The sequence below is a fragment of the Curcuma longa genome, chromosome 2 (assembly GCF_044706935.1).
Source record: "Curcuma longa cultivar G26 ecotype Majalengka, Jawa Barat chromosome 2, ITB_CL_G26_1.1, whole genome shotgun sequence".
NCBI classification, from domain to species: domain Eukaryota; kingdom Viridiplantae; phylum Streptophyta; class Magnoliopsida; order Zingiberales; family Zingiberaceae; genus Curcuma; species Curcuma longa.
Genome location: NC_133862.1, coordinates 3,452,269 through 3,524,357, shown reverse-complemented (window position 1 = coordinate 3,524,357; position 72,089 = coordinate 3,452,269). Strand labels below are relative to the sequence as shown.

The following is a 72,089-nucleotide window of genomic DNA, read 5'->3' as shown; positions in this document are numbered from 1 at the left end:
ACCTTATCATGCAAGATAAGTTCAATACCAAGAAAAAAATGAGCATTACCCAAATCTCGAATAGGAAATTCTTAATTGAGAAGACTTAATAGAATTATGATGCCCTTTTGATCATTGTCAATTATTAAAATGTTATTCACATAAATATGAAAAAAATATCATAGATCTATCATTATATTTGTAAAATAGAGAAAGTTTGTCTTTGATCCAGAAAATCCTTGAGTTTGTAACCAATTAGATAATCGATGAAACCATGCACGAGGTGCTTGTCAAAGATCATATATAGATTTCTTGAGCTAATAAACATGAAATGGAAATTGTGGATGGATAAACTCAGGCGGTTGCTCCAGAAATATAGTTTTCTCAAGATGACCATGAAGAAAAGCATTAGAAATATCCAGTTGTCGTACAAGCCAATTAGAACTAACAGTTACCGATAATAATAATCTGATAGATGTAATTTTGATGACGGAGCTAAAAATGTCATGAAAGTCAATACCTGATTGTTGACTACAAGTCAAATTTTATACCGTTCAAGAGAACTATTAGTTTGATGCTTGAGGTGAAATACTCATTTAGAGCCCACAACATTCATGGAGGGAGTGCGCGGAACTAGGTTCCATGTTCTATTGTGAAGAAGCGTATCAAATTCTATAGTCATTGCACTAAGTCAATTTGGATCCTTATTCGCTTGTGAAAAATAAGTTGGTTCAATAGATTTTGAAGAGACCACTAAAGCTTGTGGAAGGGGATATTGGGTTGTCATTGGTAGGCAACATGCATAGATGTCACTTAAAAGAAGCATATGACAAGGAGCACTATCATTTAAATCACTTATTGATGGTGATGAAAAAGTGGGCTGACATGGTGATTTTGATAATGGATCTGTGTTATTTAAGGATCCAGAGCCAGAAAGCATATTATCTATGGTTGGTGAGGCTTTTGAGATTGGACACGAAACAGGGTCCAACATATTATCCCTTTTGATATTGTTAACGTGTCTTGCTCTTATTGGAGCAGCAACTTGAGGTGATTCCAATGATATAGGAGAGTTATTAAAGAATCTCGAAGCAGGACCTAAGATGTCATCACATCCTACAATGTTAGGTGGTATCAAGAAGGTGCCACTTGTATTTAGAGGAGAGATTGAAGAAGTTGCCGAAAAGGGAATAATGACTTGTCAAAAGTAACATGCCGTGAAATATATATTCATCCTATTCGTATATGCAAGCAATGATACCCATGATGTAAATTACTATAACCAAGGAAAACACATTGTAGTGAATGAGAATCAAGTTTGTGTTTGGAGTAAGGGCGTAACCATGGATAACATGCACAACTAAAAATTTGAAGAAAAGTGTATTCAAAATTTGATTATAAAGATGTTTTAAAGGACACTTATGATTAAGCAATAGGGTAGGAAATCGATTTATGAGATATGTTGTAGTACAAACAGCTTCATCCTAAAATTTACGTGGAACTGATGCATGATGAAGAAGAGCTAAGGCGGTTTCAATAACATTGTAGGATCGTGGATGCGCGCTAGAGGGGGGTGAATAACACATATCTCTCATTTTTCGTTCGTTCGTTCTATCAGAAATACTTAGCAGCAGAATTGGATAACAAGCATAGGGAAACGCAGATTTACTTAGTTCCCAACCCCCCAGGATTAGTACATCCAAGGCCTATATACGGGAGATGTCCGTCCACTAGTGGTCTCCTTTTTGAACCTTGTTCAAGCATAGGGACACACAGATTTACTTGGTTCCTAACCTCCTAGAATTAGTACATCCAAGGCCTATATACGGGAGACGCCCATCCACTAGTGGTCTCCTTTTCGAACCTTGTTCGGAGGCAGAGAAACCCGTTTTACAGTCTAAAAAATATATAAATTAAAACACAAAGTAAGACAGAAAGAAATAACCAAGCAATTGCATTAAAGCCGATCTGGAAGTCCTGAGCGCCGTGTACTCCTCCTGGATCTTCCCTGGTTGTAAGAGTCTGGCCCCGTTCGCGTTCAGCAGCACCATTAGAGGTAGAGGATGGCTTGGAGAAGTTGTGTCTCTGTTGTACACGTTCAGCCTCCTTATATAGCCTCTTCCGAGCGCCTGAAAACCTGATCCGGGCGCCTGGATAAGATCTGATTCGATCCGATCTCCTCGATCTTATCCAGGCTGAGTCTTCTCGATCAAGGCGCCTAGAAGTAGAATAGGGGCGCTCGGATCATCTAGGCGCCTGGAAATCTTTAGGGCGCCTGGATCCAGTTGACTCAGATTTGACTTGAGTTGATCCCGAACTTGGTTTGGTTGCCTTTGTTTGCTCCACTTATGCTTTTTCCATTTTGCTTTCAGCTCCTAGTTCTTGTAAGATAAGCATACAAACACGCAAGTAACTTAAGTCTTATCCTGTAGGTCTAACTTCATATTTCCAATGAAATCCTACGTTAAACTGACGTATATTGTTCCCATACTAGGAACGCGCCCTTACCCACTCCACTCGGGAGAATTTACTTGTCAACCAAGTCCTTCAGACTTGTTGGACTTTAATTCGCTTATCCTGGATCCTTGGCTCCCAGGATTTGCTGCTAGGCCTACTGGTCCACTTGACCGCCTAGACTTCCACCACGCATCTGGTCCCACTAACCTGCCTAGATTTCTGCCATGCATCTGGTCCTCCTAACCTACCTGGACTTGCACATGGTGCACTTGATCATGCTAAGACTTTTGCTTGATCCTTCAAACTAGGACTTGCTTTTGCCTAGCCTCAACTAGGACTTTCCCTGCTTAGCCTTAATTAGGACTTCTTGCCTGGTCTAACGGAGTAGAACTTCTTACTAGTCTTCTGGTCAAACTAACCTGACTAAACTTCACTCACATCCAAACATTAGGTCATGTTTGGATAAACCCTTGGTCAAACTGACCAGACTTAGGTATATTATTAAATATCGACACTCTAGGGCCAGATCTAGTGCTTCTTGCGCCAACAAACATGTCTGTGTTTGCTCTCAGTAGAGTCATTTTGCTCTGGAGTATGAGGGCAAGAGACTTGATGAACAATTTCACAAAAGACAAGATGACGATGGAGAGCCTGATATTCACCTCCCCAATCAAAATGAACAGAGAGTATTTTGCAATTAAAATATTATTCAACTTATATTTTAAAATAACAAAATATGTTCAATACATCAGATTTTCTTCTCATAGGATAGAGCCAAGTATATTTACAAAAATGATCAATCAATATATAATAATATAGGAAACCTCGGTTAGACAAGATAGGTGTAGAGCCCCAAACATTTGAATGAATTAATTCAAGTGGAAGATCATAAACATTATCAGATGAAAAAAAAGGTAGCTTATGACTTTTAGATTCCATGTAAGCCCTACATGAATGAGATGGAGAGGAGGTAAAGGAAGTAGATAAATTATACCTATTGATGATCGATTGAACAATGCAAAGAGAAGGATGACCAAGTTGGGCATGCCAAGTTAGTTTATTTGTACGTTCACCAATGAAAGTTTTGATTGAAGAATTTTGAAGATAATAGAGGTCATCTTTGATTCCCACATAAAATAAGGTAGTATTTGTTCCTCTATCTTTTATAAAATAATGATTACGATGAAATTCAAAAATGACATCGTTATTAAAATAAATTGACGTACGGAGAGCAAATTTTTAGTAATAAATGGGACGTGAAAGATGTTGCACATGTAAACAGTACGATTAGATAAATGAATATATGTGTTTTCAAGATTAGTAATTTGCAAACCTAAACTATCGCCAACTTGCACCGTATCTGAGCCATATATAGTATGATGGTACTTCTGTGAGGATATTATAATTTGATGTGACATGATGAGTTACTCTAGTGTCAACATACCATTTAATAGAAGAAAACTCTGATGGTTTACCAAGAGTAAGTACGAACGAGAGCATTTTAGGATAAATATGTAAAATAGTCAATTATCTTAAAGCTGTAAAACCGTACCACTGATAAAATTTATGTCAAATTATATAGGACATTAAGTACCAATATGCCCAACTCTAAAATAAATTTGACATCTATTTCGAGTATTCGACATTGAAAATAGAAGCAAAAGGAAAAAATAAAGGGAAAGAGAGAATAAGGGGGAAAACGATGACAAATGAAGAGAAAAAAATAATATGCACACTTGCGGTGGTGATAGAAGAAAAATCACTATAGAACGACTATAAAATTAAAATAGAAAAATAGTAGGTTTGATACCATATTAGAGAAGGATAACCGAACTAGAGAAAAGAAAAGATGCAAAGAAATGAAATCTCTTGATTTAATGATTTATTCATGAGAGATACAATTTATAGAGATATTGAGGTGCTCGGTCAATTGACAGATTAATAAATAAACTGTTAATTGACATATTATAAAAGAAAATTTCTAATCTAATAATTACTTTGTATTGAATTTGTCTCTTTTAGGAAGTACTTCAAATAGCCATCCCATGGAATCCTTTTTGAAACCAACTACCGAACAGAGATCATTGTTGGTGCAGAGAATACTAGAATTCTTTATGATCAATGTAAAACTCTAAACCATAAGATACATCAAGGATTCCTCATGATGTTTCTTTCCAGTTTAGTTTCATTAAGAACCTAAAAAATTTCATCACGTGACACAACAATAAGTCAGCGACTATCCCATTATCATTCTTCTTCTCGAATACCTTCAGAAGATGGAGAAATCTTTTACAATAAGTTTCTTACAAAAACACAACAACAACAAAATAAGATACAAAAATAAATGAAATAAAAAATGTCTTTATAATGAAAAACTTATTTTAGATGTTTCTTGTTGCTTGAAATTGACTTTTATTAGTCTGAAAATGCAATAGCAGTTTGCTTTAAAATCCTCAAGAACCAGTCTCATCTCCTTCAAGCAAAACCCTACTGATACAATTATTGTTGGAGCTGATTTCCATCTAGCAATAGATTGTTTGCTATCACCAATCAATTATCACGTCGAATTTGACCATTTAAACCTACAGAACAGTTCTTTTTACTTGACTAATCGATTGATGAGTCACTCCAATCCATTACTTGCTTCCAATCAAACTGACTAGTCGATTTGGTAAGCTTCTACTCGTTGTTGCAATTCGAACAATCGATTGTTAAACTCTATCAATTAATTGTTGTGCTTACTAATCAATTGATGAATCTCATCAATCGATTGATCACATAGCAAATATCAAATTCGGAGTTTAGAGTTTACAATGAATTGCTACTTCTAGATAATCGATTATTAACCCTAATTTTAGAAGGTTAAATTTGCATCTTGCTTGATATCCAATCAAAGACTTCTTTTTCTTAACATCTAGTCACTCTTGATCTGTCAAGATTTTTCATTGCCCAATATCTGATTAACTTTGACCTATTAAAACTTCTCGTCTCATGCCTAACATTCAGTCAATCATGACCTATTAGGACTTCTCTCATTGTTAAGTGTCCAGTCCTCCATGTTCTACTTAGACTTTCTGTCTTATGCCAAATATCTAATTCTCCATAATTCACCTAGACTTTCTCTTTCATGTCAAGTGTTTGATTAACCATAACTCACTTGGATTTCTCATCTTGTGTAAGTGTCTAGTCCTCCATGACCCACTTGAACTTTCCATCTCATGTCAAGTGTTTGGTCCTCCATCATCCACTTGAACTTCTTACATGCTAAGTGTCCAATTAATCATGACCCACTTGAACTTCTTCACTATCAAGTATTCATCAAAAACTTGAGTCAAATTGAACTTGATTAAATTGCTCAATCTTGATCTAAGGTTGATTACATCAATAAAAAATACCAAAATGACTTAAATATAAAAATTTCATTATTAATTGAAGCATTATTAATAGTTTATTATACAATGTCTTTTTTGGAATCATAACTCTTCTCAACTCTTCTCTCTTTCTATTTGAGTGAAAATAACTTTTATATATTAAAAATGTCTTATATACTCTTGTAACTTTATCCAAAATATGCACTAAAAATCACATTGTCTCTCTTAATTATAGAAAAAAAATATATAGTGAAATAATATATATATATATATAATAATTTTTTTATATCAAATTGATATATACATCCTACTAGATTTTTCTATTATTAATACACCCAAAGATATTCACTATGTTGAAATTACATTTAAAATCTCACATTAAAAATATATAGAGATCATGAGTTTATATGATGGAAAATATCTCTATTGGTATGAGACTTTTAAGATAAAATATAAAAATAAAAACATAAGGGTTTAGGTCCAAAGTAGACAATATCATACCATTATGAAGATATATTAATTACATTGAATTTAACAATTAATATTAGAGTCATGGTCTATGTGGAGCACTATGGAAAACCTCAGGGAAAAATAAAAGAGGTAGGGAAGGCCTAGACCATGGGGATAATGGTAAGGGGCTCCTAATAAAATTAGCGATAAACTCTTGAGACAGGTAGGTCCTAGTAGGTTAGTTGGACCGGATACTAGATAGTTTTAATATATCAAGAGAACTAGATAACAAGGCAAGGAGGACTTGGTGGGTCAAGAGATCAGACGTCAAATTGACCTCGATTGAAGTATATTAGTCCTTCATTTCAGGAGAGAATTGTTGGGATTACAATCAAAACCCCACATTGGAAATACATTAAGAAGATCATGAGTTTATAAAATGAAAGATATTTCCATTGATATGAGACCTTTTGAGTAAAGTTTAAAAATAAAATCATAAGAGTTTAAACCCTAAGTGGACAATATCATATCATTATGCAGATATGATGATTATATTGATTATAACAAACTAGTTATATATATTTTTTTCCATTTCATCTCTTATTATTCCTTATTAAAATATCATCTGAATATCATAATATAATATAAATAATATTTTATATACTTACAATTTAATCCTACGTGTGCTTATTATATTCCCTTGAACTTATTCTTTTGACTTAATCACCTAACTAGTGGACTTAATCAAGCTAATAATGGTTGAATTACCTAATATTTAACATACCAACATTGATAGGTGTTAAAATGTACAAAATAATCAATAGTTTCCGATGCTTTTTCCTAATAAGATGAAGGATAATAATTAAATCATTACTTTTCACATAAACATGATCAAAACATATAATTTAAGGTGTAATTGATGTTTAAAGGCACATAAGTGCATCTTTCTTCACTAACTAGGACAAGTGATCACCAAACTTATATTTGTTTTACATCCTCCTAACTTATAATAAAATAAGTTTTTAAGATTTAGCTATATTTTTCTTTAACTTTAATTCAAACATGTTAAATCTTGATGAAGGTGAGTACCTTGTCCGTTGCGAAATCTCGTAGGATCGGGAAGAAGTCTACAAGAGTCTTCTTCATAGTCTTCCAAACGCCCTCGGGATCCGATGGTGATTTTCCTTTCCAGAGAAGGAGAGAAGGGGAGTCTTGCGCAATTCCTTTCCAAGAGAGGAAACTTGGCTTGCACAATTGATGGAAAAGGGATGATACTTCCATTCCTTTTATAGCAAATCAAAGGTTGCATTTGGAAACCTTTCCCCTTCGGCAACCTTTCCAAGAGTTGCCTTTGGCAACCTTTCCAAAGGTTGTGCCCATTGTGGGCAACAACCGGTAACATCTCCCACTTGCCCACAGAGGGCACAATAAAATGTCAATTGCTCACTGAAAGCAATTCATCTCTCGATACTTGCTTCTCAATCTATCATACGACGAATGGAGTGAGCGACCTTACGAGAGTCGGCACAACAAATGAGCAGTGATCTATTAAGTTACCACCAAAACTAACAGATCACAATACTCTAAAGGAATCCCGTGGTACCCTAGATATCTTCAATATTCACCAGTTTTGACATCCCAGATCTCTTTAAAACTAGCGATGTCAAAACCCGAACGTTTTGTGCTCATGACTTTATCGCCACTAAGTCGACATAGTCCCTCGAGGTATGAGCCATAAAACACGGTGCAATACTTAGATGTCTTTCTTGAGTTCTCATGTCAATTCAATTAGTCTTAACCGCTTTCCTAGTCATGTCCCGCTGGACTGTATCAGCCATAGCCCTAAGGTGCATGCTAAAGTAGCGACATCAAGCTTCCTTTTCATGACATAGATCTCAAGTCCTAAGGGTACAGATGGATCAACAAATTATGATCCAAGAGCTCACACAATGATGAAATAGAGATCTCATTCATCATTCTCTTCAATGGTTGTTTTACATACATGTGGTATGATCACATGCTATGGTGTTCTTCCATCATTATGGGCGTATCACATACAACATAATAAAAACACCATATGGTTCTTAGTCTAGCCACTCCCACTGCGGCTAACCCGAGTCTTACGACGTCTTATCATAAAACTCGCAACCGGCTTAATGAAGGCTTCACAGATTTGATTCTCATATCCTATGATTGATCCAGAGGGATCTCATCTTAATTCAGTTTAAGGCGACAAATAATAAAAAGAAAATATCTTGCTCGCTCTCATAGCGCCATAGATATAAATTTATCTCGCTCGCTCTCATAGCGCCATAAAAATTGTCTCATCTTGCTCGCTTTCTTAGCGCCAAGGCGAATGACCCGTGTGAGGGGGTCCATTCAGAGCCTAGTGATACTTTTTCTTGATGTGTAAAGTATTCCATCCATAGACACACATAAGGAAGGAAAACATAATTACTTAATTGTCAATAAATATTGTGCACATTACAATTTACACAATCCCATATTTCTAATATGGGTTACAAATGCCTCCCTCGGGATTTGTTTAGTTAGTGGATCGGCCAACATATGACCTGTTGAAATGTGTCGAAGAACCACTAACTCCTTTGCAACTAAATCCCGAATGTAGTGATAACGAATGTCAATGTGTTTGGTTCGTCCATGGTATTTAGGATCCTTAGCATAGGCCAAGGCCGATGTGCTATCAACATACAACACCACCGCCTCCTTTGACAATTGTGTCATGGCCAATCGTTGTAGGAAACTCTGCAACCAAACAGCCTCTTGACATGCAGCAGAACAAGCCACATATTCTGATTCCATGGTGGATAAAGCAATGCACGTTTGTTTCTTGCTACTCCAAGAAATAGCCCCTCCACCTAACATAAACACATAGCCTGAGGTGGATTTGCATTCATCTTTATCACCAGCCCAATCAGCATCACTGTAACCTCTCAATCTTAAGTCACCTCCTTTGTAACATAAGACAAGGTCTGAAGTACCACGGAGATATCGAAAAATCCTCTTAACTGCTTTCCAGTGAACGAGACCGGGATTACTTTGATAACGACTAACAAGACCCACCGCAAAGCTAATGTCTGGCCGTGTACATAACATGGCATACATTAGGCTTCCAATCGCAGCAGCATATGGCACTTTAGACATTTCATTCTTTTCCTTATCAGTTTGTGGACATTGATTGATACTTAAAACACAACTCTTATCAACTGGAGTATCGATGGGTTTGGAATAATGCATCCGAAATCGCTCAAGAATCTTATTTATATAAGTCTCCTGTGACAAACACAGAAGTTTATTCGAGCGATCTCTAGTGATTTTTATTCCCAGCACATAATTTGCTTCACCCATGTCTTTTATCTGAAAGATAGAAGACAACCATTTTCGAGTGGCTTCGATAGATTCCATGTCGTTTCCAGCCAATAAAATGTCATCAACATATAATGACAAAATAAGAATATTTTTCGCCATACGTTTAACATACACACAGTGGTCTTCTTCAATCATCTCAAAATCAAATGAGATAATAGATTTATGAAATCTAAAATACCACTGTCTAGACGATTGTTTGAGGCCATAAATGGAACGTTTGAGACGACAAACTTTGCGCTCTTGTCCCTTTGCCTCAAAACCTTCTGGTTGAACCATATAAATTTCTTCGTCTAGTTCTCCATTGAGAAATGCTATTTTAACGTCCATCTGAAAAAGTTCTAAGTCTAAATGTGCAACAATGGCTAGAATAAGGCGAATCGATGTGAATCTCACCACTGGGGAGAATGTCTCATCGAAATCTATACCCTCCTTTTGAGTATATCCTTTCGCTACAAGTCGTGCTTTATATTTGTCGATTGATCCATCCGCCTTGCGTTTGACTTTGAAAATCCATTTACTTCCAATAGCCTTACGCCCTGGAGGGAGGTCGACAAGTTCCCAAACCTGATTCTTACTCATAGAGTCCATCTCATCTTGCATTGCTTCCTTCCACTCTTTACTAGCAGATGAAGTTAATACTTCTTTAACAGAAGTAGGCTCATCATCAGCAAGCTGGCACACAAGGGCTTCCTCTTCAATCTCAAATCGACGACGAGGTATGTGTCCACGTTTGCTACGGCGTATCTGATCGTCTTGTTCTTCTATAGGTGTGCTCCCACTGGGCACAACACTCCCACTATCATGATCATCTCTACTATCTCTGGCGGCTTCCTGGTTAGGAACTAATCCCCTCCCTTCGCTGGAAGATGGTAGAATATCATGAGGGTCATCCAACTCATGGAGATCAAGACTCTTTCCAGTGTCGCCGATACTAGGAAATTCTGTTTCTAAGAAAACAACATCTCGGGCATCTCTTTCTGTCATTCCTCCATTCGGATGTTGTCCATACATGACATAACCCTTAGAGCCTTCAGGATATCTTATAAAGATAAACTTTCTAGCTTTAGGACCAAGTTTTCCAAACTTGTGAGAAGTGTCATGGACATATCCCGCTGAACCCCATGGGCGTAGATTATCTAAATTTGGTTTTTCACCACGCCATAACTCATAAGGGGTGGAAGGAACTGACTGTGAAGGTACGCGGTTAAGGATATAGGTCGCAGTCATTATAGCATCCCCCAAAAAGATATTGGAAGGTTAGCATGCGCCATCATCGACCTAACCATATCTAACAGTGTTCTATTCCGTCTCTCAGCAACACCATTTTGTTGCGGTGTATATGGAATAGTTAGTTGCCTGCGTATTCCTTTTTCTTCACATAAAGTTCGGAACTCATCCGAAAGATATTCACGTCCTCGATCTGTCCGAAGAATTTTTATGGTTTTGCCTAATTGATTCTCAACCTCGGCCAAGAAGTGTTTGAAGCAATCTAACGCTTCATAGCGGTGAGCGATCAAATAGACATATCCATATCGTGAATAATCATCTATAAATGTGAGGAAATAGGAAGCCCCTTGACGGGTCTTCACACTCATGGGTCCGCAAATGTCGGAGTGGATCAATTGTAAGAGTTCAGTGGCTCTCTTAGCCTTTCCGAAAGGCTTGCGACATGCCTTACCGGCTAAACACGATTCGCAGACAGGAAGATTGACTTTAGCGAGTGAGCCAAGCAAGCCTTCTCGAGCTAACCTTGTCATTCTATCTTGTCCGATGTGTCCTAGCCGAGCATGCCAAATTTTTGAATCAAGGTTATTATCAGTATTCACCACATAAGACACAGGAAAATTATGATAATCCAAATCTAATTTAAACAAACCATCCATGAATAAAGCATGACCATATATAACATTATTCAAACAAATGTCAACTTGGTTGCTAGTAAAAGAAAAAGAGAAGTCTAATGCTAATAATGATGAGACTGATAGTAGATTATGCTGAACTCTAGGCACATAGAGTACGTCATGGAGAGTCAAGACTCGTCCAGTTTTTAATTTGAGTTGATACACACCAACTCCAAGGACTTCCTCGCTGGAACCATTTCCCATGTATACTCTTTGCGATCCCGCTGAAATTCGGCGATAATCCACGAATCCTGCTCGATCCCTTGTTATGTGCTTGGTCGCTCCTGAATCCACTATCCATTCAGGATTTGTTCGAGCAACTAAGATATGCGAACAAACATGCACAGTTGGAGAGCAAAGAAATTGGAGTACCTTTGTCGGCTCAGTGCATTCACGAGCGAAATGTCCCAATTGCCCACAATTATAGCATTTGGCCTTTGACTTGTCTCTCTTTCCACCGCGCTTGCCTCTTTGGCGCTTCGGTGCCTGCCCCGCCTTAGAACTGGATGCAACATTTTGCCTCTTCCTTTTGAAGTTCTTCTTTGGACCCTTCTTGCCCTGTTGTCGGCCTCCCTGGGCGACAAGGGCAGTAGCACGCATAGCTTCCTCGCGCTCAGCCTCTAACTCCACATGGCGAGAGATGTCAGAAAAATTCTTAATGCTCTCATTGTGAGTGAGGATTTGTTTCATGTGAGTCCAAGAGTCTGGCAAAGATCTTATTACAGCTTGCACCTGCTGCTCATCAGTGAGATCGTGACCTGCAGACCTCAAGTCGCGGATCATGCTTGACATCATCCTAAGATGCTCAGTCATGGTCTGACGGGGATCTTTTCGGAGGGTCTCAAATTTCAAAACAAGAGCCCTTAACCTCGTGGTAGAGGTTCCTCCAAAAGCAATCTTTAAGTTATCCCACATATCCTTGGCAGTCTTACACTTTTCAAACTCGCCAATCAGATCATCCTGCATGCTGCTCAACAGTGTAAAGCGCGTGCTGCGATCTTTGTTGAACCATGAGTTGTAAGCCTCTTGATCTCTTCGGTGTTGCGCGGTGTTGCCTTCTGCAGGCGGGGTCATGGAGGTAGTAATGTGATCAAGCAACTCTTGCTCGTTCAAGAGATATTGGATTTTTCGATGCCATATGTCATAGTTAGTGCCATCTAACTTATCCCCTTTCGTTAAGTCAGCAATAACATTCTTTGAGGCCATGGGTGAATCACTACATTTACAATAATAATGAGAAGGCTAAATTGACAATTCTACACATCAGTCTATTTGATTCAAAATCTACACTATAAAATTAAATATTCTCCATATAATAAGATCGAAAGTAGACTTAGAGTACTACAGTCATCTCCCATTTATATAAGAATATTCAATATTATTAGGGTAATTTCGATCAAATAATGTAAAGGGAGAGGAACTAACATCTCTCAATTAATAAGCATGTATATACTAAACATGAATATTTAAATAAAGAATTAACAGCAACTAATCATGTTCAAAAGATATTCGAATAATTTTGAACAATAATTAAACATTCATGTTCAAAAAATAATTAATCATGCATGCTTCAAACAATAATTAATCATGCATGTTTGGAAAACTTTTCTTTAATAAAGGGTTCAACACATGATTTTAAATTATCGGATCATATATAGATTGCTTGAATATAAAGTGCATGGAAAAATTTGCATTATAAGATCAAACTAACTAATACAATTTATTGCATGGACTTAAATAAAACGATTTCATAATCATGAAGCTAACAATGATTCGAAGTACTAAGAAAATCATGTCTAAAATTGCGATAACATCATAATAGCTAAAACAATTATTTGGAGGCGGGTGGGAGTCATATCACGGCGCCAGGGAACATGCCGTATGTGACGCCGGACTCGTCGTACTGCCAAATTTTCATTATGGTGGCGACGAGAGATCGGGTCAGCATTCCCTGCTGGTCCACGTCCAATAATGCGGCTAAGTCGAGCTCGACCACGAGGCCCGCTCGACAAAATCACATTAGAGCGGCGTCTTGCAAGACGGTCAAGTTCACGTCGCCGACGAGCCGACGCCCTCACGTGGGCCTGTTCCACGGGGAAAATGTGTTTGGTCATAGGTGGACCACTTCCACGCACACCTGCAATAGTGCCTGCGCCACGGTCGCCTCCACGCTCGCCTAGGCTGCTGACCTCTCGGCGCGCCACTGGGCCACGGACGTCTCTGCGCCTGCGTGTGAGGCGTGCAGGGCCACTGTCGGGGACGTGGCTGCGGTCTGCGCGGCCTCTGTGCTGGGCCGCCTGGCCACCGCGTTGGTTCGCCCAGCCTGCGTGGCGACGGGCGTCCGCAGCCGGCCAACTCGCGTGACCGCGGACTGCGCGACCTCCCGGGAACTCGCCGCGGTCGGCACGTCCGTGTGCGTTGCCGTGGGCCGTGAGACTTGCATGGTCGCGTGAGCGGCCGGCATGGTCATGGACGGCACGCCCGTCCACATGGATGTGAGTCGCGTCCCTCGCAGGCTCGCGAGCAGCGCCTCCGTCCTGCACGGGAATGTTGACCGAGCGAGTCGTGGGAGAAGCGCGCAGTGCTGCAACATAATCCCTTGCAGTCATCAGTCGCCGATATCCAATTGGTGCCACAGACTCCTACGTGGGTGTTGGGCCACTGCCAACCATGCTATCCCCATTGTCGTCGGTGGCGATCTCCGTTGGTTCAAAATCATCTTCTTCCATTGCAGCAAGCTCTTGCGCATAAAGATCATCCGATGACATCGTGGAGAGAGAAATGCGAAAGCTCTGATACCAATGTTAGATCTTGATGAAGGTGAGTACCTTGTCCGTTGCGGAATCTCGTAGGATCGGGAAGAAGTCTACAAGAGTCTTCTTCGTAGTTTCTCGCTCCAAACGCCCTCGGGATCCGATGGTGATTTCCCGTGAGAGAAGTCTCGTACCGAGAGAGGGAGAGAAGGGGAGTCTTGCGCAATTCCTTTCCAAGAGAGGAAACTTGGCTTGCACAATTGATGGAAAAGGGATGATACCTCCATTCCTTTTATAGCAAATCAAAGGTTGCATTTGGCAACCTTTCCCCTTCGGCAACCTTTCCAAGAGTTGCCTTTGGCAACCTTTCCAAAGGTTGTGCCCATTGTGGGCAACAACCGGTATTTAAGACAACATATAAATTTTTTGTTTTTAGTTTTTAGCTACATTAATTTTTAGGTCTCCTTGTCAGCGGGATAGTACTTACTCTACAAGTAGTATTGGATCTGTTGATACACTGCGAACATCGAAAATCAATCTTATAAAACCTGTTAATTCGAAAACATATCAAGAAATAAAATAATAAACAACACTGTCAAAAATATTATTAATATAAAATTTCTCTTTAAACCTCAACTAATAAAATACTTATATAAATTAAAAACTCTAAATATAAAGAATAGAAAGAAATCTTTTAATATACTCTAAATTTTAAAATTTTTAAAAGGATTCAAAATAAAAATAAAATAAATATAAAAGATAAAAAAATATTAAAAATACTCTAAATATAAAAAAAACTTAAAATAATCAAAAAATAAGAATTATAAAAAATAATAATAATAAAATCTTCTGATTCTCTTGTATCAGTCATCCGGAGTTGAAAGAACTCATCTTCAAATTTAAAATAGTATCAAGTAGTAGTTTAGGAGGAAGATAATCTAACATTAATTCAACAAAATATACTAATAGTTGTTAGATTTTATATCCATAGGTTGAAAAATCATATGTTTAAATTCTTTCTCATCTTCAAAAAAAAAAAAAAAAAACTTTTCCTCCGTACTATCCTTCAATATGACACGTATTACATCCCCATATAATTCATCCACCAGAACACATGCTTCCACATTTAATAGTTCCTTCGTTAAGACCTTTAAAAGTAATAGTAATCTGTGCCGCATTCTAGATCTGCTCTGTCCAACAGGACAGTAATATGCATCGTACCATACACAATGGCCATTGTCCTTGCACAACTTTCTTACTACAGAGCCTCCATCACCACCAAAACCATCTTCGTCTTCCCTTATCACACCAATCATCCGATGAACCCCAACTTGTCAGGAATATCACCATCAACAATAAGCCCAATGTCTGCATAACATAAGAAACGATGGTACAATGCTCTAAAAAAGGGCAACAGAGTTAAGTAGAGGGGAGTCTTGTGCTCCACAACTGCTTCCACTTTCCAGAAGCAAACGTAGATAATACTACTGTCCGATGCAAACTTCTTTTGATAAGCTGGGGTAGCTCATTAAAAATTCTGCATAGTTCCATGAAATCTTAGTTGCATTATCCTGTCCGTGGGCTTCAAGAAGATATCCTGTGTCCGCTCCTTTTAAACATCCAACACTGACCAATACATCATGGATGATTAAATCATCGATTCACGAATTATTGACGTGCACGCTCTTCAAGGATACTCCCTCAGAGAGATGAGAAGATCTAAAAAATACTCAAAAAAAAGGTTCGAATGACATCGGAGGTGGATCCCGACAAACCACTTCGATGCTCAAATTAGAGTATGAGAAAAGAGTTTAATGACTTAAAGAAATTAGGGTTTATGTATGTGTATCTGTATCTATAGGTATGAGTAACTTTTTATAGAATTAATATCCAAAATATGCATCTGTTTAGAAAATATTTTAAGATATCCGTTCTATTTTTTTTTAGAATGATTCTATCAGTTTTTATCTTGTTTGGGGATATTTTCCTATTTTCTCGAATGAGATAGTCTTGAGATCTCTTGATTATACGGGTTGACCGTCCCTTGGTATTAAAGCATGTGTTAAAGTTGAGGTTCAGTACATGATGCTTAGGTCCACACAGAAATCGGCACGAGATGCGAGAGGCATGCCGAGACCGGAGTATGAGATCAGCACGAGATGCGAGAGGCATGTCGAGATCGAAGTATGAGGTCGACATGAGAGGCGGGAGGTATGTCGAGACCGGAGCATGAGATCGGCATAAAAATACAGGAGGTATGCCGAGACCGAAATAAAAGGTTGGCACGAGATACAAGAGACATGTCGAGATCGGAGTAGAAGATTGGCATGAAATACGAGAGGTATGTCGAGACTGGAGCATGAGGTTGGTACGAGATGCAAAAAAATATGTCGAAACCAAAGCATGAGGTTGAACTCGAATCCTAGAACGAAGAAGCTTAAAAAGTTAGGAAATTAATCTGTATTTTAACATAAAACGATTATATCTATCCTACTCTTCTATACTTCTCTTAAACCTCCCTTTCCTTATTGTGAAGACAAAGAACCACCCGGATTATCACACGATGAGCACGTGTTTGTTAAAAGACTCCACCGGATCATCCAGTGTATATATAAACTTCTGCTTGCAAAGCCTGACAAAGCTCTTGTCTGGTCCGTTCATTCCATATTAGATCAGCACGAGTGTGATCTAGACCAAATGCTCTCCAGAATCCATACCAATTGCATAACAACCTCTCTACCTGATTCAACAGGAGTGTTTTCAACAGCTAGCTACCTGTGCTGGGACAGCAAACTCCGGATTTATAGAACTAACATATATAGTTTGAAGAATCAACAGAAATATATAGAAGCATTTAGATTGGTCATTATATTTGTGATATGATCAGAAACAACAATTCTCGAAGCAGCATTATGTTGGACCCCATATACATGTAAGTTCACTGGGATTGCTTACGTCGGGGTTGGCAAATGAAGAAACTAATTAAATATTGTCCTGAGTTTGATTCTAGGAAAGACTTCAGATTACTTTGTGTCGCCACTGAAGCATCAGTTCAATCACCATCTTGAACATTTTGATTCTTGGAATATGGTCTGTCAATTTTGGTAGTTTCTTGTTTATCAGAAAAATTAGGGAATATATTACTCTGTTTGTTTGCATATTTAAGAAGGCAGTCTTCCTTCTTTTGGCTTTCAAATCCATAATTGATATCTTTAGTATCATAATAATCAGCCTTGTACATTTATTTTCATTCATCTTCTTATCATACTCCTCTGGGTCGAAGTCCTCCTCCAATTCATCTTCGAATTCATCCAAGTCTTCTCGAGTGTTGAAACAATCGTCCTGCATGGTGAAACCTAATTGTCCTCGAAACAAAATTTGAATGCAGCCAATGAAAAGAAAATAATTTTTTAATTTTTTTCATTTTCTCTCAATTAGTTATCTTGACTTTGCCATGTCTACCATGTCATCGTTGCAATTGCTCCCACTACGCTAATGCTCGACCAGTGAATTTGATGACAACCAATAAAAAATTATCTCCACTTCGTTAAGCTAATCAATAAATTCCTTATTTTAATTAATACGTACTAAAAAATTCGAGAAGATCAACTAGAAATTCGATATATTCATACCATTCCTCTCGGCCAAGATTTCTGCTATTGTGATAGGGGTTTTGAAAGGCGAAATCAGAATTAGTATAAGGGAATTTACGATCTTCAAAATCTCATGCCGCTAGACACTGAGTTAATTTTGTAATTTTCTCTATAGATTAAGAATCTTGTCTTGGGTGCTATAATCATAATGTGAGATTTTTTCTCAACCAGAACCTACTTGTCACTACCATGATCACGACTACGACGACTATCCATTAGATATGATAAGCTCTGATACAAACTGACACCGAGTGGTATAGCGATTATCCTACAGGTAATATTAATTCCGTTGATCGACTGTGAATGTCAAAAATTAATCTTTTAAAATATGTTATTTCGGAAGAATACCAAAAAATAAGAAAATAAATGACGTTATCAAAAATATTATTACACCAAAAACTTCTCCTTAAACATTCTTATAATATACTTATATAGATCCAAAATTTTAACTTGTAAAGAAAGTAAATCAAAAATTTTTTCTTAAACATCAACTAACACAAGATGATGCTTATATAGATTCAAAATCCTAATAAAAAAAATTCTTAATAGACATCAAATCTTAAAATTCTTAAACACTCAAAATAAAATCAAAATAAATATAAAAATATAAAATATAAAAATTATCAAAAAATACTTTAAATATTAAAATACTCAAAAAAATTAAAAAATAATAATTATAAAATTTTTTGAATCCTCGCGTAGCATTGAAACAACCAAAATTAAAAGTATGAGATAAGCAAAAACAATAGAACTCTATTAATGATATAAAAAATCTAAACGATAAGATATTTCAAAGATTGCTCACGCGCGATGTTTCTTTGCAGATTAGTCTCGTTGAGAGCCTCAAGAATTTCATTAGGCGACACAACAAGACGTCGGTGACGAACATCGATGAAACACTACAACAAATTTGACTTTCCGTAGCGCACATTGCATGCTGCATAACTCCAAGCTGTTGAAAGTTATAATTCATCTGCAGCGCGCAAAACGCGCTGCGGAAAGTTGCATCCACAGCACGCGGGCGCGCGCTGCGGAAATATTATTTAATATTCACCGCGTATAATTTTTGCATGCTGCGAAAAATAGTATTTGCAGTGCACTCTTATTTGTGCGCTGTTAATTGTAAAATATGAAATATTATTCGCAGCGCACTTAATTAGGCGCGCCGTAAAAACTATTATTAACAACACATTATAATTGTGCGATGTTGATGGCGTGCTGCGAAAAGTCAAATTTGTTGTAGTGAAACATAACAGGCAACAATTAAGTTAGCCATCTTGACTTTTGGTCAAAATATTTTGGATGATTGCGTGAGGGTGCAATGATTTAGTGGGTATATATGAACGAAAAATTTGTTATCAAGGGCCCTGGGATACTGTGATGATAAATCAAAAGCATGTTTTTGATGATTTAGAAAAAAGGACCTCTTTTGTAATCATATAATAGTAGGTCCTCTCGGCATGTGCACTTGATCATTGCAAAAATAATCACATTAATAATTGGAACTAACTCAATCATGAACGGAAAAACAAAGATAAATTTTATTGAAATGAGCGCTTCTTTTTTAATATTTTTTATCAAAAAGCCATCTAACCTAATGAGTTTCTTTTATAAAATTACATAAGTACTCTTAAGTATATTATTCGACCAATTTTAATTTTTTTGATATGTCAATTTTAAATTTAAATTCTGATAAGTTGATCGGACTAATTTAGCATGTCTTTACAATTTCATAACTAATATAATGTAAATTTGACATGTTCAATAATATTTTATATTATGACACTTACAATTTTATAACTGTTATAATATAAATTTGATATGTTCATATAATATTCATAGATATTAAATCATAATTATTATAATATTAATTATCTCATATTTAATAATATCTATATTATAATAATTATAAATTTGTAGTTATATAATATGGATTTATCGTACTCACACAAAACAATTGACCGACCGAGGGGTTAAATTTGAAATTGACTAAGAGCATCTGCAACGCTAAAGGCGTTATAACACCTCCATCTCATCAAAACGCTGGGGTCCACTGCCACATCTGCGTTATAACATGTTACATTTTTCACCCCACAACACATTTAACGTTAATACTAAATCAAACGAGAAACTACTGAATCAAACGAGAAACTAAAAAGCAAAACCCTTAACATCTCCATACATCTGTCTTATTTGCAGAGCCTCCATCTTATCCTTCAACTTTCCGCACTCATGCCTCCAATTCATCTGTACACAACACCATGCGCGATCAAATATGGTTCATCATTTTCGTCTTCTTTTAACGCAAATTCGCATTTCTACACCAATCAGTAACTCACCTGCGACACAGAATCTGCTGCTACTGGTATGCCAGTTTCCACAAATGAATGGAGACGATAACGTTTGACAATCTTTTCCATGCTACAAGGAATTAAAAACTATTGACTCGTTCCAACTTGATCGAATCCCTCCGTAACGATTCGAAACCGAATTAATTTAAACTCACCTGGCGTTGGTGGAGTACTCGTAGAGCTTGCCTTTGGGCGAGAAGATGAGGAGGCCTACCTGCGCGTCGCAGAGGACGGAGATCTCGTGAGCCTTCTTCAGCAGCCCCGATCGCCGCTTCGAGAACGTCACCTGCCGGTTTACCTTGTTCTCGATCCGCTTCAACTCCACCCTCCCTCTCCCCATCTGAAATCCAACGGCTATTTTCTGAAATCCAACGGCTCAATCCACAAATCCAACGGCTAAAGGGTCAACGACCATCATGGTGGTCGACCATTGGTCGACTAGCTGATCGACCACCAGATACGTGGTCGATCAGCTGATCGACCACCACATCGTGGTCGACCAGCTGATCGACTACCTCCTAAAAACTACGTAAAAAATTTTAATAAAAATAAAAATTAATTTAATATATCAATTGAGCCCACCATATTCGTTAAAACGCGTTCAAGACTCTGAACGCGTTAAAAACTTTTAACGCGCCGCAACACGGCCGCCGTTCATCCGAGGCGTTATAACGCCTTTTTGAACACCTTTTAACACGGCATTGCTGATGCTCTAACCAAAAAATCAAAATCGGTTGAAATATATTTGAGGTAGCTTTGTAATTTTACACGGAGCTAATAGGGGTGGAGCGACTTTCAATAAAAAAAATTTTTTTAAAAATGCCCCATTCTGATGAATAAAGGACACCCGTTGATTTTTGCTTAAAAAGACAAACATGAAACATCAAATGATAAACAAATATATATGTCTCATCCAACAAAGTTGGAAAAAAAACAATCTTGTTGTAAGAGAAGTCATATATATTGACACGTCAAGTAGTTGGAGAGTCTTCATCACAGAATGATCCTTTGATTAAACTGATACTGACGTATCAACACTCCGCAAGTTGTTATATATTAGGAGGTTGAAAGGGAGGAATCGAATAACATTAGTTGATTATTACAGAATAGATATACTGAGGTGCATGCGAGTTTTGATAAATATTTTTTTCCTAAAGATCAATTATAATTTTTTACGAATTTCAACTTATGAAATCGATTGTTTTGTTTCATCTGCATGATTCAATCAGTCAAACTGCATTTACTCAATTCTAACTGCAATTCTATGAGTAATCGAGATTTATGATCACTATATATATATCGCTCTCGACTTAAACAATTAGCTGCAATCATCATCATCTTCTTCTTCTTCGGGTTAAGGTCGCCATGGCTAACGTGCTCTACCTCTTCTTTATCATGCTTCTGTTGGTTGAGAATCCTCTTGCCTCTTCCACCTCAGGCGACGGGTTTCGACTCACTCTCACCCACGTGGACTCCGCCGCCGGCGCTTCCCTCACCTTGGCGGAGCGAATCCAACGCGCCGTCCGCCGGAGCTACTCCCGGAAAAGGGCTATCGAGGCCAAGCGCAACGTCGTGGCTCCTGTCAGCTACGGCGGTGAATTGGAGTACCTCGTCAGCTTCGGCATTGGTTCCCCGGCGCTCCCCGTCACCGCCATCCTCGACACCGGCAGCGACCTCATTTGGACGCAGTGCATCCCCTGCTTCGAGAGCATCCCGCAGCCGAGCCCCTTCTACGATTCCTCCGAGTCCTCCTCCTTCTCCCGGATCCCCTGCTCCAACCCCTTCTGCAGTGATAACAGTTCGATCCTCAGTGCTTGCGCTTCCTCCCAAGGCGACCTGTGCCTCTACTGGGCCAGATACGGGGACGACACTCATAGCAGAGGCTTACTCGCGACGGAGACGCTCCGTTTTGGCGATGGCTCGTCGATCGCCGGCGTCATATTCGGGTGCGGGTTTTGGAACAACGGCACGCTGTCGAACTCCACCGGCATCGTCGGCATGGGCCGAGGCCGATTCTCGTTGCCGGCGCAGCTGAATCATCCCAGATTCTCCCACTGTTTCACCTCGATTAATAGCTCCGCCGCCAGCCATCTCTTCTTGGGTACCAAGGCGAGCCTGGGAGGAGGAAAAAGAGGAGGCGGAGGCTCAATTGGGAGCACGCCGTTTATCTCCAACCCCATAGGCCCCTCCTTTTACTACCTCTCCTTGATCGGAATCTCGTTGGGCGGGACTCGGCTTCCGATTCCACCGAGCGCCTTCCAGTTGAATCCCGACGGCTCCAACGGGACGATCATCGACTCCGGCACCTTCCTGACAGTGTTGAACCAGCCCGGGTACGACATACTTAGGAAAGAGTTGATCAAGCAGGCGCGGTTGCCGTTGGCGGAGTCACCGGGGCTGGGCATCGATCTGTGCTTCTCATTGAAGAACCGGCACTCAGCTCCCCGAATGCCGGAGCTGGTGTTCCACTTAGACGGCGCCGACATGCGTTTTCAGCGGGATAAGTACATGATATATGATCCGGAGGAGGGATTGTTTTGCTCGGCGATCGCCGGAACGGACGGCCTATCAATCTTCGGGAACTACCAGCAGCAGGACATGCACATCCTCTACGATCTCAAAGCCAACGTGCTCTCCTTCGTCCCGGCCAACTGCGACCGCTTCTGAAGCTAAATGCTTCGATAGCATCTTCATGCGTGCGCGCCGCCGTTTCTATTGCAATTTACTAATAAAATTGTGCTGTTCTTCAGAATATCGCATACGTTATATCTAGTGTTCCTATTGCAATTCAATATAATTGTACTATATATCATATTCCTTCAGATTGCTTTATAGTTCAACTGGCACTTTTCTTTCTTCCTCCATGTATCCATCATCGTCGATCGATCACTATGTGTATATCTTCGTTGGCTTCGTCCATGCAACCGATCGAACCTCCAAGAAATTTAGATAGCAATCTTTGCATCGAGACCGGCTGCCATGGCTGATGTGCTCTTCATGCTCATCTTCCACTGCCCCATCGCAGCTCTTCATGCTCTTTCTAATTTCAATGAAATTAGAAAGACAATTTCATTGAAATTTTAAAACCCAAGACTATTCATACCTGCATTCTGTGAGCTTAGTGCTGGGGCGGAAGTAATGGCGGAGCCATAGGAGTGTAAACGAGCCAAGCTGCTCACGAGCTATTCGAGTCTCGGCTCGAAAAAAAATTCATTTGAGTTCGTTCGATTAAGTTAACAAGTCGAGCTCGAGCCTGATTTCGAGCTCGAATGTATTATCGAACCGAGCTCGAACTTAACAGTATTTGATTCGTGAGCTCGCGAACATGTTCGTTTAAAGGCTCACGAACGTGTTCGCGAACATGTTCGTTTAAAGGCTCACAAACGTGTTTGTTAAGAGATTCACGAATATATATATATATATATATATATATATATATTACATGAATTATAAATATTATATATTAACGAGCCAAGCTCGAACTAAGCTCATTTAACTTTTAAACAAGCTATTTTCGAACCAAGCTCGAACTAGAATTCGTTTAACTTTAAAACGAGCCGTTTTCGAGCCGTTCGCGAACTATTTAATTTCATTACGAGCCAAGCTCGAGCTTAAGAATTAAAGCTCGAATCGAACTCGAGCTTAGGAAAAATGAATCGAGCTCTAGCCTCTTACTGTTCGACTTGGCTCGGTTCGATTACACCCCTACGGAGCCAGCCCGGATGATTTATCCTAGCTGATCTCTGATGATGGACTACGTACGCCGACGCGACAACCCGAGTTGTCTTCTTCGTTCTCTTAAAAAAAAATTTCTCTCATCCGTAAATTCAAACTTTTGCGCTGTCAAGCCCCCAGACTATAACCTGAGTAACTTATAACGTGGCTCCAACCGTGGGCAGAAGGGTTAGACAAGGGTAACCGAGCTAGAAAAAATATATAAAGAAATAAAACTTCTTGATTTAATGATTTATTCATGAGAGGTGCAATTTATAGAGGTATTAAGGTGCTCTGGTCGATTGACTAATTAATAAAGAATTATCAATTGACATATTGCAAAAGAAAAGTGTCACGCCTCAGGAGACGGTTGTCCGAAAATTTCGACAGCATCTTCCCTGTAACAATTGTCATTTCCCTGAATACATATATATCATAAGTACATGGCAACAATAAAGCCTACACGACCACCATCCATACATGACAACATATATAACAAGTACATCAAAAATCAAAACACATATACGCAAATCCACGTGATCTAGAACAAGTCTTGAAACATAATTACTGATATCATAATCAAAACCAAAATTTATCGAAGTCATCTCGACAAGGGACTAACAGCGCGACTCTCTAGACAGACTTCAACCTAAAAAGGATAAAATCAACGAGATGAGTTCAATGAACTCAGTGGATATCTAGCAGACATGTATAATAAGCTATCCCTAGCAGTAATAATCATGCTAATACAGTCTCCTGAGAGGATAGTAAGAAATGCAAAATTGAAACAATATAAGAGCTGTACATACCAGAATCACCTATCTCTACATAACGACACAAACCATGCAAATAGATGCAAGGTCACCAAACCAAACGTATAAGACCTTCTGTATGTACATGTCAAATATATGCAGCAACCAAAATGCAGCAAGTAATAATAAATGTAATCCATGCATTATGCACATGATGCAATGACATGGTCACCCCTGATGCCAGTCAGCCACTATCACCGACAATGGTGAGGTCAAGTGGATAGGGCTATGACAATTGTGCATTTTGCCGTCACTGCTCTTGCATGACCGAGTAGACAGGATACTGACGGAGTACACCTATACTCCTACTCCAAATCAATGGGGGAGCAAAACTCTCATCTCCTCATCTCACAATAAGGAGGAGGGATCCCTGTAATGCTTCCACGCTGCGGCACCATTACCCCTGAGCGGTCAAGCGGAGCCCTGACAAAGCAACTGCACACACCCTCCTGATGTACCACTAACCCATGAATGGCAATGTATGCAGATCATGTAACTGGCGACGGGCTCAGACTACATAGGAGCCGATGATTGCTAGTATGCAATCATGCAAGGATGGTGCATGACACTAATGCGTGCAAACCTACTAATTAATGCCTCCATATAATACGTATCAATTTGGGCATATCAAATTACCTTAGTATCCTATGTCCAGGTATACAATGCAAGGTATATCTAGTAGCTAATCAATGCCCAGTAAGGAACAACATGATACTACTCTGATGAGCATATCTAAATATGGCAAGTATCAAGGTAATATGGAACCTAAACCAATAACAGGTAAAAATGACATACAACATATACTAAGTAGTGATATACCAGGGCAAATATAAAAACATAAAAATTACTACTAGTCATAGCAAAATCATACACATCAAAATGACATATCTAAAGAGATAAGCCGATCGAGATACCTGCCTTTCGAAAGTAGTCCGTATCAGCAAAGAACCTCCGGTTCAATGTCCTGAAATTAGAATAAATACATTCCTAAATACAACGATATATATATATATTTTTTCCTATTAAAAAAAATCCTAGTCGATTTTAAGGTTAGTTTAACCTCATCCAAATTAACATAACCCAGAGTTAAACTAATTCAACCATGGTTTGCTCAACACTAGAATCTAATTGGATCCAAATAACACCACTTATCCAATAAACTAATTAGTTATATTAACTAATTAATTGAACTACCCTCAACCCATATTTAACCAATCCACCCAACAAATCTAACCATTTTTTATCAAGAGCATATCCATATCAAACCCAAGAGATTCAAGCACCAATCCAATTCCTGCTTTAAATCGAATTAGATATTCTAAACCTATCCCTAATTACATGGATAAATAGGTTACTGGTCAACATTGAATTGACTAGCCCTAACCAACCCCAATTAACCCTAATCCTTTCTCAAGAATCCTAGTCAAACCCATGTTTGACCGGACTGAACCCCAACCGAATCCATTCCCGATTAAGAATCCAAATCCGAACCCTAATACCATGATGGAAGAAAAAGAACTCGAGTTCTGTGGCTTACCTCATTGCTCCGGCTCCGGCGACCTAGATCCGATCAGAAACCCACCGGCTGCCCCGGCTCGATCCACGATTCCTAACAAATCCGTTCACAATCCCAGCCCTAAACTCCTAAAAACATGGAATCAGGCTCCAGAAACTCGCATAAATTGAAAGCTAGGCCGAAACCTTACCTCTTCCACTCGATCGAGCGCTGATCATGCACGATCCCAATTCACAATCGGTGTTGTTGTGCGACCACAGTTTTTGCCGGCGTGGCTTCGGAGCTCCTCCCTTCGTCAACGTCCTCGATCTCGAGTAGACACCGGTGCTCGCCACGATTGAAGGGAAACAGAGAGGAGGAGACGCGAAATAGGGAGTTATCACGGCTGGGGGCAAAAAAATGCAGCGACGCTTAGGGTTCCCTCGTTTGCGAGCCCCGATCACGAGCAGTTTTCGATCGGCGGTGATAGGAGATTGCGACAAAGGAACGTCCTGATTGCGAGCTCGACAGGGGAAGAAGAAAATCACGGCCGGATTCCCTGGCTGTAGGCGACGAAGCGAAGGGGGGGGTCGCGACAATGGGAAGAAGAGGATGGGTCGCGGCACAGAAAGAAGAAGAAGAAGGAGGAGGAGAGGCAGCGTGCGTTTTCGGGCGAAAGCAGAAACGGAGTAGCTGTTTCAGGAGAGGGGAGGCATCGGTTTTGCGAGCAGAAAGGGGGAAACGGCGTCGCGGGTGGCTATTGGATTCCTAACGGGTATTTCGGATTTTAAACCCGAATCCTTTAACCCTACCCCCCCCCCAAACTCAAAGAGAGATTTTTGACATTGAGTTTGCTTGTTAGTTTAGGGAAACGTTGCTTAGATAATGATTTAGTAAAGATCTTAGTAGGTTAATCATCTGCAAAAATATAAGAGACAAATAACTGTTGAGTTGTACACATTCTCGAACAAAATGAAAATCAATTTTCATATATTTTGTACGAGCATAAAATACTAGATTTGCTCTAAGATATGTTGCTCCGAATATTATCACATCAAATATTTGATGCAACATGTGATGTAAGATGAAGTTCTGAAAAAGCGATTAAAGCCAAATAATTTCAGACGTATTGGTTATAGCTTTATGTTCTGCCTCAGTGCTTAAATAAGATACTGTAAGTTGCATTTTCGAATTCTATGAGATAAAGTTTCATCCAAGAAATATTGCATACCCACTAATAGAACATTTATTTTTACGAGAGCTTGTCCAAATCCGTATCACTATAGGCATATAAGTCTCTCGAAGATTGACAATATAGAAGAAGACTATGTAGAATAGTACCTTTGAGATAGAGAAGTATTCTTTTCACACTATCCCAATTTAGTTCAGTTGTAGCATGTACCCTCAGGAGCCTCATCCCAGGAGCTTGCTACCGGACGCGTTTATGCGATGACTAATGAGGATGCACGATGAGTCGATAAATCAGTTATCAAAGGTATCATTTTTGTTTATAGCTTCTTAACATATCTATTGAGTGATACTGCTAGTATACATTCTTTTATCTCTCTGAATTTGTGATTAAGATAGGAAAACAACCAACATCACAACCATTTAGTCTAGTCGTATCCATACCATCAGGAGAAGTGTTAGCAGTAGACAAGGGCATTAAAGAGTGTCCTTTGGAATTTGATGGACACTCTCTAGTGGTAGCTTTATTAATCCTGAAAATGTCAGAATTTGATATTATTCTATGAATGGATTGGTTGTCTGAAAATAATGTCTCAGTTGATTGTCAAGCAAAAGTCGTGAGTTTCAATCCTCTTGGACAACTTCCTTGGAAATTCATCGATGTTCGAACCAAAGTTTGTCTCTCATCTCAATATTACAGGCTTATAAATTGTTGTCTACAAGTTGCATAGGCTATCTCTTATCTATGACCAGCATGGATGTCCCTGATGCGAAGTTACTATCCAAGATTCGTGTGGTCAGAGAATTTATCGATGTATTTCCTAATGAACTACCTCGGTTACCTCCCATATGTCAGACAAACTTTGCTATTGAATTACGGCTCAATACAACTCTAATTTTTAAAGCACCATATCAGATGACACCAGAGTTAAAAGTTCAGTTTCGAGAATTACTGGACAAGAGTTTCATTCGACCAAGTGTATCCCCTTGGGGTGCTCCAATTATTTTTGTTAAAAAAATGGTACGATGAGACTCTGTATCGATTATAGACAACTGAATACGGTAACTATAAAGAATAAATATCTTATTCCATATATCAACGATCTCTTTGATCAATTCAAGGGTACTTGCATCTGTTCCAAGATTGATTTAAGATCAAGATACCACCATCTCAGAGTCAAGGAATTGGACATTCAAAAGACAGCTTTCAGAACACATTCAAAAGTCAAGGAATCGGAAATTCTTAACAAACTTTAAATTTTTAAATTTCTAAATGGACTCAAAATAAAAAGAAAATAAAATAATAAAAATTATCAAAAATACTCTAAATATCAACAAAAGTCAAAAATAATTAAAATAATAATAATAATCTCCAAGTCCTCCTGTACTAATCATTTCGAGTTGAAAGAACTCATTTTTAAATTTAGAATAATATTAGATGGTAGTTCAAAAGAAAGAAGATCATTTGACATTAATTCAATAAAATTTATTAACAATCGTTGGACTTTTGTATCCATAGGTTGAAAAAATCATATGTTCAAATCTTTTCTAATCTTCAACAAATTTCTCTTCTGCACTATCCTCTAATATAACACGTATTACATTCTCTCATATAATTCAGACACATGCTTCCACATTCGATAGATCCTTTCATTAAGACCTTTAAAGTAATAGTAATCTGTGCCTCATTCTATATCTGCTCTGTCCAACAGGACAGTAAAATGCGTCGTACCATCAAAATGCCTAATGGTTTTTAATGTTGTTCATACACAATGGCCATTGTCCTTGCACAACGTTCTTATATTGTAATTTTTCGATTTACTTCCTCATAGATGGTCGTGGGACCGACCATGTGAAGCCGCTAAGGTGGCGGATTCCACCTTTTGCAGAAGAGCCTCCATCACCTCGTAATCAACTGTAATTTTTTGATTTACCTCTTTATAAATGACTGTGAAATTGATCGTGTGAGGCCGCTGAGATGACAGATTCTACATGTGCAGAAGAGCTTCCATCACTACCAAAACCATCTAGTCTTCCCATATCACACCAATCATCCGATGAACCCAACTCGTCAGGAATATCACCATCAACAATAAGCCCAATGTCTGCATAACATAATTAAGAAACCATGGTACAATTAATGCTCTAAAAAACGGCAACAGAGTTAAGTTGAGGGAAGTCTTAGCTTGTGCCCCACGACTGCTTCCACTTTCCATAAACAAACGTAGATACATACTACTGTAGATAATACTGTGCTGGGACAGCAAACTGCGGATTTATGGAACTAACATAGTTTGAAGAATCAACAGAAATATATAGAATCATTTAGATTGGTCATTTGTGGTATAGGTACTTGATGAACACGATCATAAACAACAATTCTCGCAACAGCATTATTTATGTTGGACCCCATATATATGTAAGTTCACTTCTGGATTGCTTACGTCGGGGTTGGCAAATGAAGAAAATAAATATTGTCCCGAGTTTGGTTCTTGGAAACTGAAGCATAAGTTCAATCACCATCTTGAACATTTCATGATTCTTGGAATACGGTCTGTCAATTTTGGTAAGTTTCTTGTATATAAAAAAAAATTAAGAAAATATATTAATCTGCTTGTTTTCATATTTAAAAGGGCAGTCTTCCTTTGGCTTTCAAATTCATAATTGATATCTTCAGTATCATAATAATCATCCATGAATATTTCGTTCATCTTCTTATTATCATGCTCCTCTAAGTCAAAGTCCTCCTCTAATTCATCTTCGAATTCATCCAAGCCATTTCGAATGTTGAAACAATCATCCTCCATGATGAAATGTAGTTGTCCCTGAAACAAAGTTTGAGTACAATGAAAGAGGCTCCCGACACATAGCTGAGTTGGTTACGACACATACCTGACGAAGTCAGGCAATACCTTCCTGCGTCGTGATCAACTGCAGTTTCTCGATTTACTTCCTCACAGATGGTCATGGGGCCGACCGTGTGGGGTCGCTAAGGTGGTAGATTCCACCTTTTTGCAGAAGAGTGCAATGAAAGAGAAGAAAATAATTTTTTAATTTTTTTTATTCAGTTATTTTGACTTGGTTATGTCTACCACGTGATCACTGTAGCTGCTCCCATCACGTTGATGCTCGACCAGTGAGTTTGATGATGATCAATAAAAAATTATTTTCACTTCGTTAAGCTAATCAATAAATTTCTCATTTTGAAACATACTAGAAAATTCAAGAAAATCAACTAGAAATCTCTCATTTTGAAACATACTAAAAAATTCAAGAAGATCAACTAGAAATCTGACATCTCTGTATCATTCCTCTCGACCACAATTTCTGCGATTGTGATAAGAGTTTCGAAAGGCGAAATCATAATTAGCATAAGGGAATTTACGATCTTCAAGATCTCACGTCGCTAGACGCTGAGTTAATTTTGTAATTTTTCTCTATAGATCAAGAACCTTGTCTTAGGTACTACGATCATAGTACGAGGTTTCCTCAGCCAAAACTTACCTGTCACAATCACGATCATGACCACGACGACCCATCCATCATATCTTATAAGGTTTGATACTAGTCCCCGGGGCAATGGTGCTGTGGTAGGACATCCAGGTTGTCACCCATTCATTTGTGGTTCGATCCCCAGCTACGGCGTATTTGCAGGAATTTTCCTTCAAATGGGGAGCGCAATCAAAGGATGCTGGGCGTCTGAGCTGGCCGCTGCGTGCACTTCCTGATTTACCCTAGTGGCCGGTGGGAAACTTCCGTAGGACCGAGTCGGTCACCCTAGAGATAGTCTATGGAACTAACTGAGACTTATCATTTTTTTATAAGCTTTGATACTAACTGATGTCGAACAGGATATAGATTATCCTGCAAGTAATATTGATTCCGTTAATCGACCGCGAACGTCGAAAATCAATTTTTTAAAACTTATTAATTCGGAAGAATTAATACCAGAAGATAGGGAAATAAACGGTATTGTCAAAAATATTATTAAACTAAAAATTTCTCCTTAAATATCAACTAATAAGATGGTTATATGGATCCGCCCAAACAATTGAGTACAATAATGAACTTGAATCGTTAGATCATTGATAATCAATTTTAATTAATGAAAATTCATGTCGTCTAAAACCACTTGGAGATCAAATTCAAATAATAAAAACATTAATATCAACATAAATTGAATGATAAAAAATAATATATGGAAGAGAAGCTTTTTGCTACTTTGTAAAAATTTTGTAGCGAAATTTGAGATCTAACGTCATCGATCAAACATCTTATGCTCACCATAAGATGAACGATGCGAACTGGGTTTCAGACCTTTCGACACCTAGTATAATTGGCGGCGGCACTACCGATGAGGTGGACGCCTCAACCCAGAGGGATTCAAGTCGGATCTCGCAGTTGAATCTTGGAGTACATGAGGATGCCGCCCTCGAGCGAGAACATTGGTACCTCCATCCCTTCCTATGTTGGTCCACTTGCAAAGTTGTAAATTTAAACACAACATTAATATTTTCGATATCATTTTTTGTTTTACAAATAAAAAAATTATTAATGTCATTATATCTATATATTAATTAATTAAACATATTAATCTTATTAACTGATTTAATTTTTTTATCATAAATCCAAACTTCATGTTCATCTTCTTAATTCACTCTCTGCGGCAAGTAAGGAATTCTGCTCAATAACGATTCTAAATTTTTTTCCTGTTCAGCGAAAAAGATATAAGACAGTGACGCGGTTGCGCGATGTGGCAGCCTCCCAAGCTGCCACTGCCCCACCAAGTAGCGACGTAGCCGCTGCCCTGCCAAGTAGCGACACAGCCACTGCCCCGCTTGTTGCGACTACGATTGTAGAGAGAGTGTTTGTTGTTATGATAATTGTGAAAGACAGATTACGCAATCAAATGGGTGATAATTGGATGAATAATAGTTTTATTGTTTATGTAAAGAAAAATATATTTCTAACAGTTGACAATTAAACTATTGTACAAAGGTTTCAATATGAAGACTGAAAAGAACGATTGTAAAATAATTCATCGGACTGTCTTTTCAATTATATTACACTATTGCCTACACTTAACGAAGATCCTAGCTCCGCCCCTGCTTATAAAGAAAGTAAATCAAAAATTTCTCCTTAAACATCAACTAACAAGATGCTTATATAGATTCAAAATCCTAATAAAAAAAATTCTTACAGAAAGTAAATTTTTTTAATAAATTTCAAATCTTAAAATTATTAAACAAACTCAAAATAAATATAAAAATTAAAAAAATATTCTAAATACTAAAAATTTTAAATATAATTTAAAAAATAAAAATTATAAAAAATAATAATAATAATATTCAGATCCTATGGCATCCTCAACATCTACTAGCATGAGCATAAGACTACCAAAATTGATTAGGTATGAGATAAGCAAAAACAATAGAACTCTATTAATGATGTAAAAAATCTATCTAAACGATAAGATATTTCAAAGATTGCTGCTACATTTCTTTGCAGTTTAGTGTCGTCGAGAGCCTCAAGAATTTCATTAGGTGGGACAACAAACATAACAGGCAACAATTAAGTTAGCCATCTTGACTTTTGGTCAAAATATTTTGGATGATTGCGTGAGGGTGCAATGATTTAGTGGGTATATATGAACGAAAAATTTGTTATCAAGGGCCCTGGGATACTGTGATGATAAATCAAAAGCATGTTTTTGATGATTTAGAAAAAAGGACCTCTTTTGTAATCATATAATAGTAGGTCCTCTCGGCATGTGTACTTGATCATTGCAAAAATAATCACATTAATAATTGGAACTAACTCAATCATGAACGGAAAAACAAAGATAAATTTTATTGAAATGAGCGCTTCTTTTTTAATATTTTTTATCAAAAAGCCATCTAACCTAATGAGTTTCTTTTATAAAATTACATAAGTACTCTTAAGTATATTATTCGACCAATTTTAATTTTTTTGATATGTCAATTTTAAATTTAAATTCTGATAAGTTGATCGGACTAATTTAGCATGTCTTTACAATTTCATAACAAATATAATGTAAATTTGACATGTTCAATAATATTTTATATTATGACATTTACAATTTTATAACTGCTATAATATAAATTTGATATGTTCATATAATATTCATAGATATTAAATCATAATTATTATAATATTAATTATCTCATATTTAATAATATCTATATTATAATAATTATAAAATTGTAGTTATATAATATGGATTTATCGTACTCACACGAAACAATTGACCGACCGAGGGGTTAAATTTGAAATCGACTAACCAAAAAATCAAAATCGGTTGAAATATTTTTGAGGTAGCTTTGTAATTTTACACGGAGCTAATAGGGGTGGAGCGACTTTCAATAAAAAAAATTTTTTAAATGCCCCATTCTGATGAATAAAGGACACCCGTTGATTTTTGCTTAAGAAGACAAACATGAAACATCAAATGATAAACAAATATATATGTCTCAGAAAAAAAACAATCTTGTTGTATCATATATATTGACACGTCACTATCATATAATATAATTAGTTGATTATTACAGAATAGATGTACTGAGGTGTCGAATTTTGATAAAATGGAGGTAATATTTTTTTCGATCAATTATAATTTTTTACGAATTTCTTACGAACAATCTAGCTGTCAAACTGCATTTACTCAATTTTAACTGCATCTATCTTTATGATCTTCGCTCGATCGCGACTTAAACAATTAGCTGAATCATCATCATCTTCTTCTTCTTCGGGTTAGGTCGCCATGGCTAACGTGCTCTACCTCTTCTTTATCATGCTTCTGTTGGTTGAGAATCCTCTTGCCTCTTCTACCTCCGGCGACGGGTTTCGACTCACTCTCACCCACGTAGACTCCGCCGCCGGCGCTTCCCTCACCTTGGCGGAGCGAATCCAACGCGCCGTCCGCCGGAGCTACTCCCGGAAGAGGGCCATCGAGGCCAAGCGCAACGTCGTGGCTCCTGTCAGCTTCGGTGGTGAATTGGAGTACCTCGTCAGCTTCGGCATTGGTTCCCCGGCGCTCCCCGTCACCGCCATCCTCGACACCGGCAGCGACCTCATTTGGACGCAGTGCCTCCCCAGCTTCGAGAGAATCCCTCAGCCCACCCCCTTCTACGATTCCTCCGAGTCCTCCTCCTTCTCCCGGATCCCTTGTTCCAACCCCTTCTGCAGTGCTAACAGTTCGATCCTCAGTGGTTGCGCTTCCTCCCAAGGCGACCTGTGCCTCTACTTGGCCAGATACGGGGACGACACTCATAGCAGAGGCTTACTCGCGACGGAGACGCTCCGTTTTGGCGATCGGTCGTCGATCGCCGGCGTCATATTCGGATGTGGGTTTTGGAACAACGGCACGCTGTCGAACTCCACCGGCATCGTCGGCATGGGCCGAGGCCGATTATCGTTGCCGGCGCAGCTGAATCACCCCAGATTCTCCTACTGTTTCACCTCGATTAATAGCTCCGCCGCCAGCCATCTCTTCTTGGGTACCAAGGCGAGCCTGGGAGGAGGAAAAAGAGGAGGCGGAGGCTCAATTGGGAGCACGCCGTTTATCTCCAACCCCATACGCCCCACCTTTTACTACATCTCCTTGATCGGAATCTCGTTGGGCGGGACTCGGCTTCCGATTCCACCGAGCGCCTTCCAGCTGAATCCCGACGGCTCCAACGGGACGATCATCGACTCCGGCACCTTCCTCACAGTGTTGAACCAGCCCGGGTACGACATACTTAGGAAAGAGTTGATCAAGCAGGCGCGGTTGCCGTTGGCGGAGTCACCGGGGCTGGGCATCGATCTGTGCTTCTCATTGAAGAACCGGCACTCAGCTCCCCGAATGCCGGAGCTGGTGTTCCACTTCGACGGCGCCGACATGCGTTTTCAGCGGGATAAGTACATGATATATGATCCAGAGGAAGGATTGTTTTGCTCGGCGATCGCCGGAACGGACGGCCTATCAATCTTGGGCAACTACCAGCAGCAGGACATGCACATCCTCTACGATCTCAAAGCCAACGTGCTCTCCTTCGTCCTGGCCAACTGCGACCTGTTCTGAAGCCAAATGCTTCAATAGCATCTGCACGCGTGCGCGCCGCCGTTTCTATTGCAATTTACTAATAAAATTGTGCTGTTCTTCAGAATATCGCATACGTTATATCTAGTAGTGTTCCTATTGCAATTCAATAAAATTGTACTGTCCCTATGAATGCACTTTATCGGCGGTTGAAAACTTGCAATCAAATTATTCAGACTGCTTCATAGTTCAACTGGCATTTAAGTTGAACTTTTCAAGCTTCTTCCATCAATGTATCCATCATCATCGATCAATCATCATGTGTAGATCTCCGTTGGCTTCGTCCATCAACCAAACCTCCATGCTTATCATCTTCCACAGCCCTATCGTACATTTTACCGCTGCTAGCAGGTTTCGGTTCAATCTTTACACAGTTAACTCCAGAACCACTTCTCTCACCTTGTCGCTGGCATCAACTGCAAGCATCTCGTCAACCTAGTGCAGAGGTTTACTCACAACTAATCGGCCGCCAGCATCATGTTCGGGGGGTCGGTTTTGGAACAATGGTTCAATATGACCCGAATTGACAGATCAAATTGGAAACCAAATGCATAATTGGTGTACTTAAGTAGACAATCAAAAAAGAACTCGAAGCTCAAATCAAACCAGAGATCTCTGCAGGTTTTGAAGATGCAACCTTTCACCATTTGATCTTTGAAGTCTCTTTTGAAGTGTAGTAATAAAAAAAGAGAGATCAACATTTGTTTAGTGCTGCATGAAAGAACATAAACAAATTGTCTAGGAACATTTAGCAACTAATTTGATGGGCTCAACAAGTCGACAAAGTCATCCACATGGAAACTCTACAAGTTGTGCAACTCATTCTGAATTTGATTGATTCAATATGCATCTTATGGTCAACACATTATTTGTCTAAACATATTGCCATTTGCTTGACATTGTCTAAGCCAAGACCTGATAGTAATCTAGGGAATTACCTAAACTAATACTCACCAATAATCTGTAATAGTCATCATCTCAATGGTCTTTACTTTCAAAGAATTGATGGAATTTGGAGAAGTATAAGGCAAGAGTTTTCAAGTCGAAGTCGCTATAAACATGGAAACCATAGAGTAAATTTACAAAGGTACTTTATTTTTCCTCCAAACGCTGTAACACTGATTCTGCAAAAATCTGTTGCCTGAAAATTGAGGCAACGAGTTAAAAAAAGACTGCAAATATCTGAAAATATAAGGTAGATAAATGATGAGCATAAAATCTAAAAGCTGAAGGTGAATTGAGTTAACAGCCCCCCAAAAAAAGATACGTCTTCTAGAGGTCTTCCCATTCAGAGTGACTATCCACTTTGAATCCCATGTGTAAAGGATGGTTTTGTGCCAGAGTTTTGATCTCTAGGTGAAATTTTATTATGTTGATTAACTCAAAATAATTCTATAATTGCCATCCATAGGTTTACTCCAAGTATGATCTTATAGAATTTGAAAGATAGTTTAATTGAAAGTTTAAAACCCATGACTATTCATACTTGCGTTCTGTGAGCTTAGGGCTGGGGCGGAAGTACTTCAGATAGCCATCCCATGGAACCTTTTTGAGACCAGCCCGAACAGAGATCATGTCTCGAACCCTTTTCCGTAGGATCATTCAAAAGGCAGAAAAGCTACTTGAGTTGGTATAGGATGAAATTATTTCAGCTAATGAATATTCAGAAAAGAAACTTTACCTTTCAGCAAACTCAATAGGAGTCTCACCAGGTCGTATGTACTGAGGTTCCAGGTACCACACATCGCAGACGACAGCCCATGATGTCATAAGCTGTGCTAAGTGCGTCGTAAAAGACTGCCTGTTTAAAGATGATCACAACTTACAAAAGGTTAGGATAGTGATAGATTCAGATATTCCATTTTAATTATGCTACAACAATATGAAAGCGGAAACGTTATCACAAGAAGATTTATTACTTTTTGCTGTTCCAAAAAGCATCCACAAAAATCTTGTTATACTTGATTGCTACAGGGCACACAGCACAACCAAGTTCAAAAGCACCCTGAAAATGGATCATAAAGGTCAATTGTCAACAAAAACAAATTGAATGCTAGTTTGGTAATGGAAAACATTAAGAACACGAAGAACATTAAAGAAAAAGCTATGTAAGGATTGGTGGTATTCTTTGAGAATGAAAAAAAGAAGCACAGAAGAGACTTTTAGAGTTACAATTGAAAGTGCATGAACAGAATATTGTAACTATATTTTTAACTAACAATAGGGTGTAACCTAATGACTCTGATTAGGTAAATGAATAGCATGTTGGTGAAAAATCTTGATAATTGACTCAAAAAGAGCTCATTAGGTTAATTCAATATTACTAAATATCTAAAGTAAAGAGCTTGAACACTAGTGAAGTCAGCTCATTGGCATTCTTCAACAAAACTCATGAACAATTGAGAAACAAGTTTGTTTTTCAGCTCCTCTCAAGCTTGATTATAATCTTGTTTATGTAGATTTTTCATTCAACCATACAGAAGACATAATACGTGTGCATTTTTATCATATGATTTATTTGTGTATATTGTTTTTAATATCTTAAATTTTATGATTTCATATTATAACAACTATATTAAAAAATACAACAATATCTTTAGTTAAGCTTGGAAAACCCCGAGCTTGGTTAGAGCTCAATAAGTTTTTTAAAAACAAAGTTGAACAAGTCTAAAAAAATGAATAAACTTAAACACAATTAATCTCAACTCAGCTTAGCTAATCTACAGTGTTCTCTTAGCCAGCACATCTCCAACTAAAGAAGGCATAATCTCGTTGTTCCTATACATCTGCTGAAAGAAACTCCTGTTCTGTAATTCACCAAATATAATTTCTCAATAATTTGCTAAGTTATATGATTATAATAGAATTCTTCGAGCTATCAGACTATAGAGTGGAAACTTTAAATAATTGAGATTAACTAATTCAATCTAAAGTGCTACCTAGTTAATCCCTTCCTTTCCGACTCTTTTAAATAAATAATAACATATATGGGACCAAAAGAAATCATGTAAAAGAGATACAAGATTCTGTTGGCCATTTCTTGTGTAACAAGGATAATCATAACCTGCTCATAGGTATTTTTTCATAACTTGTTTTACTGCTGAAACATGTAATTCAAATGTGGAATGGTACGATGCATAAAGGGTATAAGAAGCTAACTTCAATCACCAAATATATTACAAAGATTACCACCGCTAAGGTGAAGAGGCATGTAAATAAATGATGAGCTGGTAACGGCAAGACTATTACTACTCATTTAACTCAAACATGTGAATATGTGTCAAAGTTTCAGTGCAAGAGGAAAATAAAGTTTTGCATAGAGAATCGAGGTCGTGTATCTCCATATCTAAGCAAGTGAAGACATCATATTCATATAAAATGGAGGATTATACACTGGATACTAACCTTCTTGAACATAACAGTATAATGGTTGTTTACACAAGTTCCTTCAGGGAATATGAGAAGAGGGTTGTTGTCAACTCCTTGAGTGTGTTCCCTTAACCTAGAAATTCAGAGACAGATCAACAACCAAACAAGTAAACCAGAACTCGCTCAATGCGTCATCAGATGGGAAATTTTACTTCCTAGCAACAACTTCACGATCTTTAGCTTCAGTGCGATTGAACCAGATACAACCCACACTTTCTAAAATGGTCTTCTGGATAAATCCTAAGCACCAATTCAAGCATCCATTGTTACTCATAAACCAGTTAATAGAACGAATAAGGGTCGTGTAAAAAAACAATGTAGAAGCTCACCAACCCAACCAGGATGCTTCTGCATGATAACAGCAAATGCTGTCATCTGCTCTAAGATGATGAAATCAATCATAGAAGTATGATTGGCAACAAATACCTGTTAAATAACGCACCAATTATCCATTAAAAAGAATATGAAAAACCACTGTCTATATCTATAAGATCTTAAAGAACATGAAGAACCTGCTGGGGACGTATGCTTGGACGAGGTCCATGGTATTTGATCACTCCTGTCCATGAAGCAACAAAAACACTGCACATCATTTCAACCAGTTTCCTCTGTGCACAGATAACATAAACAGAGATCAGCACATACTGAATGGACACAGTAACTAAGGATATAAAAGCTAAGATAGTTGGAAAACATCAGTTAAGAATTAAGTGTTTGTAGCTGATCCAATTACTACTTAAATTGCATCCTTCTAAATAAAACTGTTGTAAGAAAAAGAGTAACAGGGTAAAGTGCCTCACGTAGCATTGGTATCATTGATTTTTAACATGCATGGAATATCCAAGTACAGGACATAACTCCATAATATAAACATCAAAAGCAAACAGGTCTGCTTCTCATCAACACACTGTGGTTGTGGGACTGGCAAATAATTACTGGATAACAAACTTTAACAATCAATCAACCTCCACTGAAACTGGCAAACCGTTAAACATTGCTAAGAACTGATCACGAAACACCATTTTCTCAAAGACTCACAAAACTGTTTGATCTGAGGAATTTTGGTCGATATAAGTGCCTTCTCAATGTGTGCAACACATCTTAACAAAAAGGAAGGAGAAAAAGACAGAAGATGAGAACACAATATTTCACATTTCTATTTTACTTCTACTTCTCTTTGGTATAGGACCACTCTTTAGCTTCATCATTTTCATGATTCAATCAGCCACATCATCCAAGTGAAGCTCGGCAATGTTTTATTCCTAATGACAGACCACAAACTCCTCAATTTGTAGCATTATATCTAAAGTTATTTTCTTCCTCCCTGCAATATATCAATCCATGGATTTATTCCACAACTTACCAGATTTTCATATAGGAAAAAGAAGTGCACAATCCAAAATCAACAAAAAACAAAAAAAAAAGACACTTGTTCTGAATTTTCATAACCCATAGAACAGCTAATGCATATAATGTGAGGCATAAATCATACATTAACATACTGAATAAAAATATAAGAACATACCACCAAATTCAGAAAGAATCGAATGGTGAAATAACAAATAAGCTTCATGGTGACCAAAAATGTGAATTTGCAAGTATTAAAATAGTCAAAGATCCAAAAACAGACAAAATGATGTAGAATACAACAACAACAACAACCAAGCCTCATCCCACTAGGTGGGGTTCGCTATAAATGATGAAGAATAGATTAGGCTAATTGAAGATAGATTGCCAAGATAAGTATTCATAAGCAAATTTACTTATATGTTATGTTATTCTTAGAGAAGTTATTGGACTATCAAATTGATAAATGTAGGTACAACAAGAAATGTACCTCTATTTTGCGTCTCCATTTATCATGTCCTCTTATTAGGAAATGTACTGGAAGGAAGGCTGCAAAGAACACTATCCATCCCAGAGCCAAAATTCCAACTCTACAAAGCATACAAGACATTAGATTGAAGAAAAAGACATGCCAACTAAAGCTACTTGTGGAACACCAAATATCCAAAAGACTAATGTTTTCTGCAAAATGTGTAGTTAGGAGGCTGTACAAGGGCATTACTGTACATCAAGCAGACATAGATATTTAACAAGTTGCTATATATATACTGATTTATACCAGGGAGGAAAAATCAAACTAAGAGAACACACCTCAATCCTAAATAAAGGCAATAAAATGATATACACACACCTAGACCAACTAGATAGCCTAGCTTCCTGAAATTAGAACTGATGTATTTTCGTTATGTCCCAGTAGCAATATAGGTGTACTGCATCTTTGAAGGTATATATCAAATGATTGATTGGGAGTGAAAGATTATGGATTGGGAGCCAGAGATAAGTCAAAGAATCAATCGTTTTTCTCTAGTTTCCCTTGACAAATAAGGAGGGAAGATAGTTATCCAACAAGATGAATTTAAGCATGCATCCTTTGTAAGTTATGATATCTAATATCGAACAGAAAGTTAATCAATACCTACTGATCATAGAGAAGAAAATAATTTTTCATCCTTATTTGCATTCGTTCAAGGAGACAATTGAAATAATTTTCTTTCCATCCCTCCTCTCCATATTGCCATTGTTTCTACATATCCAGCCTTTTTAATTTACCATTTCTCCAAAGAAACAAGGCTACGTGTAGCATCTGATCTAATTAACTGATTCTGCTTAATTGTTCTTTTGAATCAAAATTTAAAAAGTTAACCACAAATGATAGTACCTAGTGCAAGAAGCATCAGTAGCATCTATTAGCAAGAGTCATATATAAGAATGGTGGAAACATGAGACACATTCCCGCTGCAAATACCCACATAGTATGGAAACACAAATACATGAAACATATTGTTGGCCTAATGATGTAGCCTCATAATACATGTAAACAAGAATAAATGAGAGACATTGAAGGCTCAAGTACCAGCCTAGTATTTACACATTGCTGGCCCCACACCAGCCTAGTATCATATGGAGCTATATGCCAAATAAATTAACCATTTTCATTAGAATCAAACAGGCAATGCCCGGTATAGAATAAGCCATGCAAACGACAAATATCTTTAAATTCAAAGAGGTAGTTTTGTATTTTAGTTTTGATTACATTAAAAAAAATTAATATGTTAAAGATATTATGTGGCATTAAGCAGGCAGTCAGACATTACTGGTGCTCAAGAAAACATGGGCAAACATTTGTGCAACCATCAATTGGCAACCTAAATCAATGATGATCATGGTGTGTTGAAAGACAAGCAGCTGTCTAATTCTTGTCAAATGTAAATCAACAATTAAATGCAAGAAATCAACCAGCCACTGCATGACAACTAGTTGTACCAGAAGTAAAGGCATAGAAAGTCACTCATGCCATATCTAATCCATGTGCCAGGTTCACAATTTGCCATCTTTCCCATACGTTACAAATATAACCTTACAGGGGTATCTCAAGTATATGAGAACTGCCTCAAGTTTCATTTCTCAGATTCCTATAGTCGCGAGTTTCATGAATATGAGAACTACCCTAAGACTGAACTGACCCCCACTGCGAAGTCAAGCCAATCAATATCTCACTTCCTTAACAAGCAAATCTCTGATTCCGACCATCCCCATCCCCATCAAGCAATCAAGGGCAAACTCAAACTGAGGTTCATTACAGGGTCTCTAGTGTGTATTATATATGTTCTACAACAGGATGAATTCTTCAACAATAAGTAATTTCTTCACCCTTTTCACTTGCATGATATAAAATAAAAGAAGTGTATGACACATGATTGTGGAAAATATCATTCTGTTATTATAATAAAACTACAGTATCATCCTGTTCCATATTGAAAAGGGTATGACTTGTGAATCTGACAAAAAGTATTATCAGTTAAGTCCAGAAACCACAAAGCTGAGTTAAAATAAAACATAATAATTGGTATATCAATCAGTTCATTATGGTTGGATCTTCACCAGCATCACTACAGATGCCTTGGTGGTAACTTAGTTGCTAAGTGACCACCACAACAATATCAGTCATTCGACTTGGTGGTACTTGTTATGATTAAATATACCTTTTTTCATGCAAAGGAAACGACACTCTTACAATAGGACAAGGATTGTACTTCCAAGTTGACAGTGACCGCTTAAGTTATAACATCAACCAATGTGTAGGACAACTGCGATTTAACTGACTTGCACAATTAATTTTTCTATTCAAGTAGCAAACTCAAGTGACTCATTGTCCAAAGTGATCTGAATTATACTTGAACATAATGCATAAGTCACTGCTAGGCATATCAGAAGTTTGCCAAGGTACACTAATACAAAGTGTGTTGTGGATATGGATATAGTTACCTGAAAGAGTTTACTCAACTTATATAGGAATTTAGTTATGCATAACCATGCAAAATCATACAGTGAATGGTAGTGGTTGCATCTCATAATGGCTTTGTCAAATCAAATTACAAATAATTCAGACCTTACTGGAAAGAGAATCCCATATCGAACAACTACTCCCAGGCACCACAATGGGAACAAATAGATATTCCAATTCCAGGGTTCTGGAGGATTTGATTTAAAGCAGCGCGTGAAAGAGTCCTGTGGCCCAAGAAAGAAAACTAAATTTCAAAATCAAAGTTTAAAAAAAAACATAAAGCATGTAGATATCATGAGTTAAGCTAATCCATGCAACAAGCCATCACAGGTCTGATAAAACAAGAAAACTTGCTCAAACAATGTGATACATCATGCAAAGTCAAATGGCCAGCAGATTCAACTTCCAATGAAATAGGAATAGATAAATCTCTTATTTATGAAGTCCAAATCCTGAACAAGAAGAGATGGGATTAAGCTTTTGAGAATCATATGTGATTTTACCAAGCACCAGGACATCAACCACTCATATCCAAGAAAATTTCAATGAGAAAATAATAAAGGATTTACCAAAACAATTTCTCACAACAAAATCACTGCATAATACATAAAGACGTAATGCCAGCATAACTTTGTCGATCAGGTGATACTAACTCATCTATCATGATTTATCCTCAGTTTCTACCATGCAATATGAAATTAGAAAAGTTAATAATCCATGAAAAGTTACGTGGTCACCAAAAGACTGTATAAAGGAAATGTCAAACAACGGTGTCATCTCAGTCCAAAGATCCATCAAGATTGAGAGAAAGTGAGAGAGAGACTGACATCCACAATGGCGCCCGCAGCTTCCGTGAGGGTAGGGGAAATGTCTAAAAGGTCCGACCTGAGCGAAGAAAGTATACTCCATTAATCATATCCCCAAAAATTCTAAACAAATAATAAAAAAGACATAATTGATAGGAAGAGAATACAAATGGAGCTTCTTTGGAACTTCACGAATTGTCTCCGTCGTAAGGTACTCCTCAATGTTGGGACGATCAAGGTCAATCTCCGAGCATGAAGATTTCAATCCAGCCATAGCGTCCAAACTTCTGCAAACGAAAACCCTCACATCGAAATTTGCTAAATTTGCAACAATGATGGGATTCATCCGTCCCTCCGAAAATATTTTGAAACCCAAACTTCTATCTTTTGCTAGCGCGAAGAGTATAATTTGTGAATCATAGGATCTTAAAATCTACGCTCTATAGTTCCTATTTACCTCTCCCGTTATTCGTCGAGCACAATCCACCCAAAGGGAAACTGAAAGGAAAAATGGAAACCTTGATTACTGGAAGAAGAGAAATGCTTTCTTTCTGCGCAAGCAACGACCAACAACCACCAACGAACTGGCTTCGGGGGCGTGTACTGGAATTCCGAGGTGGCGGTGAATCCTCGGGCGAGGAGCTCGTCTCCAGCCGTCGAGGATGGACGAGAAAGGGGAAAGATTAGCCGATTCGTAGGCAAGCGAAGCAAGAATCCGTCCCCGTACGATATCTCCCACCCGTACCTGCTTACGTATTTGGTAAATATCTAGGCCACAACGTGGGTCCCACTTAATGGTAAACTTTGTGTTAATCCGCCCTCAGAGTTTTATTTGTTTTTCAATGCACACCTATAATTCTATTGTTTCTATTTCACTGGATAATATTTGTCAAAATGCCTTATATAGTTCTACTATTCGCATTTTGCTTTTTATTTACCGTATTAGTGTCGAATCAAGATATAAACCCCAACGTAATTTTTAATATTTTAATATTAATTATATTAATTATTTTTTTAAAAGTCCACTTTTAATTTTAAATTATTTTTAAAAATATTTATTTTTAAATTTAGATTATTTTAATTTTATTTAATGTAGATTTTTTAATTGTATCTTTTATTTTTTAAAATTTAATTAATTTTTTTATTGAGCTCTCAAAAATATGTACATTTATAGTCATTAATGATTTCGTATCTTTTTCGCTTTCTTTCGTCAGTATTCCCATGTCCTTCACTTCTCTCACATAATGATTTTGTTTCTTTCTCTGATATTTTGAAAATTGATTATAATATAATAGAGTTATTAAAATAAATAAGAATTAAATTTTGACAAAACTGAGATAATACATTTTTTTCATGGTCAACTATAATTTTTTGATTTACTTTCTCACAAGGATCATAAAAATTTAACGTATAAAACTGTTGAGATGGTGAATTTCATATATTTTTTTTTGTCGAAGATTTCTTTTTCTCATTTTTTTTAAATAAGAACAGAAAATAAGTTCCCTCATTAAAACAATATACTAATTTTTCTTAAAAATTAAATTGATTCATTTTTCTTTTTTTTTAATTACATAAACTTTAAAAAAATGAATATATAAGAACAGAAAATGCTTGAGAGGCACACTCCTAGATGGAGTTGAGTGTGCCTCTCAAGCATTGATTTCTTAATCCATAAATATATAAGAAAATGTAAAAAAAAACTCAATATATATTTGCAAGGAAACCACGATACCTAATAAACGAACAAATTCTTTTACGTGAAATTGACAATGAGCAATCAAAGAATCCATATTTGAAATTAGCGAAATAGTCTAAAATAATGATAAAAAATTCGTCAAACTTTTACACAGTTTCTGCTACAATTTTCCCTTTAAGAATCAGAGAATAGTAATTAGAATTCTAGAATTTTAAATCCCAAATGAAACAAACACAATATCTTTGTGGCATGCTATCTTTTATTAGCAAAGTAAGTTCCCAATGGGGTTACTTAACTGAATTCACTGAACAAAATCCTCATGGTAGCTGTCACTAATCACGGATACAAACCTCTCGAGCCAGGGGAGCTGCTGGAGGTCTTTTACGGTGTCCGTGTAAGAATCGGAACGTCGAGGAGGCGATTGCGGAGAGTGGTGGAGGTCACTTAGGTCGATTCCACCAGAGAGAAACCTTTGTACAAGAGCTAACTGTGCTCTTTCTTGCTCGGAGTATTCATCTGTAAGTGCTGGCAGAGAATTGAAAGGCTCCCATGGCCAGAGTTGTGATCCATCATTCGAAGGTGTCGCAGAAGGCTCAGGATTATTCTCACCCCAAAAGGCACAGTGACAGGTCTGAATGCCATTCCAGTATTCAGCGCTACACATGTAGCAGAATTCATGTCCGCACCTGCCAGTTAAAAACATAAAATTTTGGATGATTGCCTTCATACCATGTCGAAAAAGGGTTATCTGCATCACAAAAGTATCAAAACCAGAAAAATGACATGGTTGTCACTATAATTCAACCTCTCCACATGTAAGTTTAGGCTATTCAAGATAGTAATGCTATTTAAACTACAGAAAGGCATAGGAAAAATTACACATAGAAAAGCACAAGTAGGACACTTTCTGGTCTGAGCAGGCAGAAAGTTGAAGCTCAGCATGGACCTACAAACATGGCTAGGCCAAGCACAACAGGACCAATTTGAGCCATTGTTGACCCAGCCTGAATGACACCTCAAATGAATTAAGAAAGGCCTGAGGATTCAACAAGGAGTGTGCAATTCCATAGAGGAATGTTTACAAAGTGTGATATCATGTTTCTTCTCTACCAAAGTTATTAGGATTGGCCTTTCTGAACATAAACATGAGTAAGCCTTGACAAATTTAAGAAACAATAGAAGTTTCCTTAGTGAAAGTTGGTCTGCCTATTGCCTAAGAAATGAATTTTATAACATTCTTTTACTGGTGTGATTACGCAGTGAGGAAAGAGATAAAGCTTTAAAAACTCATCTGGGTAGGTTGCCTATTGTCATGGTATGCTATAGATCTATCTTGCAACACAACCAAAGCTTGGATAAGTTTTCTGACACCCTTGGGTTGATACGTGCATAAATTGGCATGGAAAATTAATCAACACAATGTTAGATGGCGTTTTTTTTTCAACACAAAGGCTTTGATAAATAAATGATAACGAAGAGCTAAATCAAATTGTTACATGGACCAATTAAAGATCAAAGTGATGATGAAATACCTTTATGTTTTAACTATGTTGACAGATGTCATTTGACACAGTGATTCTTAAGAAGTGTGTCAAGATAAAGCGTAAAAAAACTAAAATTCGAATGAAATTTGAAACTATGGGACAAGTTGTTAACATTGCAAAATAATTCGCTCAGTGTAACATAAAAACTTGGTTTTTCTTATTGTACAACAAAACTTCTTCACAAAGATAATATTATCTTAAGTCTTTTAACTGACTTTGAACTATTAGGTGTATTCAAATTGTTTAAGGAACAGGGAGAAAAACATGGAAAGGAATCAATATTTGCAGGTTATGCTGCCAAACGAAATGACAAAAGACCTGAAAAATTACAACAAATAGCATGGAAACAAATCTGAAGTTTTCATTTCAAACATCCATATCTCTTGATGCACCCAAGGTTAAATTGGGTTGGAGATTATATCAAGTTTACTCAGAGGGAGGGAGGAGAGGAGTAATCATAAGTTGTCTACTTGGAAGGGAAGGAGGGAAAGGAAAAGATATTAAAAAAAAATCCAACTTTACCCTTATTCAACCTCTTCTTCTCCACTCAATTTGGAAAGGTAACGATGGTCGACATCTGGCCATGGTCCGACAATGGTTGGCAATGATTCGGCAGTCATTGTGGTTCAGCCATGTTTCCATGATACTCGACATTGGAGAACAATGAGATCCGTGGCCAACAGTGTTTTGCAGTCAAATATGATAGTCAATGATGCTCTATCAATGACCAATAATGCTATTGGTAATAGCTAGCAGCAATGACTATTGATGGTCTAATGATGGCTGATGATGGTTCGACTTGATGTCTAGTGGTGATCGATGGTTAGTGATTGAAGGAATGGTATATCGGTCCTTTATAATTCCTTTTTCATCTCCCTCCAATGCATCTATATTTGGAGAGACCAATTTTGAAGAAAAAGAGGCAAAGGAACCCCTCCATATTTCCCTTCTCTCAATGGTTTCATCCAAATAGGCAGCAGCTCCTCATCCTTTTCCTCTCCCTCCCTCTCCAATCCCTCTCCAATTTAGCTCCTTTCCTCCAAGTAGATACTGCCTTGAAGATTTCAAATTTAAGAGATGCCCAACTTAAAAGTTAGAAATGATGAAATTTATCCTTTTTGTCAGATATAATATCTGCATATGACACTTTATCCTAAAACTACCTATGTTCCTTTCACAAGTATGCCTTTGGTCCTTGGGATTATGCAACAGTCATTATGAAATTCATTTCTCAATTATTTTGCGTTTATGTATCCATGAAAATGAGTATGGACCATAAAGACCTTTAGCTGAACTACATTCAAAAAAATTACCTAAACACAGTTTTAATCCCTATTAGGTAATTAGAGGCAGTCAATGAAAGGCAGACCTGGATTGAGCTTGCTCAGTCCAACATTCTTTGCAAACTTAAATTTTCAGTGCCAGAAAAGAGCATAGAAACAGCAAACTTGCATTCAGGCCAGTTAGGTTGCGAAAGTAACTATCCTTATCACGTGTACAATGTGAGAATTATCATGTTTTTCTTTAAATACTCTATTTGATGATTCTCCAAAGTAACAAGCTTGCAAACAAAAACAATGAGGATAAAGATGACAGTCTAGATAAGAATCAAAAATTGATTTCAAATTACTGATAATTAATCATATTTGGACTACAATCTCAATCATATTTATCCTTATTTCCATATTTGTTATTATCATGTTTATCATGATATATTACCTTGTTTATTATTATATTTTCCATATATTATTTTAGCAATCCATATAAATAGATTTATTAGCCTAGATAATAATACTAATGAAGCAATTGTCTTCTCTTGACTTTTCTCTTTATTCTTTCTTTCTATTTCTATCTATTTCAATATGGTATCAAAGCGATGATCCTTCGCTTCTTCTTTTTTTCAACCATCATCAACCCACAGATTGTTGCAAAGAATGATCATCAATTTGAGCAAGTCGGACTCCAACAAATTCATCTCTGCCACATTTGATGACTCTGTCAAGCTCTTCCTCATCGGCGTCAAGATGGATAACGAGGTAATGCAAAGGTCGGGATAGACAGTCATTGTGATCAGAGCAATCGGCACCATCCTCACCTTCAGCATTAGCTCTGCCATCATACTCGTCCTACGGAGCTTCTTCTCGCAAGGTATGAAATGAATATCGTGCTTGCTCTTCCTCAACTCCGTCACTGCCTGCCCCGTCCTCACTCAAATCCTTGCCAAGACCAACCTGCTCAACTCAAAGATCTGTCGCATCTCCATCTATGCCACCATGGCCAACAACATCATCATGTGGACCCTCTTCACCCTCACGCTCGACCTCTCTAAGTTCGGCCCGCTGTCATCGTTCTGGATCACCCTCTCTGACTTCATGATGCTCATCAAGGTGCTGACGGAATTCATAGGCATCTACTCCATCACCAGGGCATTCTTCACCGAACTGATGTTGGTGACATTGTTGGTGGTGTTCCTTTGTCGACACAGGTGGCACTTGGTGGGGACCACAATGACGTGGTTCCTCTTTGATATCGTGTTCTGCAGCCAGAACTTAACGCATGACATCTTCTAGGCGATCATCCTCATGAGTCTGACGAAGGACGTGAACGCGCTCCAAGAAGTGTTCAAGATTTTGTGAGCCATGACTCTTTCTCTCTTCACTTTGCCAAGTTTCTTTCTCCTCTTCGACAAAGCATTGGCAAAGGTTGTCTTCAATCTCAACACTCCACGAGGACTAGAAGCAGATCCTCTCATTACCATCTCCTTGCTCTCTTTCTTCATCAACATCGGGAAGCACTACAATTTCGGTGCCATGGGCGAGTACCTCACCAAGTGCATGCTGCTAGCGCATGCTATCCAAGATCATCATTTTTTGAGGTAGTCTAGTTCGTCCAAGACGAGAAGTCCTTGCATGATGATTGACCCGACATCGCCTCACTGGCCACTCTCACTTTATCCAGAACATGATCCTCTCTTCTGATGGCCAGTTCGTCTTATTCGGCTTTTGGGAGGGTGACCTTTGCCTCTGGGATCTCACTATCGGACTCACCAATCAAGGACGTCATCTCCATCGCCTTCTCCATCGTCAACCGCCAGATTGTGTGGCCTCACGCGATTGTCGCTAGATGAGGGATTACTAGTTTACTAGAGTTTTCTGCTTCCGAGTTACCGTCGCTCGTCATTGAGATCCTCATCTAGATCTCTCACCTCCTTTTTTACAATGCAGAGGCCAAGGCGTCTATCGCTCACCAACTCTCTTACCGAGAATAGATACGAAGGTCAAGGCGCCCGCCGCACGTCATGGAGATCTTTTTCCAGATCTTCCAACAGTCATCGACATCAATGTCATCATGTACTACGCACTGGTACTCTCCTAGACCATAGGGTTCCACAAAGACGCCTCCTTGTTGTTCGCTGTCATCATCGAGATGGTCGACATCTTTTCCACTATCATCCATGTCAGGTTGGAGGAGGACCCCAGCCCGCAGTTGGGCACCAGTCGGTGTTGCTCATTCGACTTCTCCAGCACTTCCATCTTGGCTCTCACCACCTTGGCCTTTGCTTGGTGTTTGTGTCTATCCGCACATGCACCTTCTTCATGGACTTCTGTCGCACGCACACCTTCTTCATGGCCTTCCGTTGTCTGCATCTATCCACGTGCACATTCTTCATGGTCTTCTAGTGTCTGTGTCTATTCACGCGCACACCTTCTTCATGGCCTTTTGGTGTCCGCGTCTATCCACGCATGCATCTCTTTCACGGCTTTCGCACTGTGCGTTGTCTTGTTCTCTTCGTTACCTCTCCCTCTGTCTTCATTAGAGGGAAATCAAGATTATTGAAGAAAGGCCTTGGGACCTAGATTGCGGCTTTGGGTCATTTTCGACTAGCTTCCTTTCATCTGTGCCTTCTCAAATCTCACATCTCGCATCTGTGGCAGTTGTCACTAGAGAACAACACACAACAAATATTTTTCCGAGTTTTGCTCAGTACACAACAACAAATTTTCTTTTTTTCCCCTCTTCTGCTTGAGTAAATTTCAACTACCAAAACCGCAATCTTCTTTCTCTGCTACTCTTTCTTCCAAAGATGGATCAAGTTCTAGCTTTCAAATAGCAGCTCCTCATCTCTTTTATTGTTCTCTTCCATCAAAGGCAAAGTCCAAAACAATGTCAGATCTATCATATCGTTGGTCATACTGATAGTCATTGCTCTAGAAGATTTGATTCACTATCTAATTGGAGAAGATGTTCTCGATATATTGGCAATCAAACTCAACATTCAACATCATCCCGTTAACCTTGTTGAGGGGTAATGAGGATAAAGATAGCACTCCAAATAAGAATCAGAAATTGATTTCAAATTACTGATGACTAACCATGTTTGGACTACAATCTCAAGCATATTTATCCTTATTTTCATATTTGTTATTACCATGTTTATCATGATATATTACCTTTTTTATTATTATATTTTCCCTATATTATTTTAGCAATCTATATAAATAGGTTTGTTAGCCTACAATAATAATAATAATGAAGCAATTGTCTTCTCTTTACTTTTCTCTTTATTCTTTCTTTCTATCTCTATCTATTTCAACAAAAAATATTCTTTCATAGATGATAGGACTGAATTTAAGGGGAAGTAAATTTCTGAGAAAAATTCAATGGACTCTAATGTTTGGGATAAAGTGTCCCTGACTCCCTTTATGGAATCTGTACAAACTAACTATAAGGTCATGGCATGTGAAAGATAGAATTATGTGTGGATAATCATGTGGGCAAAGAGAAACCATATAACTAATTAAAATGCCAAAATGTATCTAACTCTTCCACTTGATAAATGCATGGTTCTGTAAAGCAATCAAGAAGCATAAACTTTGGCAATCCAACTTTACTTAAGAAAGTGAATTCTATCAGAAAGCATAGTGGATATACCGGCAGGTCACATGATAACCCTCATCTGTGTGTTCAATCATTTGCCTACACTGCTGGCAGCGCCTGTGCCTAGTGTCTTCTGCAGAATCATTAAAACAAATATCCCTTGCATCTCCTTCGGATGCTGTTAGGTTCTGATAATCCTCACATGTCATCAAGGAATGCCAGGGAACGCGACAGCTGATACACATATCTCGCTGACACTCTGGGCACTGAATGTGGTTGATATCTGATTGAGTTGAAGAACTTGCTCTAGAGGACAAACAATGACCAGGATGGAGCACTCCTGAGCAATTATGGAAAGGGCAAAAGAATGCGTCTAAATTCTGAGCATCAATCATGGCTCTCCATAGTAATTCATATCTAACAGATGGGAGAAATGACTTGCATTCACTGACTGAAATCAAATATCTGCATTTTACTTGAGGGCACTTTATAGGAACTTTTGAGCACTGCAATTCACGAACAGCATACATGATCATGCAATCAGGACAAATTTTATGGGAACAATTCAACTTTATCATCTTTGAACTTTCCTTCTCCTCACAACACATGGGACAAATGTCAGCTGACCAGTCACCAATTGCTTCTCTGGCCAAGCGCAATGGCCTCTCTAATTCATAACTTGAAACCAGCTGTAAATCAAAGTCTTCAAGCCTCTCAGCCAGCTCCAGGATCCTGTGTCCTAGGGCTATTAAAAGTTGGTGGCCAAGAATTTCTGTTTCTGCAATCTGTTAAAGAAATCAAATAATCAAAGTCAACAATCTCACCAAGAAGATACATTTTGCCAGATAAAAAACAATTATAAACAAACTTCTATAAAATGGCTAATAAATCAAAAAAGGAAATAAGAGGTGTATTGGGTTATCTGTCACAAGAGGGATCAAACAAGAAAATGAAAAACGTAAAACAATTCATCCAGCATAAACATAAGGAGAACTACAATCTGTAAAGAACTTGTCATGATGTAATGTGTTAAAATAGTCCAATACACATTTCGCTAACAGCATAGGTTATCATACCTTAAAATCAAGTCAGATCAGCTAATACGGATAGATACAACATGTTATATCGATGCAGTCAACAGCAAATTTTAACTTCCTGATTAGAATATTCCTTACCTGATAATACAGTTCTTCGGAATCAGTGAATGCATAGAGCTTTCTAGTGCCATTCTGGAGTGCTGCTGATATCCCGTCCATCAATGCCAAGTGCTCAGCTACCAAATCCTCTACATAAAAATCAAGCTTTTTCTGCACTTTAATTAAGGAAACTCCAGCAGATCTTTCCATCACCACTCCAATTCCAGCAGCACCTTTACCCTGAGGTGGATACACCCTTAAAAAACATTCTTAATGAAAACTCTTCGAGATCATCATTAGAACCTTCGGCTAGAGATTCCTCAGTATCCTGCCACTCTTCTTCTTCTGTACAACAGCTTCGAAATTCATCTTCCGCGTCTGGATTATCCAACAAGCCATGCTCAACGCAATTCACCATCTCCATTGCCGAATTAGGTTAGTTACGACCCTTTCGAAGTTCCAAAAAAATATATCGTACTTCCACAATTAAAAAAAAAACTAAAGTATGATCAAACCTCTCATCATAGGCACCAAAAAAAAAACCGAGAATAAAAGGAAATTAGACGTTTCAATTTGTCATCCCCTTTCTTCAAATCAATACCAATCAAAGATTTTAACAATTAGAAGGGAAAAGAAATCAAACTTTCACAGAGCTTCCGCTGCAGAAATCAACAAGAAAGAGCCCTGCAATAGGAATAAAAGAGATACGCCCTGCTGACCGTAAGTGCCATAACCGGAACCCTAATTCAGAATCCTCCCAACCACGAGACGACCCCAAAAGCACATCTAAGAACAAAAGAGCCTCTAAATCCGAGCAAAACCCCTGAGAAAGAAGACCAGAAAACTAAATTGGACAACCCCATCAAGGATCCTTGGTTCCTCCTTTGTCAATTGGGCGGAATCGCAGGGGCCGATGGTAGCGGAGGCGAGGCTAAGCACGGAAGCAACGGCGACGAGCAGCAGGAGAAAGGGCACGGAATCATTAATGCGAGGTTGGCGTTAAAGCTGAAACTGAAGCAATTATTCACATTTCACCCCTCAATCTATTCCTTTTTTAAAATAACGCTGAAATTTTGAATCACAAAATACACCTTAAATTTTAAACTATTTTTATTATAGTTAATTACTGACTAATGATCTAATAATCAAGGACGAAAGGATAATAATTTGAAAACCTCAAGTATGTTAATAATTTAAAATCAAGGGAGGTTTCTGAAAAAAGAAGAATACCAGGAGACGTAAAAGAGAATTGATGAGGACGTGGGAAGTGGTAGTTTTTACAACAAAGGAAGTGGATTGATTAATTTATGCATGAAAATAAAAGAAATAAAAAATATTAAAATAAATTTAAATTAAGATTGATGTGGATAAACAAGGGAATAATTTTTTTAAAGAAAATGATATTTAGAATGAAAATTTTAACATGAATAAAGCAGAACACTTATAATTGTATGCAGTGAATCTCACTATATGTCAGTGCAATTCATTGTCAATGTGAATGTCATGTTTCATTCATGTTGAAAATTTTCATGTTATGTATCATTTTTCATTTTTTAGTACGATGACAATCAACAATATGTTGTAAGGCACATGCTTAACACAACAATTAACTAAGCATATATAAAATGAAACATTTAACGTAAAAGAAAATAAATTAAATTTTTTTATGAGCATTGTTCTAAATTACTAGGTGTGAATCACGTGAGATGGATATTTCAATCCACTATTAGCTATATACGCGCGTGTGCGCCTGATGGATCAAGCAGTGCAAGATTTAGGGACATCCGATAAGTAAACGCTCAACTCCAATCCAATGAAGGTTTTCGACTCTAGCAAAAGCTCTACTAAAGTTAGAACGTCGAAAAAAAGTTAGAAGGAGGTTAAAACAGGCCTTGATGAACCCCTTTAATACTCAAGTTAGTCAGGATCCAATAATAAAAAAAAAAGGTGAAAAAAGTGATATAATTGATAAAATAATTGAATGCCTCTTTCTTTTCTTTGATTCACGAAACCGTGAACACCTAATATTTTTTTTTTTTATTTTTACTTTTTTACTTTCTTTAGCATAAATTCTAAACCCTACTATATATATATATATATATATATATATATATATATATATATATATAGTTTAGATTTGGTCAGCAACATTTGGGGTTAGTTATCCAACTTCATTTGAGTTCGTGGAAGCTTTTAATAAATTTAAAATTAGCACATGAAAATTTTTTTAATTCAAAGTTGAAAATTATATATGAAAGGGTAATGAATGTGAAAAAAAAAATAGCTTTGTTGGTTTGGAAATTTCAGGGAAAATATGTTCTTTGAGATAATTTATAGCTTTTTTTTAAACGTTTGAGAAACTTTGGAAAAACTTTTTTTAATCGATAAAAATTTGAGACTTTTAGAGGAAAATGAGGACGAGAGGACAATTCAACTTGTCCTAATCAAGACCTACTTCATTTATAATATAACACCATTTAATAGATAACTCACATATGGATACAAAATTTATATGTAAGCTTATTTTATATGATAATAGATCGAAAGAGCATTCTAAATTATCAGAATAGTTAAAAGAATATTACTCCTTTTTTAAAAAAATAATCAAAAGGAAGGTTTCGTATCGAAAAAGAAAGTGATTAAGTTTGGAATTTATATGGGACAAAGGAAAAGGAAGGTTTGGTATGGTGTTGTGATTGTTTAGGTAATGGGTAAGCTACCTAAGGCTTGATAATTGTAGTGTTGTCCCAAGTCATAGTTTGTTAGTCGGCTATGTGTCAATCGATTGGGAACCAATTTGATGTGGTTTTTAATCTAATAGAAACTTTGTGTTTAGGATTTGATTGATCAGACAAAGAGTCATTAACGTCTAATCGCTTTGTTTTGGTATGATAGTTGACTGAAGGCATTCAAAATGAGTCATTGGAGCCTTTGTGTAAAAGTATTCGAAGAGCTTTTGGGTGTTTAACTTTCACAAAGTTACTCTTGAATCTCGATTAAAATGCTCAATTTCTCAAAGGCTCCAAGTGCTTGGACAATGACCAAAGACTTTGACTTAAGCTCGACCAAAGATGTTGACTTAAGCTCGGGAAGGTTCGATCAAAAATTTTCATGCCATAGTGAAACACTATAACTATTATAACTAATGCTCGGGAAGGTTTGACTAATTTTTTCTATCAAAATTATTTTAATTTTTTAAAAAAATATTTTTTTAAAATATTCAGTCTTTTGTCTTGATTAACTGTATTATCTATATCCATTTTAAATTATTTTAATTTTTTTATTATGTAAATTTCAAACTTTGATATTTAATAAAATGCATTGATCCGGCCCGGCCCACAATTGCTCGGCCCGATTTAAAATTGCTTCGGCCTGGATCCCCTCGGGTATTACCTTTCCTCGCTCAACCTTGTCTGCGCGCCTCAGCCTCCGCTTTCTCATCGCCGCCCGCGACCACCGTCGACCGTCCTCTTCCATTACAGCGCCGCACCATTCACTGGCGCAAGGGTATTCATCTGTATCCTGATTATAGAATATATATTCCTTTTTAAACATATGTCTTCCCTAGCTAGTCCAATTGCAAACACTGTGTGTTTTGACTTTGCATTTGAAATATGTATATGGGTCAAAGGTTGGTTGTGATCGTACGTCTTCAATCAAGTTCAAAATGTGTTGTCTTTTTTCCTTGTTAATTTTACTGTGCCATGTTCTATGTTTGATTTATTGGGTATTTAGCTGGACTAATATATGGGGATCGTTATGAAGGTATTATAGTATAGAAACTACAGTTGCTAGTTTGAGGATACTAATTAGTAGCAACCATAGTAAGTGTGTTTGTTGATTGGGGGAAGTTGTAAGAGCTACTCATCTGTGGCAGAAATTAAACACAATCAGTAGAAGTTCTATAGTTGTTCACTCACTTCTTTAACGTATATCACAACACGATACTCTGTCTCATGACCTGTCCCATCCCAATGAGATAACCGATCTATCACGTTGGCAATCCTAAACCACATGCTCTGAAAAGGTTAAACCCAAAGTGTACAAGACTCATTTATACCACCACGAGTAGTAGCCTAGAGTCTCTAAATAATGTGATGCAAATGGATGTTACATCCTCACCAAGTTCAAAGTCTAACTAATATATACACATGACTACATTTTGTTTTGTTTCGAAAGTTATGTTTTTTTTTTCCATTAGTTGCATAGTCGTGTGTGTAATATAATAGTCCCCAGGTGTAGCCGAGTTAGTACTCGAATGGTAGAGTTGCATCAATGAGCAAGGGTTCGAGTCGCGGCTGCGGCAAATAACCCTCCCATTTAGGAAGCCGATTGGTACCATTTACTTCCCTTTATCTAACCGTGGGACTGACGATGAAGGGTGTTTGACGTGAGCATTACAAGGACTTTTATACTTGGGAAAACTTCAGCTACATGTGAACTATGTGACCAAATTGCAGCGGGTTCTATTACTTGTTTAGTTGGTATAAATATTAATTATTACTGTGTATATTTAGCAGTGAAGTCACATTTAATTGAATGGGTATGATCAATTTAGTATGGTAAATCACAGGTATTCAATTCGTATCATCATCATCTTCTTCTTCTTCTTCCTTTTCTTTTTCCTCAGCTGTTAGGGCTCTGCAGAATGACTAACATTGGACACTACATGCCTGACATGATATTGCTACATCTTCTTGCCCTTGGATCAATACCCTGAATAAGATTCTAGACCTTGAATAAAATACAAATACTATCCAAGTTTTATATACATACCAATTATATATTTGGAGATGGTTAGATAACCATTCCTCCCCACCTTTCACATCTTTTTTGAAAAGATATCTTATTCTTTCTCATTATGTTGATTCTTTTTATTTCAATCAAACAAAACTGGGCCAGAGAAAATTAACTTCGTATCTAATCTATCCCAAGAGATATAAATTGATAAAGACAAGTTGTTGATTGAAAACTCAAGACATATATGCTCTTCTATTACACGTGCATATTTATATGGTAAATGTCTGACTGGTAGCTAGATCTGAATAAACTGTGTATATTCCGTAGGTCTACCAAGCCTAAACTTGCTATGCTGATAGCATAATCTTGTCAAAACAGTTTCTTAACAGCTAGTTTTTTGTCATTCTGAAAAAAGAAGAAGAAGAATGAATAGCAACTCTACTCTTCAGATCTACCTGTTGGATTAAACATTGCATTGCTGTTGAGAATTTGAGATGGACTGTTTCTCGCTATCTAACCCATGCTCACACCTAATTGCATTGTCTAATGGATGCATGAGACGAGTGACATTGATTGAGTTGTCCTATTTGACAATTCTTTCCCAGTGCTGTAACAGGTTAAAACATAAATTTCTGAACTGTGCACATATGTCTGTATATGTTCAGGCCTGCATCATATCACCGTCAATGGCAGCTTGTGATGGAGATTGGGAAACATGTGGGCTTCCATTTTTTTAATCGCCGGCCATGCATCTACAGGTAAGCTTCCCATGTTCTCAGTCCAGTCATCTGCTGCCTTTGTTTTTTTCTTTTCTTTTCTTTTGCCTTACCTTTTATTACATTGAAATCGTAATGATCACAAGAATGCCAATGTTGTGGCCAGTACGATTCTTTATCTTTAGTTGGATGTTTCTTGGTTAGATTAGTTGATGTTGATTCGTAGTTGAATTATCTTTGTGCCATGCATAGTGAGTTTCTTATCTGAAGAGATAATTACTGTCTAACTAAATCCCACAAGTTTCTTCTTAGCTACGCTCCATTCAAGTGTGGAAGCATTGAATGTTTCCGTTCCACGAAGTAACAATGGGGTTAGGAAACTGAAGCTCGCAGGTCTGTGGTAGCATGGAACCTGCCTCAACTAACTCTCAAATTGTGACCCAAGCAAAGCTTCTCTGTGCTTGGGCATGTTGAGTCGTTGAGAACACGACTCCCTCTTTTCCTTCCCCTTCAGCCAGAATATGGTACCATTGAGAAAAAGGAAAAAGAGGATAGAAAAATAAGCGAGTGAAGAAAGGTAGGCATGAAAGGGAGAGAAGAGTAGTGACTGATGAGTGAGATTCTTAACAAATTGGTGGAAGAACAAGGCAAAGGTTGTGGGGTTGGTCACATAATTGTTTAGGTCCAGAGGAAAAGGGTGTGCCCACAAGTCAAGATGCTGCCAGTTACTCCTTCAAGTATGATGCACAAAACAAACACATATGTGGTCCTCTACTCTTAGCCTTTTTCTATTCACTATGTTCTTTCAATTAGTTGGTCAAGTTGGATGTGTACGATGAAGATCATGCACTTAATAAGATCCAATTCATTAATTCTGATTAGTTCATCAACTGTGTTTAACATCTGTTTAATCAGTATAGGTACCAATATAATTACTGACCAGGACTCAACTGGAGTAGTCAAGGTCCTGAGTTGGATTGTGAATCTAGCATGCTTCACCACACCTTGTACATTAAAATGAACATAAAGCTCCCATTAGGGACTACACTGCTAATAAATATAGCAAGGTGACACTAGATCAATCTTATCCACACATGATAGAAAGGATACCATTTCATATTAATATCATGACTACCTATCAGGATCCTAATAAGGTAGGATATTTGTTATTGCTGCCATCCTACATTCCATGTGAAATCCAACTAGATAACCAAGATATCCATTCTGACCACTGCAAAGGTCATCTACACGATAGATGTAGATGTTTTTCTTAGTCTCTCATGGAGGGAGGAAAGCCTATTGCGTGCATCTCTCCCTTTTTAGGTGGCACACATGTGAGCCTCCTGAGACACAATCAACTCGACTATTTTTCATCGAATCACTAAAGGTATTTGGTCCACCCTCCCACCACCCACAACACTTGGATCAATTCATCCTAATTACTTTTCAGGTTATTATTGACTTTAGACTCGAGTGTGTTTCGAGAACCCTGTGAACTTTGGCAGTTAGACAAAGTGGAGAAGAGTGTTGGTTGGGTTAATGAAGGTAATAATGGAGATCCAATGGTTCAACAAAAGGAATCACATGCTCTCTCAATTAGGCCTGCTTTTTTTCTTTCTATCTTTTTCTTTCTTCTTTCTTCTTTGTGACTTGAATGAATGCAAAAGCAGCGATTCTGAAAAAAAAAAAGATGAAGAGTGGAGGGTGCTGTTGATGAACAGTGGTCATCGATCGCGTGTTGGTACGGTGAAACTCCAAATGCTTAGTGGCTCTCAATTGCTTTGAATCATGAATGCCATCCAGCGCTTGAGATATTAGATAAAAAGAAGGCAGATGCAGAGCATTTCTCAAGTGTAGGATAATCAATCTACTTAAACATGCCTTATGACCAGAAGTGGAGACTGACATTGATGCCCAACTCAGTTTATGCTTAGGTTCTCTGTTCATAATTAAACTGTTAAAGGAAAGCTTTAACAGGTAAAAGGAATCTTCATGTTTTGTTTTCACAAGGGGAAAAAAAAGATGAACAATGCTTTTACTGGATCAAAGCACTGTGAATGTATTTTAATCAATCAATTTTGGCATCACACGGTGACAGGATGAGAGCAGATGGCCCCGGGAGTTAAATAATCTGCATCATCATGGATTCCTCGGCGGTGGCGGCCCCATGCGTGGCGTGGGCTCAGGAAGTTCCCGTGGGCGGCGAGCGGCCCATTCACGGCGGCCACGGGCGGCGTCTCCTTCTGCCGACGCCAACCCACGCGTCCCTCGCCGGTGCATGCACCTTGCACGTCTCGATACTTCCGTATGTATCCCAATCTATTTTGTTTTTTATCCAAATGCCTCCATTGATCAATCAACTGAAAGAAACAGATCTCTCTCCCTCTCAGCCCCACGCTCCCTATTTACAATTACGTGGTCGTCTAAAGTTGTACCAAATCCTTTTCTTTTTTTTTTTTTAAAATAGTGTTCTTTGTTTTTTTCTCTCACCTTGTTGTTCCTACTCTTGTACTGTTTGCCAAAACCAACACCCATCTCAATTGCATGCACCACCACCACCAGTCCACCACCTATAAGCACCTTCAATGGCTGTTGAGGCTCATCAGCTTCCTCTCTTCCCTTCCCAACTTCTACGAAACTTGTATGTTTCTTCTCAATCTCATCTCAAGATTCTTCCTTTTCGCGGTGCATGAAGCTAACTGATCAATTGTTGCAGGGGAATTGTTTCTGGGATCGATCAGGATCGATCAAACATCCACGACATGCAATTGGGATACGCCGGACCTTTGCTCCCCCTCGGCGACTCAGCTGCTCTGGTTACCTCCGAGAGCGGCGGCCTCCACGGGAAGCGGCCTCGCGAGAGCTTTTCCTTCCTCGGAGAGGACTTCTCCTCCAACGTCCAGCAGCAACTGCTAAACCTCGACCGCCTCATCCTTAATCATGTAATTGAACTATATATCGATTGATTGCAGAGTTAATGCTTCTGAAGGAGAAAAGATGAGATTTTTACTGGTGTGGAATAGGTTGCGAAAGTGAGGATGGAGCTGGTGCAGCGGCTGAGGCGGAATCTGGCGGCGGCGGAGGAGGGGGCGTCGAAGCGGCTGAAGGAAAAGGAGGAGGAGGTGGAGAGGGAGCGGAAGGTCACCTGGGCGCTGGAGGAGCGCATCAAGAGCCTCTGCGTCGAGAACCAAATGTGGCGGGAATTGGCGCGGAGCAGCGAGGCGGTCGCCCTCGCGCTGCGGGCCGATCTCGAGCGGGCGCTGGCGGCGACGGTGAAGGCGGCGCCGGCGGCGGCGGCTGAGGACGCCGAGTCCTGCTGTTGCGGCGACAGCGAGGAGGAGGCGAGGAGGACGTGCCGGTGCTGCGGGGAGAGGGAGCCGGCGGTGCTGCTGCTTCCCTGCCGGCATCTCTGCGTCTGCGCCGCCTGCGGCCCGGCGGTGGCCACCTGCCCCGTCTGTGAGTGCCGGAAAAACGGCAGTGTGCTTGTCAACATGTCTTAAGTTTCTCAATTTTCGGAAATGGAAAAGAAATTAGGTATTAATTTATACATTTTACTTCAAAAATCAGACTAGATTTTAACAATCTTTCGATAAAACATAGAAAACTACAAATACGTAACATGTTCTTATTAATTTCTTTTATTTTCTCCCCTTTTTGAAATTTATATTAATTACAGAAAATTAGAAATGATATACTATCATCGCGACAAGGAATGGGCGACGAGTGCGCAACACCGTCGATCCACCGCTGTTGCCGCCGCCATCACTGTGCTGTCTCGGGGGCGGACCGTCCGACAGTCGCCTCTGACGCGATTGACACGTCGCTCGTTGATGTTTCGTCCGATGTCGGATTTCAGTCGGATTGTGATCGAAATCCAATGTAATTTGATCGGAATCCGATCCGATTGCGAAGTGGCGCGCGCCATCCGACCGCGATCGGGCTGGATTCCTACCAAATCGCGGCCCGCCACTGGCGACCGCAATCGGGTCGGATTCCGACCAAATCATGGTCGGAATCAGGTTGAGGACCGGTCGGCGTCGCACGCCAATCCTTCTTCGGCCGGTCTCCGGCCGCGATTTGGTCGGATTGTGGCCGCGCCACTGCCGGACGCGTGATTTGGTTGTTTCTGATCAATTACGTCGGATTCCAGCCACAATCCGATCGAAATCTGACGTCAGACACCGGCCGACGAGCGATGCGTCGATTGCGTCCGAGGCGACGACAGCGACAATGGTAATGGATCAACGGTGTCGCGCACGAGTCGTGCATTTCTCATCGCACAGTTTATCATTTCTCACATGAAATAATTCACTCCCATGCGATTGTTCCTGACCTTTTCAACTGACGCCGTCGTACACGACAAGTTTGGGCGGCCTTTTGATAGGGACCCACGGACGGCTATCGAATAGCGTCGGAGTGCTTGTGGACCCACGTGAAACAGTAGTCGTGTCCTCGTGATGGAGAGCCGCGTGTCCGTCTTCCCTTCTGGGTAACCCAGTTCCCTGGTCCACGAACGCTAGCGGAGTGGAGCCCTCCCCCCAGCCGGCCCCACAACGGAACAGGTACGGCACTGGACGCATATGGTAAATTTTTTAATTTTTAAATTTACGTTAAATGGATTGGATTTTTTATTCTTATAAATTGAAGAAAGTTTACAATTTTTGTATTAATTTATGTTAAATTAATTAATTGTTTTAAAGTAGGAATAATATTTTTATGATTTGGACTATTAGGAGTATTTTTTTATTGATTTGGTTTGGAAAATTTGGGGCAAATAAATTAAAATGTGATAGCTGATTGATTGCTATAGGAACTAGAAACAAGTGGGGCCCATGGTAGGCCAATTTGTCCCTAGGGAGTTAATTAGTGGTCTCCAATTGCGTAATGGAAGATGTTGTCCACATTGGATTTTTCCATTAGGAATAAAAGACAACAAAAATCATGTCATTATTGCTTGTTCAATTCTTTTTTTTTTAAATATGTATATTTTTATCAAAAGATAAGTCTTAAGAGAGCAATAATTTATAATAGTGGGAAGGTGAGAATTTCAAAGTAACTTCCAATTAGTTGTCATTAGAGATTAAGACATTGTGATTAGAATGCATATGGAAATATCTTTAAAATTTCCATGTCCAAATAAATGCTATGAATCTCGATCGATTCTTGGATGAAATTTTCAACCTTGGTATTGTCTTTGTTGATATGATGTACAATAAATATGATTTTTTTAATAAAAATATTAATATTAAAATTAGATCGGAGATCCAACTAACACATTGATTACTTTTTTTTAATGATATATATATAGAGAAGAATGATATACTGCATATCACATATCTTGTAAGTATTTAGTCTAATTTATTTTAATTTCAATGTTTATTTTATTTAGTCTAAATATTATTTATAAATATATTATGATTATAATTAAGTATATGATTAGATGGTCATAACAAAATAGTATATATAACAATGATGATTAATACTTAAGCATCGGTCATAGATATGCTTAGAGAGAAACTTAGTCTAAGTTCATTGTTGCGATTGGTACAAATCATTTTTAACTTAATTAAGTTAAAATAACCATAAGTTTTTTCTAATTAATTATCACCTTTAGAGATTGAATTAATTAATAAAGATAAAAATGATTAATTTTCTTAAATATTCAAATGATATATTTTATAAATAATAGGCTGACAATCTATTATCGGATAAATTCAAAACATAATCTATACACACCCAAAATAACTTATAGATTAGGAAATTAATCTTTTGCAACTTCAATAAGAAAAGTATGTGAGCTAGACTAATCTATTGAACACTCATTATGGATCATTCCTCCCTAATTGGAAGAAATATAAATCCTATGAAGGACCTCCATAGGAATTTCTATGAAGTGATTTAGTTTAGCAAACCCATTGTTGTTTAGACAAACTATCAAGAACTCCATAATATGGTTTTGATAAATTTTCATATATCTAGTACTCAAATGATTCTATACAAACAAAAAAATTGTTATGTGCTTAGTTTCATCTTTTGCTAAGATATAATTTTGCTATTTTATGTCCATAATCCATCTAAATTGACTAGTGTCTAAATTAACTTAGATGGCCCAATATGCTCAAATGATTCACAGTAAAATAGTTGTGCAATAAGAACTATATTGTGCTAAAAAAAGAGAATAAGTCATTCTTATTGGCAAAGCTTAGATTGTTCGTCGGACATTGACTTTAGCCATCGACGATCTGATTCTAGCATCAACAATCCATTCCAACAAGATCCGGTAGTCGATTAGATCCGTTCCAACAAGATCCGGTAGGCAATGAATTGAAGAGAGATCTGACATTTGAAGAACTGCCTTGAGTGCACTTTCTGACTAAAAAACGAAAGGGAAAGAAAATTCTCTTCAGGGCTTTCAGTAAAGGCTTACAAAAATTGGCATGAATCATATTGCTCATTTGATACCTTTTCACAAATAAAACAGCATAACCATACCAACCATGTAATCTTCCTTGTCAGTGCAATTAACTTTCCCAAGATTGTTGTACAAGTTTCTGAAAATGAATTGGGAAGTGCAACTGTGCCAAGAACACCAATCTCAATTCTCTAAGAGCATCAGCTGAATCAAAACGAAGATTTCGATCTGCACAGGGAAAGAACCAGTTGCATTGCAGGAGCAACAACAAGCATTTTCAGCTGCTGGAATTTCACAGCATGACAAAGGCATTTGGAGGTCGCTGCCCAAAACCAAAACCAAAACCAATTGTCTTTTGTATCACATCCAAAGAATGAATGAAGCATATGGCCATGCCCAAAGGTGGTTGATCGAGTAGTATTAAAGGAAACATCTTTTGAAGTTTAGATGGTCGCTAGATATGCATGAACCAGCAAACTGACATGGATTTCAACAGAGGTGCAGAAACTGATGCAGATTCTGACTCTGATCTTGACACCCTCATTAAACCGCGAGAGTTCATTATCTTCCTCTTCTAGATAGTCAAGATTGGGTTGAGAATTCTCGAAGTCGATGTTTGTGTCATTCTCAGATCTGCCATCATCATATATTGGTACCTATTAACAAAGCACCGAAGAGAGTGATGAGAAATTGACAGCAATTATTGGTTAGTTTATCGAAATTTTAGCCCATCTATTAGTTCAAGCTACAATTCATACATTGGTCATTATAAATTGAATCTAGTACTATTGTGAATATCTCTTCTCTTATGCTCGTATAAAGGACAACATATTATAGGCAGGAATTCAAAAAGACACCCTTAATTATTCATATCATCAAAAGGGTGCGTTGTTTTAAAAATTATCAAAACAATACCTCACCCATAATTTGATACCGAAAATATTCTTTTGTGCTCATCCTTAGAGCAACTTTAGTCAAAGCTGCTCCAAGGTGGTGCAACTTTATTTAAAGTTGCTCTAAAGTGGTGCATCCTTGGGCAAAGTTGCTACTCCAAGGTGGTGAAGCTTGGTCAAAGTTGCCGCTCCAAGGTGGAACACAAAGGCGTATTTCGGGTATCAAATTATGGATGAGATGTTGTTCTGATAATTTTTGAAAGAGGAGCACCCTTTAGATGATATGCATAATTAGGGGTGCCCTTTTTATTTTGTGCCAATGTTATATACCTAATGATCTAAATCACTAAACAAAACTATCTCATCATTAGTCACCATGTGCATCCTAATTGATGAAGCCATGTTTACATTTGATTTCTTGTTATGTCTACTCTCGTGTCATAATTATCTAACTAAAGAAACTTACCTTAGAACATACTTTTTGATTGAATTATATAAAACTACAGAAATCCAATATGGCAATGCTCTAAAGAAAAGAATATACATGTGTAAGTTTCGCACTGAGAAGTGTTATGCATGTGTTGTCTCACTGAACAAGACAAGAGATCTAAGAATAACATCACCAAAGAATGAATTCAGTTGAGGAGCGGGCGCCTAGTAAAAACAGTCATCACTATTTTAGAAAGAATGTCAATCTTAAACTTCATAATTTTATCTGTGAAACATCATTGGTGGTAAATCTAACTAAAAACTTGCATTATTGTTGTTTGTAACTGAATTATCTGTGAAACATCTTTGGTGGTAAATCTATCTTAGGACCCTGCGTTGTTGTTGTATGTGACTGAATCTTGCCATAACTTATTGCAGTGTTTCATTGGAAAGAAAGTTATAGCCTTGGGCAAGATTATGGGAGAGCCTGTTAAACACCCAATAAAATAAACTTCAAACAAAAATTATGTCTTGGGCAAGATTATGGGAGAGCCTGGTGAACACCCAAAAAATAAACTTCAATAAGTGGTACAGGAGATTTTGAACTCTTAATTTTGTCCAAAAGTGAAAGGCAGATCTAGAAATAGATTGGCATTGTTGGACAATCTTTGCTAGAGATATTATAAGAATGTACTGAATTGAAAATTACAGTAATTCAATTCCGATTTATGTGTCAAGATGACCTGAACTGATAATCTCAGACTGCCAAACAGGAAGGATGAGTTGCTGAGTTGTCTGGAAGACTGAGTTGCTTTGTATGGCCGAGTCCGAGTCCTCGAGTCTAAGTCCCCGAGTCTGAATCCCAAGTCCGAGTTCGAGTCCGAGTCCGAGTCCCCGAATGCTCCGAAATAAAGAGTCCAAGTCTGCGTTCAATGCAATTTTCTTAAAACAAATTCACCCCACCTCCGACGATGCTTCGAGATTGTCATGGGCAATCTGTTTCTTAAGATACAACAACAAACCATGAATCTCCACCAAGCACTGGTGGTTGTGACAAACTGAGATACTACTCGAAGGCTATCACGGGTGGATCTGCTGAGCGAATGCACGATAGAGAGATAGACAATGAGGGAATAAAAAATGGATGAAGATTATTTTTGCTTACACACTTTCTCAAGATCATTACCTTCTCTTTTATAGGAGTTTCAACCTTAGACAACGTTAAATGATAAATTAATGGTCATTTACTGTCTTTACTCACCCAGATCAAAACGCTAGTCATAGTCGATCGTTTCGTCTAGGAGATTACGAATACACCATTAACAATCAATTAATACATCCATTATGCAATTGAGCATAGCAAAAATATATTCATATGGCAAAATGTTGATTCATTCTCTTGGACAAATTTTGCCTCGATCAGTCCATCATTCAACGCACACAAGTTGTGCTCGCACACGAGTCAACTTCGTTCAGTACAATCCGAATCCTGAATTTGCACCCCCTCTGCGCACCCACACATGAAAGAGAGCTTCTCTCCATGTATTTGTTCACAACACACATGCATGTGATTTAATATAAACTAACAATAAGGTCATGAGACTCCCAATGTAGGATTAAAAACACATATACAATGGAGTCTCTTTCATCCACTTCTTATAGTTTCCATTCAAATTTCTAACAATCCCCCACATGAATGAAAATAGAGTATGTGATAACATTCAACAGTTAAGTCCAGTATAGGACAGGTAGATTTTACCTTCTCTTGTAACGACATGTTTGTTTACTGATTGATAGTAGACATGATGTCCTTGAGTTGTTCTGTCTGTTTGTGTAAACAGTGACATATCTTACTCAGGATTCTTCCTGATACAACTCACTTCTCATGGGTGTGTTCGTTCTTGGTCATGCACATATATCTGGTTATGTGAGAATTTCTAAGAATTGTGTCTCCAATTCTCTTCAAAACAACCCCACTTCTTTCTCACATAAGTGATCTCTTAAGAGTATTCCAAATTACTTCACTGGATCATTAAAAGTTATATGCTTAATCTCTCGAAGGATTTTTCCACCGGAGCTGTTTACTTCGTTTGAGCTCAACCAGCTCAACCTCAACTAATTCATCGTCTTCTTCTTCCTCTTGTGTTTCATATGTCCGTTTTGAAGAGCTAGCATCCTCTCGAGTCTTATATGGAAACACATGTTCAAAGAACGAGGTATTTCTCAATTCAATAATCGAGTTCTTATGTATCTCTGGTATTTGAGATTCATACACAAGGAATCTATAGACACTGCTGTTATGTGCATATCCAATAAATATGCAATCAATAATTTTTGATAGTATTTTGATCCTTTTCAAATCAGACATCAAAACTTTGGTCAAACACTCTCACACTCACAAGTATTTATAGGATGGTTGTCTTCCTTTTCACAACTCATAAGAGCTCTTATCTATTTTCTTTCGGGGCACCTTATTCAAAAGGTAATTAGCTGTTAACACAACTTCCCCCCACATGTGCTCTAGTAATCTAGAGCTTGATAGAAGAGTATTCGTCATCTATTTCAAAGTACGATTCTTTCATTTAACAACATTATTTTGTTGAGGAATATAGGGAGTTGTTGTTTCTTGTTTGATACCGTGTTCAACACACAACTCAGTGAACGATGATACATATTCACCGTTTCGATCACTTTGAACCACCTTAATCTTTTTATTAAGTTGGTTTTCAACCTCATTCTTATAGAGAACAAATTTCAACTTCATTCTTACTTTTGAGAAGATAACACAAATTAATATTTTGTATTATCACTAACAAAAGTGATGAAGTACTTATTCCCATCATGTATCGGTGTACTCTTAAGGTCGCACATGTCGATGTGGGTTAGGTCGAGTGGCTCATTACTCCTTTCAACATATTGAAAAGATGACCTTGCCATTTTCACTTCAACATAAGTCTCATACTTGTGTTTCAGGTTAAAGTAGAATGTAGATATGATTTGCATGACAATTAATCTATGCAACACACTGTAGTTAACATGTCTTAGTCTACCATGCCACAAACACAAAGACTCAAACATATAAGTGTAAGAACTTTCAAATTTATTAATAGGCCTAATAGTTATTATATTGAGCTTGAACAACCCATCAGTTACATAACCCTTCCTACAAATATTCTATTTTTAGATAGAATAATTCTATTTGACTCAAACATAATGCGGAAGTTATGCGTGTTCAATAGTGATCCGGATACTAGATTCTTCCGAACATTTTGAACATACAACACATTGTTCAGAGTGTGAGTTCCTTGCTCAAAGTCATCTTCAGCACCACTTGGCCCATAATGTCTAAAGTTGTTGAGTTCCCAATGAACAATTTATCTCCATCGACTTCTTCAAAGTTATGGAGCAGCTCCTTGTTGCAGCACACATGTCTGGTGGCACCAGTATTGATCCACCATTACCACAAATTTAAACCCACCAGGTTCAACTAGGAGACAACGACGTAGAGGTCATCCATTTCTACACTTACAATTTTGTACATGCAAGATAAAATTGCAATTTAACGATACGGTAGAACAGGCATATGAAATAATCGCTCTGATACCAATGTAGAACTGTGATATGCATGAACAATAAAAAATTATAAACACTTACAATGATTCCTTGTTGATTTTGTTCATCGTATTTATCATTGGAAGGATGATTACCAACGAACAACCCTTCACGGTTCCACAAATCAAATTCCTCATCTTGAACTTGGATGTTCTCCTTCGGAAATAATACACTCTTCACTTGACATGAATAGAGTTCTCACCCTTCTCATCCAACAGTCTTTCTCTGGAACTTGGACAGACTCTTAAATAGAAGGAGAGTAGTGGGGAAAGTGTGGCAACGTGGGCAGTTTTGATAACTGCCCAAATCTCCCACTACCAACAAGGGAGATACATAACTATATATGCTTGATACTGAGATACTCGGGCATTGATTCATCCACTTCATAATTGCCCAATCTCACAAAGATGACCTTCAAGTCAAGCCAGTAACAAATTGGGAAGGTAAAGAGGGTGAATGATCATCTTCCCACTGTCGTCATTCTTATGGAACTATAATCAGGTACATAAAGGCTATAAAATATATTCTAAGTGACCTGAATGGAAGGAATGTGCTTGATAGATGGGAAATCTACCCCTCCTGAGGGATTCAACCCGCTGATAAAATTTTGTGGCATGCTTACCAATCTCAACTGCAACAGTGTCACAAGGAACTTAAGCCCTGGAGGAACTCTCCTCAATTCTAAGCATGACATGATCCATATCTCCTGAATGCACTGCAGAGCTCCATCTTCTACCTGCCATTCTTCTAGATTTTCTAGATCAGTTAATATTAGTATCTTCAATTTTCGAAACCCATGGTTGCTGCATCTCATGACCTTCCCCTGGTAGGCCTCATACAGCTGAAGAAAAACCAGATTGGGGAGTTGCTGCAAGGCTTCAAACGGATCTGCAGATAGGTTTGTTAGACCCAATCTCAATTTGGTGAGGTTTCTGATACCACTGAACCAAGATGGCAATCTTTCTAGACGCCCAGCTATGTGCAATTTCTGAAGCGATATAGGATTCAGTTTCTCCAATTCTAGTGTAGTAGAAACATCAATAGAGCGCATGGACAAGGACAACAAACCAGGCAAGTTATTGATTGAGGAGCACAATTCAGAGACATTTTCTGTTTGAATATCTTCAATAGCCAATTTTCTCAAATGGGTCAGCTTTCCAACTCCACGAACAACGGCCTGGTCAGCTTGCACGCCAGTTATCACTTGAAGATTTTCTAACTGTGAAAACTGTGATGGTATAATGATGCTCTTCTCCCCTTGCTTCATCTCAAGATTCCTCAGGTTCTTCAAATTATTTATCTCAAATAACAGCTTCCTCAGCCTTGTCCTTCTAATGTCAAGTGTCTGCAAATTTAATAGGTTGTTCAGAGATAGAGGGAGCATCTTGAGTCTGGTTCCCTTTAGACTCAAGTACCTTAAGTGAATTAGATTGCCAACCTCATTAGGTAGTTTGAATAAACAAGCATCTTCAAGATCAAGTACTCTAAGAAACCTAAGTTTATCTACAATCCTATGATTGATGTGAAGAGGTTCTTCTATACCAAATACAAAGAGTGACCTAAGCTTTTTCTCACCGGTGTTATTCAAGGCATCATAGGAGCTCTTTTGCAATGAAATTCGATAAGCATTATTTAGATGTTTTACCCTGCGATCTTCATGGACAATTGAGAAACTCTGCATTTTGGCTATGGATATAGATAACTGATGGATAAGGTGATGAATTCGAAAGGTCTTAACTCGTCCAGTGCTACCCAATGCGGATATCTGAATTATGCTTCTGTTAATGAGCTCCATAAGGTATTTCTCAGCTACATCTTCCATCCTTTCACCT

General features: G+C 38.0%; 6 protein-coding genes, 1 long non-coding RNA gene and 1 pseudogene across 8 annotated transcripts in view; 3 read left to right on the top strand and 5 right to left on the bottom strand.

The window, feature by feature from the left end:
* Positions 1–20,013: 20,013 nt before the first annotated feature.
* On the bottom strand, positions 20,014–20,645 carry LOC141815711 (MADS-box transcription factor 15-like). The gene is made up of 3 exons (XM_074703656.1): positions 20,461–20,645; positions 20,294–20,375; positions 20,014–20,201 (listed from the first exon to the last, which is right to left on the bottom strand). Exons 1-3 carry the CDS (start codon positions 20,643–20,645, stop codon positions 20,106–20,108), a joined length of 363 nt encoding a protein of 120 aa, XP_074559757.1. The 3' UTR covers positions 20,014–20,105.
* A 997-nt stretch (positions 20,646–21,642) lies between these two features.
* LOC141822222 (aspartic proteinase nepenthesin-1-like) lies at positions 21,643–23,107 on the top strand. The gene has a single exon (XM_074709660.1). The coding sequence runs from the start codon at positions 21,671–21,673 to the stop codon at positions 22,970–22,972; it is 1,302 nt and encodes a 433-aa protein (XP_074565761.1). The 5' UTR covers positions 21,643–21,670; the 3' UTR covers positions 22,973–23,107.
* Positions 23,108–24,512: 1,405 nt separating this feature from the next.
* LOC141816481 (uncharacterized) lies at positions 24,513–26,971 on the bottom strand. The gene is made up of 4 exons (XR_012600700.1): positions 26,538–26,971; positions 26,369–26,467; positions 25,750–25,795; positions 24,513–24,668 (listed from the first exon to the last, which is right to left on the bottom strand). It is a non-coding gene; the product is annotated as an uncharacterized LOC141816481 (long non-coding RNA).
* Positions 26,972–34,270: 7,299 nt separating this feature from the next.
* On the top strand, positions 34,271–35,807 carry LOC141822343 (aspartic proteinase nepenthesin-1-like). The gene has a single exon (XM_074709786.1). The coding sequence runs from the start codon at positions 34,296–34,298 to the stop codon at positions 35,595–35,597; it is 1,302 nt and encodes a 433-aa protein (XP_074565887.1). The 5' UTR covers positions 34,271–34,295; the 3' UTR covers positions 35,598–35,807.
* A 624-nt stretch (positions 35,808–36,431) lies between these two features.
* Positions 36,432–44,924, bottom strand: LOC141821110 (glycerol-3-phosphate acyltransferase 9-like). Of its 2 annotated transcripts, none has more exons than XM_074708483.1 (13): positions 44,659–44,924; positions 44,369–44,488; positions 44,223–44,280; positions 43,501–43,619; positions 40,882–40,981; positions 39,557–39,652; positions 39,374–39,470; positions 39,197–39,284; positions 39,021–39,117; positions 37,535–37,620; positions 37,297–37,416; positions 37,102–37,200; positions 36,432–36,756 (listed from the first exon to the last, which is right to left on the bottom strand). In XM_074708483.1, the coding sequence occupies exons 2-13, from the start codon at positions 44,473–44,475 to the stop codon at positions 36,708–36,710; spliced, it is 1,116 nt and encodes a 371-aa protein (XP_074564584.1). In that variant the 5' UTR covers positions 44,476–44,488; positions 44,659–44,924; the 3' UTR covers positions 36,432–36,707. The 2 variants fall into 2 exon arrangements, with proteins under 2 accessions (XP_074564584.1, XP_074564583.1); XM_074708482.1 differs by having other exon boundaries at positions 44,720–44,924.
* A 1,040-nt stretch (positions 44,925–45,964) lies between these two features.
* Positions 45,965–54,419, bottom strand: LOC141821305 (E3 ubiquitin-protein ligase RSL1-like; annotated as a pseudogene).
* Positions 54,420–61,285: 6,866 nt separating this feature from the next.
* On the top strand, positions 61,286–62,452 carry LOC141821841 (putative BOI-related E3 ubiquitin-protein ligase 3). The gene is made up of 3 exons (XM_074709212.1): positions 61,286–61,552; positions 61,628–61,853; positions 61,935–62,452. Exons 1-3 carry the CDS (start codon positions 61,497–61,499, stop codon positions 62,409–62,411), a joined length of 759 nt encoding a protein of 252 aa, XP_074565313.1. The 5' UTR covers positions 61,286–61,496; the 3' UTR covers positions 62,412–62,452.
* A 3,437-nt stretch (positions 62,453–65,889) lies between these two features.
* Positions 65,890–72,089, bottom strand: part of LOC141822061 (disease resistance protein RPM1-like) — a 7,525-nt gene continuing 1,325 nt past the window's right edge. The window contains exons 1-2 of the mRNA XM_074709480.1: positions 70,300–72,089; positions 65,890–65,979 (exon numbers count right to left, since the gene is read on the bottom strand). The exon at positions 70,300–72,089 is cut by the window's right edge and continues 1,325 nt beyond it. Coding sequence (XP_074565581.1) covers positions 70,784–72,089 — 1,306 coding nt within the window. The 3' untranslated portion in view covers positions 65,890–65,979; positions 70,300–70,783. The remainder of the gene's footprint in view (positions 65,980–70,299) is intronic.

Coding starts and splice junctions, on each gene's coding strand:
- LOC141815711 (XM_074703656.1), bottom strand. CDS start 20,645: ATGGGGAGAGGGAGGGTGGAGTTGAAGCGGATCGAGAACAAGGTAAAC. Junction 20,376..20,460: donor GAGTACTCCACCAACGCCAG/GTGAGTTTAAAT, acceptor AATTCCTTGTAG/CATGGAAAAGATTGTCAAAC. Junction 20,202..20,293: donor CAGCAGATTCTGTGTCGCAG/GTGAGTTACTGA, acceptor TGTTGTGTACAG/ATGAATTGGAGGCATGAGTG.
- LOC141822222 (XM_074709660.1), top strand. CDS start 21,671: ATGGCTAACGTGCTCTACCTCTTCTTTATCATGCTTCTGTTGGTTGAG.
- LOC141822343 (XM_074709786.1), top strand. CDS start 34,296: ATGGCTAACGTGCTCTACCTCTTCTTTATCATGCTTCTGTTGGTTGAG.
- LOC141821110 (XM_074708483.1), bottom strand. CDS start 44,475: ATGGCTGGATTGAAATCTTCATGCTCGGAGATTGACCTTGATCGTCCC. Junction 43,620..44,222: donor CTGCGGGCGCCATTGTGGAT/GTCAGTCTCTCT, acceptor CTTGGGCCACAG/GACTCTTTCACGCGCTGCTT. Junction 39,653..40,881: donor AATGGAGACGCAAAATAGAG/GTACATTTCTTG, acceptor ATCTGTGCACAG/AGGAAACTGGTTGAAATGAT.
- LOC141821841 (XM_074709212.1), top strand. CDS start 61,497: ATGGCTGTTGAGGCTCATCAGCTTCCTCTCTTCCCTTCCCAACTTCTA. Junction 61,553..61,627: donor TCCCAACTTCTACGAAACTT/GTATGTTTCTTC, acceptor CAATTGTTGCAG/GGGAATTGTTTCTGGGATCG. Junction 61,854..61,934: donor ACCGCCTCATCCTTAATCAT/GTAATTGAACTA, acceptor GGTGTGGAATAG/GTTGCGAAAGTGAGGATGGA.